General features: G+C 35.0%; 4 protein-coding genes and 2 non-coding genes across 6 annotated transcripts; 2 read left to right on the forward strand and 4 right to left on the reverse strand.

Annotated features, from left to right (window-relative positions):
• Positions 1 to 2660: 2660 nt before the first annotated feature.
• Positions 2661 to 3199, reverse strand: LOC145054913 (uncharacterized). Its single transcript, XM_079003180.1, has one exon. The coding sequence runs from the start codon at positions 3136 to 3138 to the stop codon at positions 2812 to 2814; it is 327 nt and encodes a 108-aa protein (XP_078859306.1). The 5' UTR covers positions 3139 to 3199; the 3' UTR covers positions 2661 to 2811.
• A 27764-nt stretch (positions 3200 to 30963) lies between these two features.
• On the forward strand, positions 30964 to 33397 carry LOC145054914 (RING/U-box superfamily protein). The gene is made up of 4 exons (XM_079003181.1): positions 30964 to 31093; positions 31893 to 32211; positions 32368 to 32426; positions 32514 to 33397. The coding sequence occupies exons 2-4, from the start codon at positions 31954 to 31956 to the stop codon at positions 33298 to 33300; spliced, it is 1104 nt and encodes a 367-aa protein (XP_078859307.1). The 5' UTR covers positions 30964 to 31093; positions 31893 to 31953; the 3' UTR covers positions 33301 to 33397.
• A 152-nt stretch (positions 33398 to 33549) lies between these two features.
• DET2 (3-oxo-5-alpha-steroid 4-dehydrogenase family protein) lies at positions 33550 to 34465 on the reverse strand. The gene has a single exon (XM_079003182.1). The coding sequence runs from the start codon at positions 34360 to 34362 to the stop codon at positions 33598 to 33600; it is 765 nt and encodes a 254-aa protein (XP_078859308.1). The 5' UTR covers positions 34363 to 34465; the 3' UTR covers positions 33550 to 33597.
• Positions 34466 to 36986: 2521 nt separating this feature from the next.
• Positions 36987 to 38947, forward strand: LOC145054916 (Cysteine proteinases superfamily protein). The gene is made up of 8 exons (XM_079003183.1): positions 36987 to 37138; positions 37225 to 37381; positions 37783 to 37867; positions 37985 to 38048; positions 38175 to 38280; positions 38404 to 38458; positions 38543 to 38596; positions 38705 to 38947. The coding sequence occupies exons 1-8, from the start codon at positions 37117 to 37119 to the stop codon at positions 38846 to 38848; spliced, it is 687 nt and encodes a 228-aa protein (XP_078859309.1). The 5' UTR covers positions 36987 to 37116; the 3' UTR covers positions 38849 to 38947.
• Positions 38948 to 39267: 320 nt separating this feature from the next.
• LOC145056329 (U2 spliceosomal RNA) lies at positions 39268 to 39464 on the reverse strand. Its single transcript, XR_013685810.1, has one exon. It is a non-coding gene; the product is annotated as a U2 spliceosomal RNA (small nuclear RNA).
• A 3615-nt stretch (positions 39465 to 43079) lies between these two features.
• Positions 43080 to 43276, reverse strand: LOC145056314 (U2 spliceosomal RNA). Its single transcript, XR_013685796.1, has one exon. It is a non-coding gene; the product is annotated as a U2 spliceosomal RNA (small nuclear RNA).
• Positions 43277 to 60948: the final 17672 nt, after the last annotated feature.

Genomic DNA, 60948 nt, shown 5'->3' on the forward strand with positions numbered 1-60948 from the left:
TATATATGTCATTTTAAAACTATAACATTTACGTATTTATCCAACCTTATATTTTAATTAGAATTACAGGATTTTAATATTAAAAAAATTATATAAAATTCAAAACTATATATAACTTTACCAAAATACCCTTTACAATTAAATCCAAAATAATTTTAATCCATTAAGCGTGTAACTAATTCAATTCAAGGCCTCTTTCTCTTTACTCAATCGATTCATACACCATCCTTTTCACCGTTTACCTCACCTTCTTCTCTCAGATACCCTCTATCGACGACCATCACCTGTAAACCATGTTGCCTTCATGCCAAGCTACTTTGAAAAGCCAATTCGACGACAACTCTCCATCGTTGTGGCCTAGGTACAGTCTCCCCTGTGCACGACTAAATCACTGTAACGCACAATTTCCCCATCCTATTCTCACCGATTACTACCGGTTGAAGCCTCACCACTTTGTCGAAGATGTGTCTCAACCTCTATTTCGTCAGCTTCCCCTGCTGCAGTAAACATAAAATCCCAAGGTAGAACCCGAATTCCAATCTCTCTGTGATTTGTGTTGTTAAGGTTGTGCATTTGTACCCAATTTCACACTTTGTTGGTTTGGATCATCTTTCTTGGTTTCAAAATATCAAAATTATTGTTTGTTACCACTCTTGTTGCTTCGAGTACAAGAATGAGTTTCTATAAATTTCTTTACCTACAAAATTGAAAAAAAAAAACATATAATTATGTTAACAAAATAACAATGTCGATAAATGTAGTATTTCTCAAATTTTATACTTACTTCAAAAGTAACCCCATCTTGTGTAAGAGAAGCATGAATTCTCCACTTGCACTTTTTATCTCCACAACATGCTGTAAGTCTTGTCAAATCACTTTTCTCAATGACATACTCAAATTCGTTTGTTAGTGCATAATGGTTTAATGCTCTTCTAAAAGCAGTTACACTTGGGAATTTAGAATTCACTTTCATAAATGGATTCATCGTACTATATACATAAGTTTCGCTATAGTTTAGAAGCTCATATTCGTTATCGGAACTATGAAGACAATGATAGCTTTCTTGACTTGGACAAACTGAGCCTGTCTCATTTTCATCATCAGATTCATCGATAACTTTATCTTGACAACTTAACGGTTTAGGGTTATACCTTAATTTTCAGTTGTCGCATAAATTGTTACTTCTTTCTCATCATTATACATGTTTAGCATCACCATGAAACTCTTATCATTGTCAAGTTCAATAAAACATTGCTCTTTTACATATTTGTTAACAAATACTATTGACAAAACAATATCGTTTTGTAATGGATAGTGTTTTTTTACCTCTTCAACTAGATGATTTAAGTCGTATGAAAATGTGTCTATATAGAGACATTTTGTAGATCCAAAGCAATACACGTGCCTACATGAGTTCCTAGCTAATCGAAAGAAGCCTCCATATTTCAATTTGAACTTGAATTCCAATATTACTTGTCAGATAACCACAATGAAAAAAATACAGTTAATAAAATTGAAGGGAAACATAAAGTATCATTCATTGTTGATAAAAACTTACTCAATTATAGGTGAGTGAGCACTTATGTCCCATCTCGGTGCATTAGCCTCATTATCCATCAAATAGGAGGATAATAAACTGTCTATTGCAAACCAAACATAATTGAATGCAGAACCAAAAATTAATCGAATGCAAAAAGTTAATCAAAAACCTGAATTAATCGAATGAAGAACAAGATTAACTGTTGTGATGAAATAATGTGATTTATTGCTATGTTTATAGCAGCGATATTCAAATAAATGGAAGCAGAAGTTCTCACGACTTAAAGAAGAAAACAACGTGATGAAAGTCTTGAAGATTTCACGTTTTTGAGGTTTAGTTTTGACGTGTTTGAGGTTTTGTCATATTTAATTAGGTTTAATGCTAATTAAATCTATTTAGTTCTATTTATTAATAATCCGGAAAGGGTAATTTAGTACAATCACCTTTTATTTTGATTTTTAAATATATTTTTTGGTATTAAATTGATTAATTCTTAATGTTTGCAACGAAAACCATTAACCATTGTATTTTTTTACAAAAAAAAACATTATGGTGTGTCATTTACCGTCGAGATCATATTTTAGGATGCTTTATACATATTTTTCGGTTTTTATTTTTATTATATTGTAACATTCTGTTAATTATTATTGTTATTTATGTTGGAATGTTTCTACAAAATACCAATAATAACTAACTAAATGTCAAACTATAATGAACATGAAATCATAATTTGATGGTTTTAAGGACTAGTTGGTTTTGTAGATGATACATTACCAATAGTGACCTGTTAAGGAGTTATAACAAATTATCAATGAATTATGTTTTTCAAAAAAATATTGAAAAGACAATGGTTACAAAACACTAGAAATTTTTTAATGCCTTTTTTGTTAAATGACTGTAAACACAACGCTTTTTCTATAACTTAGCCTTGTTTATTCGAAAAATGTAATTCTAACATGATGGCACAAGTAGTTCCAAAATTAAAGAAAAAAAACCTAGATCAATTCCAAAGAACACCGACCTTAAACCAAAAGCAACCCTAACTTGCACAGATTAAGTCATAACAATCAAGAATTCCAATTGTTAATTTAACTTTATCGTGTTTAATTATAGCAAACAATAACACTTCAACTTTCACTTCAAATACCACATTTTTTTGATACATATTACACAAAATACACAACAAAAGCCAAAGAGAAGGCATTCATAGACCTGCCATACAAATACAAGATTTTATTTCTTTATCAATATGACCAATCAACACTTCAGCATCAAACCTGCCTTTTACGTAACCTTTTGAGTTCTTTATCCATCTGACCAGTGAGCATGAAACCAAACATCTTAAAATCACACAGCAAAGACCATAATGGATAATCAAAAGTTGCAGGAATGTTTTTTTCAATATAGAAATGACTATACCAAGCTAGACCATATGAAGTAAAGGGAACAATGAACAAGAACAACCAATTAAACACAAGTGCATATATCAGTATCGGAAGACTCAACAGTGTGCTAATAAAATGCAATCTTCTTGTTGCTGGTTTTGAGTGTTGTTTCATGTAGAAAGGCCAGAATTCCTCCATGCTTTTGAATTCCATGATGATCAAAAAAACCCAAACCGGAGGTTGTGACAGAAAAATGGGGACGCACAATCTAATTTGTAGAAAGAAATCCCCAAATATTCTTTCTCCATGGAAACTAGTAAATTATGCCAAAAAATGAAACTCGTGCCAAAGAAATGGAAATCATGCAAAAAATGGGAATCGTTGAAATAATTTAAAATGAAATTATATAAAAATATATATTTATAAGACAAAATTATATAAATAATCAATGTGGTTTAACAATAGTCACAATTTTAGTCGGTTCTCATTTTTTTTGACGAACATTGTCCTTGTGGTTTCTAAAACTTACATTGTTAGTCCTTGAGCCACCTAAAATGCCGTTTTTACCTTTTTCTAATATATATATATATATATATATATATATATATATATATATATATATCTTATTTAAAAAGAAAAACAAAAAATAAATAACCCCCCCCCCCCCCAACACACACACCTAATAAAACCCTACCTAGTCCGTTTATCTGTATTTTCTGGTTGGAGGTTCTTAGCCACTCCCACCGTCAGCTTCAAGCAGTCAACGTCGGCTTCCACTACAACAAAAAAGGAATCAACGGCGACAAAAGTCGCGGATAAAGCTAATAGTGGCGACGCGTCGCTGACAAAATGGCGTCGCTATTGATCAAAATGTCGCCGATTATTACCAGAATCGCCGCTAATGCTAATGTCGTCAGCAATAATCGGAGTCACCACTAATGTTATTGTCGCCAGTAATAATTTTTTTTTATTTTTTTAATCAATGATTGTGAGTGCAAAAAAACCAATACATAATGACATTAATTGCAGAAAAACAATTACATAATAACATTCGATTAGATACCAAATATCGTTATAATTAATTTCATACCAAAATAAACAACCAAAGTTTTACAATTCTAACAAGTAGCAAAGTGGCACAACAGGTGTAATATACAAAACACAAATTAATTATCCAACAAACCATCATCTCCGTTCCCATCGTTTCCTCCTTGATCTTTCCCCAATTGAAAAAAACGCATAAAACTTCTCCCTACATGTCGAGTTGTTGAGCATTGCCCGAAGATTTTCCAACTACATAATAAATAACAACATATATAAACTTATAAGTTAAACTATCGAACATAAACAAAAACTACATTGTTATTCTTTCACTTAAATACAAGATATACAAAAAGTACATTGCTATTTCTTGCACTTTGGACAAAAACACAATTACCAAATCAACATGCATTTATCGATGCCAAAGTACATTGCTATTTTTAAACTAATACAAAAAACCAAAGTACATTGCTATTTCTTGGACTTGGGACAAAAACTCAATTACCAAAGCTTTTAGAAAATAATCACCACAAACCAAAATTACCAAATCAACATGCATTTTATGATGCCAACGTACATTGCTATGCAAAACTAGAGACAAAAAACCAAAGTATATTTCTATTTGTTGCACTAAAAATATAAACACAATTACATACATAATTAGCAAATCAACATGCATTTATTGATCATTATATAGATACATGAAACTTTGAAATTAAATAATCTACTCTATTTGTGCTAAAGAACCTTAAATACAAGAAATGCCAAAGTACATTGCTATTTCTTGCATTTAAAATACAAGAAATACCCAAAATACATTGTTATATCTTGAACTTGGGACAAAGGCACAATTACCAAATCAACACGCATTTATTGATGCCAAAGTACATCACTATTTTTAAACAAAGACAAAAAAAAAAAAACAAGTGCATTGCTATTTGTTGCACTTGGGACAAAAAACCAATTACCAAAGTTTTTAGAAAATAATCACCACAAACAAAAATTACCAAATCAACATGCATTTATTGAAATTAAATAATCTTGTTTTACTTGTGATGGTTGTGATGGTGGTTGCGATGGCTGTGAAATCGGCAGGATAGCAGAAGGTTTTCGGTCGATGCCTCTAATATGGCCACATCGTTCTCCTGATACTTTCTCGAAAGTAGATCTTTCTTGAGCGGGTGTTAACTCTTTTTCACCTTCTGACCCTTGTGTTTGTTCTAAGAGCTCTTCCACTAACCGATTATGTATTATCCAAAATTGATTAACAATTAAGTATAAATAAACACTTAAATTATATGATAAAATTATAATTAAATACTTGTGTATTGTTGTTCCACCTCGACACTAACAAATACACCATTCCTATCAGAATGAGCCTTGCAAAACGTTTCCACTCTCTTAAGTTTCTATTTAACATTAAAAATTAGATTATATTTTTAATAAATAATTACATATATGTACATTACCTTCTTATAGCAAGTACTGATATACGAGCTCGACCCCCCACGATTCACGGTCGTTTGCATTTCACAGACTTTTTGTTCCTTTCTGAAGCAACTTTGTGTTCGTCCGTTTGAAAATACTCAGTTGTTTTCCTCCCATTATCAACCTCTATATCATGTGGGGGATTGGATAATGCTCTCGGGATATCCTCATACCCTCCGACTTGCAAAAAAATATTCTTTTGCATCAGCTTTATGCTCTCGATAACTTTTTAACAAAGTCGTTTCAAAACTCTCTAACAATATAGCAGCGTCTGGATCCCGGGACATCCGATCCAAATCAAACTTTTTCTACAAAACAAAAAAAATAGCCAAGTAAAAAGCAATCATAAATAACTATAAAAAATATTTTTATATAAATAATTTACCCGTAGATGTTGTTTTACTATATCATTTACCGCAGGGAAAACTTTTTTCCATGTCCATCTATCAAAAGGGACCATCCGCCACATTATTTTCCCAAATTCCCGTGCAAACATGTCTTTCGGCTCTCCTACGAGATCATATTTCATATCCCTATCATACTCTATGTAAATCGGTTTGCCGTTATTCTGTAAGAGCGATTTTTGAAGCTTAATATTTTTGGCTTTTACTCAGACTCTCTTACATTGCTCAACTACAAATATAATTAAAAATTATTAGAAACGGTATTTAATTTATAATAATTGAATAAAAATAGTAAATAAAAATTCATAATAAGACTTACCGTCCTACTCATGATGACCAACACCTCTACCACCTGGGAAAGGTAGGTCCTCAGCTCCATCACCCCCATGTCCACTGCCCATAACAGCAGCCATGGGGTACAAAAACAAAAGCCATATCGACATCATTTCTTGAAAAATTATGAGATATACAGATACAATTTCTATTACAAATACACATTACATAGGAATAAACATTTCTATTTAAATTGGGAATCCAAATAAAGTTTATATTACAAATAGGCATTACATAAGAACTATTCTAATCAGAATCTTCCTCATATCCTTCAGTGTCTTCTTCGGTATCATAATCAGAATCGGTCTCATCATAATCAGTCTCGCAACCAGAAACATCATTGACTCTACCAGTTGGCGGAGGAACATCAGTTGCACTTTCTACATCAACAACGACTCTAAGAATGTTTTGAAAGTACATGCCGAAATCGATAAAAAGTGGAGCATCGGATGAAGATATATTTTGAACTACGTCGACATTGTCAACATTTTCGTGTGAGCCATTTTCAACATTTTAGACAGAGTCATTGTAAACAAGTTGTGTCACACCCCCAAACCAGAATGGCGGAATCGTTCAAGGGCGGATGACTTCATGTAGTATCATAACAGTTGAGTAAATAGTAAAGAAAGCGAACACAACCATCATAAATATAATTTAAAAAGCTACGTAGTTGATTGTAATACATGTTTCAAAAGAAAATACATTATGATGATATAATAAGTTTGAAATTTGACGCCTTAGTGTTCCTTCCCCAAATGTTGTGGTTTACCTGTATTACTAAATCCCTGAGAAATACAAGTAGTTTTGAAAAAGTGTCAACAATTAAATTGGTGAGTTCATAAGCGTTTTTGTATAAGAATTGTATGATTTTTTGTATAAAGTAACTGAGTTTGTTCCTAGAAAATCCAATATTTTCCATAAATGAATAGTAGTTTTAAAAGTTCCAAAAACCCAAAATGCATAAGTATTTTCCATACATAAAATAGTGTAAGTAGATTTATATATGTATATATAACTACTAAGGCATTTAATAGCCCCATAAATCAAATGTTTTAATACTTCATGTGAGTTTTATAGCCGTACTATTGACCCAGACTGCCTGTAACAACGTTCTTTAGGCGTTGGAATGATATGACGTTTGTCACTCCAGACCTGCCGGTCTGTGACATCCCCATTTTCACGGCCAGAAAAGACCGGTTTTGTTTATGCTTTATAAAAATCAGAGTATCTCTTTTAATAAAAATGTTGCGGAATTTGTTCTCAGTAAAACATGATAAATACGTTATCAAAGCATTTCCGAGGAAAAGTATTTTTATTCATTTTAAAACATTTGGGATGTCATTGTCAATATAGAAACATAAGCATAAACAGAACTTACATTCATTATCTCTAGTGATTTACATCTCCTTAATCTCTCATTGTAATGTGACATCATAACAACACCTGTGATATAAATAAACTGAGTGGGTCAGGTTGGGAAACCTGGTGAGTACATAGGGCTTTCAACCAATTTAGTTTCCACTTCTTCTAACAACTATGCAAAATCATCATCCACACCGCTACCCCTTGTATTCAAGGTTCCTTCATCAAGGTTGTTATCATTTTCTCTCGACTCTCACATCACATCGTCGATTAAATCAGCCATTTCGTTACTTGGAAAAATGACTGGAGGAGTTAATGATTCACCATGATAGATCCAAGTTGTATACAACTTACTGAAACCATTTATAAATATATGACATTGCACTGTTGTCGGTAACTTGAAGTAACGTTTATTACATTTTTGACACACACATCTGATTTTACCATTACTATCAAGGTGTGACCTGGACTTCTCGATAAAAGCTTTGAGTCCTACTTGGAACTCGGGATACTTTCGATGTGGATTACTAGTCTAGCTTTTATCAATAGACATGATGTTGATGAAACATAATTTTGGGTTTAGAGTTTACTCTACGGAAAAGAAAAATAAGATAGAGTATTCATAAAGTAGATGATTGAAAAAATATCCTATGAGAAAAAATATAGAATTTGAAAGATTTATTTTGTTATTTATAGCATCTTACTTTTTTATATTTTTTTATTTATGGTATTTGATTTTATTTTAATTTTTATATAACAACGTTGTACTTTTATAACATCTTACTATTGTACCTTTTTATATTTTTATTATTTATAACATTTAATTTTTGTATTTTTTTTTTCAATTATAACATTGTATTTTAAACGATTATATTGTGTTCTTGTTTTCTATTGTAGTGGTTTACTTTATGTTTTCATTATCAATAATAGCATCCTACTTTTTTTTTACAATCTACATTGTTTTTTTTCTTTTAAATTAGCATCCTACTTTATTTGATTTTTTTTACAATCTACATTGTTTTTTTTACAAAAAAATAGCATTTTCAATAATAGCATCATACTTTATTTGTTTTTTGAGAATTAATATTGTTTTTTACAAAAATTGGCGTTCTCAATAATAACATCCTACTTTATTTGTAACATTATACTTCTATAGCATCTTACTATTGTAACTTTTTATATTTTTATTATTTATAACATTTTATTTTTGTTTTTTTTCAGTTATAGCATTGTATTTTAAACAATTATATTATGTTGTTGTTTTCTATTGTAGTGGTTTGCTTTATGTTTTCATTGTCAGTAATAACATCCTACTTTATTATTATAATTATTATTTTAGAATCCACATTGTTTTTTTTACAAAAATTAGCATCATGCTTTATTTGTTTTTTTTACAATCTACATTGTTTTTCTTTTCAAAAAATAGCATTTTCATTAATAGCATCCTACTTTATTTGCTTTTATAGAATCAATACTGTTTTGTTGTACAAAAATTTGCATTCTCAATAATAATGTATTGTTTTTTTGTAACATTGTACCTTTATAGCATATTGTACCTTTTTATATTTTTATTATTTATAACATTTTATTTTTGTTTTTTTTAATTATAACATTGTAGTTTAAACAATTATATCATGTTGTTGTTTTCTATTGTAATGGTTTACTTTATGTTTTCATTGTTTTTACAATCACATTTTTTACAAAAACTAGCATTCTCAATAATAGCATCTTACTTTATTTTTTTTAGAATTCATATTTTTTTTACAAAAATTAGCATTCTCAATAATAACATCCTCCTTTATTTGTTTTTTTTTCAATAATAACATCCTACTTATATCAAAATCACATATTTTCACATATATACATAATAGCATCCTACTTATACCAAATACACATACATATACCACATATACACCAAATACACATACATACATAATAACATGCTACTTATACCAAAACGACATACTTTCACATAATACATAAGAGCATCAAATACACATACTTTCACATACATATACCACATATACACCAAATACATAAACATTCACATACACACATAATAACATCCTACTTATACCAAATACACGTACTTTCACATATATAGATAATATCATCCTAATACCAAATACACAAACTTTCACATGTATATACCACACATACATTCACATATATACACCAAACTTACATAGATTCGTGTGCATATATCAAATATACACAGATATGCCAAATTTCACATAATTTATACAAGTACATATATTTTGCAATTAAACTTGAATTTCATAGTAAATAGAACCTATGGTGGCAGAAATCAAACAAATGGTGCAGTGGTGGCGGTAGTCGTCGGTTGTGATAGCAACAGCTGCCGATAAAGCAAATCAAAAACTGAAAATGACAATTTTTTGCAATTAATCACTAATATAAGCTAAAAATCGATGTTACAAGAGAAAAGGAAAGGGAACTTCTTGATGTCAAATCTCAACATATCATGGTATCAAGTCTTCCTCATCTCCTCATTATCTGTATACTGGGGTACCAACAATGCCCTCTCTCTGAACTTGGCGGTGATCCCCGCCACAGAATCAGTCGTCTGTCTCATGTCAAGAAACTCCCTAGCTAACGGTTGCGCCTCAACAACCAATGCAAACTCTGCTCGAAACCTGGTCACAAAATATGGCCAAGTCATGGCCTCAATCGTTGGGGCTCCCAAAGCATAGTCGACATCCTCCCACCAATCTCAGGCTCAATCCCTCAAACATCCTGCAGCGAACCTGACCTTCGACCCCTCGGGGCAAAAGCTCGTCATCTGAACACACTCAATGTCAGTTATCCAATGTCTGGTTGCAGTGGGGTCCTTCACCCCAAAGAAATTTGGTGCCCCACATCCCCTGAAATCCTTGAAGGAGAGTGTGCATGCCCCTAACTGGCTAGCAGCCAGATCGGCCTTGAAGATCTGAAGGAGATCCTCCACCAACTCGATGATACCCTCCTTAATCGACCCGAACATAATCGGGGTCACATCAAGGATACCTCTAGTAACCTTAGATGCAATGAACTCGTGTAGCCTCTCATCTATCAGTTTAGTGCTCATGTCCAAACCAGATCCAGATCCTGAACCCCCTGCTCCATGACATGTCATCACCATACTGAAACATAACTACATAAACAATTAGCGAACACATGAGAAGGTTCACACTCTCGAGTTCCCTAGATTCATCATGGTCTTCCCGGACTCAGTATAAATCCTACGCTTTCAGTAGTATGGACTCAATACTACCTTCCACACCTATTTATACCCTCCTCAAGGACTACCCTAACTCCTCCAAGTCACTCCTCCCAACTTATACATTCCTCAAACTATAAGTCATCATACACACCAAATCATCTCATAAGGGCTCCCTAAGATTCCTATCATCACCCCTCTCTGCTATCAGGTGCAGAAGGAACTTCCGCAAATACTACCTAACTACTACATAAACACAATTACATACTACTAGTACTAGATAATTCTTCGAATGACAGGTCCCACACTACAACGGTTGGACTCAAACAAGAGTTGTGCAATAGAGTTAAACCTATCCTTCTAAAATTATCTAATCACAACAATATGTAATCCAACACATTCATCTACTAATTAGTTATTATCAACAGAATTTCCTAAAGCACAAAGCATGCAACATTCGAGCATCAGGCAACACAACTAAAAACATACCATATACAAGTCATCCTAACAAGTAACTAATCTGACGCTAGCATGCAAATCTAAAGGCTCATACAGATAGGCACATAAATGCATCTCTCCTAGCATTCTATCATGAAATTCCGAGCAGATTCTTAGCCCATAATCTAGCATGTAATTCTCATATCTTAGAATAAAACATATCACTTGTATGGGTATTGTAACATCCCGAGTTCAGGAGTGCAAGTTCAAGGTTCAAAGTGAAAATATGATTGGGCAACTCGGCGAGTCCATGGGTGGACTCGGCGAGTAGGGTCGCGATTATGGTCGCGTGTTAAGTGGCCAACTCGGCAAGTCGGCGGCTGGACTCGGCGAGTTGGTATTGTGTGGAGAAAACCCTAATTTCGGAAGATGAGCCATTTATAAAGAACATTATACCCTCTCCTCATCCTCTTTACCCTCTCTTGAAGTCTAGAAAACCCTAAGGCGCGTTTGTGAGTGTTTTGAGAGCATTTGAACCTTGGAGAAGAGATTTTGGAAGAGATCTTGGAGAGTTAGAGGCTTGGAGCAAGGATTTATATTTCTCTTATGTTGGAGCTTTCTTTTGAGGTATTATTTTGTTGCTTGGGCTGATATTCATCTAGATTCATCATTTTGGAGTATTTGGAAAGAATAGCTTGTGATATTTTGAGTTTGGAGGTTAGATCTGAGGTTGTTACCTCAGATCTGGAATGGAGAAGGTCTAGAGTGCATTAAAGTCCCTGTTCTTGAGTGGTTGGTGAAGCCATCTTGTCCCAAACCCTAACCCTAGAGTGTTATATGCTTAGATCTCTTTGGATTCACGTAAAGTTTGTCACTTTATGTGATGGATGGGTTGTAGAAGGGTAGATCTATGGTTTGGATCATCTGCATGGCCTGGAAAGCTTCTGTATGGATTAAGATCTAGGGGTACTCGGCGAGTCACAAGGGTGTACTCGGCGAGTTGCTTGAAGATGGGAAGGAACTCGACGAGTTGGAAGAACAACTCGGCGAGTTGGTTAAAGATAGCCTTGGACTCGGCGATTCTGTTCTTGGACTCGGCGAGTATGGTCGTGAGGTCCTAACCTTCTTCTGGTTGAGCCGTGAATCGGTGAGTCAAGGGAGGACTCGGTGAGTTGAGTGCGAGGGGACTTAGAGTTGTGGGACTTGGTGAGTCTCGGGGTGACTCGGCGAGTTGAGTCGCGGATTGGGGAAGTTCTGAGCATGGGGACTCGACGAGTCATCGGGTTGACTCGGCGAGTAGAGTCAGTCAGGAGGTTGACTTTGACTTTGACTAGTGGTGGAGATCGTGTCAGTGGTCGGAGCAGCTCGGTCTTATTTTTTTCAGTCGGCTGTTGCGAGGTGAGTTATCCTCACTATATCGACAGGGTCTACGGCACCAAGGCCGGCCCTTTATCGGATTGTGATCTGGGTATCGTTCTTATGTTATTGTTTTGCTATGTTTGCATCCTGGTAGTTAGGAGGGTATATGCTAGTGACCAGTTAGGTCGGTATCCTGGTTAGGATGATGTTATGTTATGTGATCTGCTAGATCGGTTGATTGGATGAGAATTGTTTATGATTGAATGTTTATGTGCACGTGGTTATTGGATTGGGTTTGGGTTGAGGCGGGTCCTGCTTTGTGCTGTAGGCCAACAAACCCAGGGCAGACCGGTTATCCCGAAGGCCCAGCGAGCGGTTCGGATAGGCTGCAGACGTGCCGAGGCTCAGAGAGTGGACCAGACCGACTGAAGGCCCGGTGCGGGCGGACCAGTCATACTGTAGACTCAGAGAGTGGACCAGGTGGATTGAAGGCCCGGTGCGGGCGGACCAATCACACTGTAGACTCGATGTATATGGCTAGACTCGGAGGGTGGACTGAAGGCCGGTTACGGCGGACCAGTCACACAGTAGACCCGAAGTGCATGACTGTTCTGTGTTCTGTTATGATATGGCATGTTGTGCGTGTATGGTATATGTGTGGTTGGTATTTTGGGGGTATCTCACTAAGCTTTCGGGCTTACAGTTGTGATTTAATGTTTTTTCAGGTTCTTCAGGAGACCGTGACAAGGCAAAGGCGTGATCGTACCGCTCCTCATGATTATGTTTTTGATGTGTTTCTGGGAAGACTCTGATAATAATTTTATTGAAAACTTTTTTGTAATAACTTAATGAAACTGGCTTGTTTTTGAAAAGTTTAAATTGGTTGAAATTTTTAGAGCGTTACAGGTATTTTGGGAAGACTTACTTGAGCTCGGCTGATTGCACACATCGCACCCCTTTTCTTTTATTAAAAATCCTTAGATTAAAATATTTTTTTATGAAAAACCTACCAAACCCTCGATTTGAGTCCAAACATACCCAGGAGTATGCCTGAATCCCTCAAACCAAGGCTCTGATACCAACTTGTAACAGCCTAAAAATACAGATAATTTTTTTTAAATTCATTCAAATCATTCGATAATAATATCAAAATAGTCAAAAGAGTATCATAGTAACATGTTATTAGAGTACAAATTACCAAAATCTCTAAATGCGGAAAATCATAGGGTGATGCGGTGCGATCAGGCTGGACTCTTCCCCTTCAACCAAGAAGTACCTAAAACATAAATTGAAAACTATAAGCACAAAGCTTAGTAAGTTCCCCCAAAATACCACATACTAAACAAACATACAGCCAAGCATCTCTGGGTGCTTGCCTACCCCTTCGGTCTATCTCAACCGGATACAATCAAGCATATTTGGGTGCTTGCAATCCCCTTCGGTCTATTTCAACCAGATACTGTCAAGCATATATTGGTGCTTGTAATCCCTTCAGTATATTTGAACTGGATACCGGGTCTATTTCACCCCTACTACTACCACATAATATCATAATAGGAATCACAGAATCATCAAGCAAATACAGGCATAACTGACAATTTTCACAAAGACAATCATCACACTACATCATAAACTAGTGGGTCGATATTGGTGCCTTCGACCTACAGATACAGTGAAGGAAAACTCACCTCAGATTGAAGGTATCAAATCGCACTCGGTGGATGACTCGCGAAATCCTCTCCCTAACACACAAACATAAAACCCTAACTAGAAATTAGGCCACATTCAAACCCGAAGGCCCAAACCCTAATTCTTGACTTAAGGAAAAAAGGGCTTCTTTACTCTTGCCTCATTCGACCTCCCTCCCTCCAAGGCCTAAATCAATACAAGGCCTCTAAGGCCCAATATAGCCTAAGAACACCAAACATGGTATTAGGCCCAAAAATGTCCTGCTACAACAGGTGGGCCCGAGGCCCAACCAAAACAAGTCCAAAGCCCAACCAAAACACAAGCCTAAAGTCTTGCAAGCCTACACACAACATACGTGTGACGAACATGGCTCATACGCCCAGCGTAAGCTGATGATCTGGAAGTTGAGGCATTGTCTCAGTAAGTGCAACATACTTTAGAGTACGCCCAGCGTACTGGCCAGTCAGCCCATTTCGTTCCCAAGTCTTAATTTATTCAGCTTTAACGTCTAAAACTTAGATCCAAGCTCATAATAACCTATTAAGCCATAAAGTTGCAAACTTTATGCTTTTGCATACCTTGTTGGGGATCAAACTATGAATTAAGTCATCTAACTCACTTAGGAGGTCACTAACACATGCATGGTTGAGTCTTAACCTCCAAGTTACGATTTTTATGACTCCAAACACTTCCAAGAGTCCAAAAGGACAGCTCAAATGGCCTGGAGTAGCTCATACTCCAAGAAACCAAATTATGGGACCAAAAGATTCTAAAATCTACCTTAAACCTAGATCTAAGCTTTAAATGATCAAGGTTCAGACTTTATACCTTCAATGGGATAGAAATGGTGCACAAACTCTGGATCTACAAGCTCATTCTTCTCTTTTGCTTCTTCCCAAACTTCCTTCTTCTACAAAACCACCAAAGACCAATCAAACACTCAAGGTAAGCTCAAAAAATGCACCCAATAAGGCTAAGGTTCGAGATTGGCACTAAAAAGGAAATTGAGGCTGAAAGGGTAATGGACTTGAGGGACTTAAGGTCTTTAAATAGGGTGCAAACCCTAAAATTTAGGGTTTGCCCTTGGCTTGAGTATGCCGACGTACACATGGGTACGCCCAACGTACACCGAGATCACCCCCGATGGCACGCACCAGAGTACGCCGTGCATATCTAATGTACGCCCATCGTACTCACGATCCCCTTTCCCCCTTTTGGTCTTAATTAAAAAAGATAATAGGTTGGATCCATACCCGACAACTTGTGTGCTATAGAGTGTATCGACGGTATAATATACTAATATTATCCGTTTGAATCAAGTGTAGCAACGACATAATATACTACTATTATCCATTTGAATCGAGCATAATGATGGCGTAGTGTAAATATTATTTATGAGAATTTGGCAGAGTAATGACTAAGTTTAATGATATCTGATAAATTTGGCCAAAATAACGGCTAGGTACTAAGTTTCCCTAGATTTTAGTCAGTATAACGACTAGGTATAATATTATCTATGAAAATGGGCAGAGTATCTACCAGACATAATATTATATCCTAAGAATTTTGCAAAGTAATGATAGAGTATAATATCTATTATCTTATTTAGGCAGAGTAGCAATAAAATATATTGTATAAAAATAATAATATTTATAACCCGACGATAATAATGATATATAGCGATTTGTAACAAAATTAACATGTATTCTCCCCCTAATTTTGATAAAAAGGGTCATGAAACTCACCCTCGTAGCTTGCTTACTAGACCCTACGACCGTGACTGGTGGCTTCAAGGGCTCAGGATTGACCAGGCTCGAGGGAAAAGACTAAATAATGATTAAAATGTATAGCCAAAGAATTTCGTAAGTTTTTAGGAGGGTTTTTCGAAGAAAAGGGAGAGAAAGAAACATATTTTTGGTGTGGGAAGTGAGAGGGGTTTTCAGCCCTTTTATAGGCAAAACATTATGGGATGCGCCCTTGCCAAATAGTGTGCGGCGTTCACTGTTGACGTGGCTCCAACCGCCGTGTGACACGTGGCAACTTCATGTTGGTCCGCGTGCACACTTGAAAACGTAGATTTTTGTAAAATCCGTAACTTCCTCATACGAACTCTATTTTCGACGTTCTTTATATTCACGTTTAGCTATCAATGAGTACTACGACTTTCCTTTAGGCTGCATTGGCAAATTTTGACTTTATTTTTATCCCTTATTTTTATACGATTTAATGATTTTGTGAAAATCATATCTCTCTCATACGGAGTCCTTTGGCATTCTTTTTCTCAAAATTCTTATCTCGATGAGTAATACGATTTTCCTTTTAGTGACTTTAGCTAAAAGTCAACCATTCACTTTGTAACTTTTTGACGTTGTAACATTTTGTGTGCTACTGACTGTTATATTTTATAAAAATCATAACTAATTCATATGGATTTCAATTTCTACGAAATTTAGTTTTTTGGGATCGGGATGACATGTACTTTCAGGATATGTTATAGATAACATAGCTTTTTGCGCACTAATTTTTACGGATAACGAATGTTTATTTTTCTTATCTAATTTAATACAAACTCTTGTATTTTTATCATAGATTGATATATAGTATGTATTAAATCTATTGATGTTTCTCACTTTTAGCGGTTAACGTCGGTGACAATTTTCACATGTATTACATAATATTATCTTTAAAAGTTTGGCAGGGTATGTACCGGACATAATATCATCCTAACGTTTCTAGGCATAATTATATCACTAATATCATACAATTAGTAATAATTATAAAATCAGTAGTGTAGTATTATTGTAAAAGTGGGGTCGTGAACTCATCATTGTAGCGTGTTTTTATCAATATTTTCTTCTTTGCCGAGAAGTAGTCAGGGGCTCAGGACTGCTCGGGCTCGAGGGAAAATATTAAACTAAAATAATATTTTGAAAGAAAAATATTTTTTCTTAAGAAATAAGAGTGGAAGAAGGTCAGCAGAATTGTCGATCTTGGTGTGAAAATGAAGGGAGGTTGAGCAGGCTTTTATAGGCGAGAAAAGAATAGGCGCCCTTCTGGAATGGCTTCAGCGGTTGTGCGACACGTATCCTTTTTTCCCTGGTCCACGTACCCCCACCCCATTCTAGAAGGCGTGTGTGCCGGAAATGCTGATTTTTGTAAATTGCATATCTTCCTCATACGAGCTTCATTTTCAACGTTCTTTATATATGCGTGTAACTATCGACGAGTACTACAACTTTCTTTTAGTTTGTAATGGCTAATTTTGATTTATATTTAGCCCTTATTTTTATACACTTAAATGATCTTGCAAAAAATATATATCTCTCGTACGGACTCCGTTTTGGCATTATTTGTCTCAAAATTCTTATATCGAAAAGTACTACGATTCTCCTTTCGGTGACTTAAGGCTAAAAGTTAACTGTTCTCTTCGTAGCTTTTTACGTTGCAGCTTTTTGTGCGCGGTTGATTTTTAAATTTTATAAAAATCATATCTAATTCATACGGAGTTGGATTTTTACGAAATTTATATTTTCGGGATCGGAAAGGCGTGTACTTTCAGAATATGTTATTATATCTTCAAAATAACATAACTTTTCATGCACTCATTTTTATAGATTACAGACAATTTGAATGATTTTTCTTATCTATCTTAATATGAAATCTTGTATTTTATCATAGATTGATAATTATTACGTATTAAATCTATTATAATTGTCGTTCTTTATTTAGCAATTTGTCACACCCAAAACCGAAACGGCGGAAACGTTCGAGGGTGGAGGTAATCCTGGGAGTCCTTCTGGATAGATTTCGGGAAGATCCAAAAGAATGTACGATTACACATGAAGTAAGGAAAATGATAGGTACTTCTGTTCTATCTGTATCTCTTGTCCCGATCGGCGGAAAAGGAAATTGCTTGGATTCTAAGTTTATTCGCATGGCAGCATGATCACTCGTAGCCTTGGGCAGTCTCCGTCCTGAAGTTCATCTATCAGAAGTCATATTTGGTTCATCAATCACAGCTTCGCGTATACGAGTCGTACATAATTAAGACTGAAACGACAGTTGAATAAATGATTCTTCTCTAAGCTCACATCCAAACAAGGAAAAGAAGTTAAAGCGGAATCATCAATTCTAAGCCTGTAGAACCTTGATTAAATACCACCCTTGAGTATACATTCCTTAGCGACAGATTAACCGCATGAGTCTCCGAATTGAACTTGACGTATTGTACGAGTGGTATTCCGGGGAGGTTTCTTCGGGAAGGATACGAACCATAAGATACTCTACGCATGAGTATCTCGGAGTTCTGGAATGACGGCTTTGCTAGAAAGGCGATTACGAAGAAAAAGGATTTCCGCACGAGGCTGGTATTGTGAGGATCGAATTGACTCAAGTTACATGATAATATCGGACTACTTGGAACAAAAGGCGTTAGACTAGATTATAAAGGTGTTACAAAAACATAGTGGTGTAACTTTGACAAAGTTTCAGTACTTTAGTTTTATCTACAAGACTACTGCTGCGAACAAGGTATACTACAAAAAGCAAGTATACGTAGCACGAGAGTCCCTTAACTGACGGGACCTCGCAAAAAGATAAGACTCGAGTTGCACTAGTTTTTAACAGTTCATAAGTCTACTATAACGATACGCCCTAGTATTTCAACGTGGGTCCGGAGTAGTCTCTTCTGCGGCAGTGATCCTTAGTATCTTCCCGTCTGCACCAGAGTTCTTTGTTATTGGACAATCCTCCTTGAGATTTCCTATCTCACCGCATAAATGACATATCTGGCTTGTACTAGCATCGGTGGTGGAAGTGATGTGTCGGGTCGAAGTTATGTCGGCACGGGTGCTTTCGTTGTTCCTCCCTTTCGGACAATTCCTTTTATAGTGTCTGGTTTCACCACAACCATAGCAAACCGGGTTAACCCCGAGGTTAGTGGCTTGGAAGATGGTTCATGCCAGCGCTCTATAGACACGAGTAGTGTGTCCCAGTCGGTTGCAATTGCTGCATTGCAAATCACGGAAAACTCCGTGATGATGAAAAGTACACTTGTCACACTTTGGGAGTGTTCCATCGTATGGTTTGATCGGTACCGAAGTGGCAGGGGTCGTCGCTTGTTGTTGTTGCACGGCAAGTCTTCGAGATCGCTTGAGCTCCTTCTGAGCTTGATGCTTTCGTTTATTATACTTAGTTTTGTGACTTTGGGTGCTTGTAACAGTTATCATTTGTTGATTTCCCGGATTGCTACAACAATTTGAACTGGCAACACCTTTTACAGCCTCGATTGCGTTACCAGCTTTGAAGTGTGCAAAGACAGCTGCCACAGCAGCAGTTACCGCGGCTTGGAAAGTGGCGGCGTCTATGTGAAGGATCCGGTTTTCGTCGTTCGGCTGACTATTTCTGGATGACGACATGATTCTGATATACGAAAGAAAAGGAGTTCGTGAGTGATTATGGTCGGAACTAGATGTATTCTACTCGTTTACGTAAATGTAAATTTTCCACTCTGTTAAACTATTCTCAATGGTTGGACCTACATCCCTATGATGCAGTGCTGGTAAGGAGTGGAAGTAAGTTCATATAATGGTCACAAGATGATTGGTATTTCGAACTAGACTGTCATTGGTTGGTGGATAACATGATCCAACCTTCGCCAAGAATTGGAAGTGATCCTTGATCTAAATTACCACAACTCAATAATTTGGCGAAAATAAGCTTTAGATAGAATTCTATTGATAGTAGAATGAAAGTATTTGAACAAGGATTGTCACAAGAATTAGTCGACTGCCAATATCATTGATATTTAAGATGTAATAAGTACGGGAAAATTGACCTTGAAGTAGGTCTTACATCATATCCGAAGAAGAAAAGGTTTTGACAGCATAAAGGCCTAACTAAAAAGTACTTACAGTACAGGGATATTTACATAGAAAGTGCTACTTGGAGCATAGATAGGAAGACTATTCCTTAAACCAAGGAAAGAAAGGTAGAATATCTCCTACTGGTGACGGTTATCCCTCGAGTGAACCCTTAGTTCAGCCAACTGGCACTCCATATCAAGCAGGTGCCTTTCGTACACCCTTTGGCTTACTCGGAGCTTTATGAATTCAACTCTAGTTTCAACTAGCTCTTGCTGCAGGGCCTCATGGTCTCTCCTAGATCTTTCACTAGCATCTTCCAGATTAATGGTGCGGATGGTATGCATTCTTGCATTGGCATTAACTTCCGTGATTCGATGGAAAGCTATCTTGCCCTAAATTTCGTTTCGGGTAACTTTACGGACCAGGATTGGCAAGAATCTTTCTGCTGAGCCTCCTTCGCTCAGGTCATAAAGGCTTCGGTCTCCATTGTATGGCATGGGCTGATTCTGCTCTAGGCTCCATGTTTCCAAGCATTCCACCCATGGAGGCGTCGGCCCTTGAAAAGCCGGACAAGGGTTAGCATTTGGGACAGGAGCCACTGGGGGTAGGTTCTCCACTTCTGGCTCGGAGTCAGAACCATCATCAAAGCCTTCAGCATGGTGATCATCCAAAGGGATTGGATGATCATCTTCTGGCTCTTCCTCAATCCATCCAACATTGCCTTGGTTAGGGAAGTACGAGTCGCCGTGGAGATGGAATCCAGCCATGTTATCTACGCGAGAATAGGGATAAAGAAATAATTAATAGTCGTACTAACTAGATAATTATAAGATGATCTTTATCAGTTACTTCAATACTTGTATAGTGTATACTAGTTATATGTAATCAAAACAGGATAGACCTTCGAATAAGTGACCCTAACTCCAAATCCACAAGGAACGGGGAGTAAGGCAAAGATTCACATATTCTAAGTCTATTACATCCTAGTTACATATAACCTTAGTGTATCCACTTAGAAACTAATGACCTAATAATGGAGGCCTTTAGTTCTCAGATAAGTAATTATGGTAACACAAAATACTCCTATACTATTTTAGGTTTATGTTCTAATGTTTTCATTGTAGTATTGTTGGTAAGTTTTAGACTTGTTGCCACATCACAACCATTCTCGGGCATATGCTAATCACTTCTCGGACCAACATAGTTGATCAGGCTATGTTACTCCCAGAACTGACCATACATCCCCGAGTTTACTTGTGATGTTCAACAATCGTAATACTTTTGTTCTGTCTTAGTGACACTGATTTTAGTATGAATGCAGGTATGTATACTTGGTTTAATATTTTAGTATTTAAAAGTATAAACTCTTGATCAGATTATTTTAATCTTGTTGTGTTTATAGTTCGTATATCTTTTATGGGTTGATATACTTGATTCACTATAAACGATGCTCTGATACCAATCTGTCACACCCCAAAACTGGAACGACGGAAACGTTCGGGGGTGGAGGACGTCATGTACAGTATCACAACAAAGCATAGTAGTAAGCAAGCAACAACATCATCCATTGCATTAATAATATAATTTGATACAAGTGTGTTCTTTGAAGTTTATAAGACATTCAAAAATGTAAATCAAAATAAGAGATGAGTCTTGAACGAGCTCCATCTTCTCAAAACCTGGCATCGGTACCTGTCTACTGATGACCTGAGAATACAAGTTATTTTGAAAGAGTTTATCAGCATTAAAGCTGGTGAGTTCATAAGCATTTTATTGTCGTTATTTGTATCAAAAAGTTTGTAACAACGTTTGAAGTATGAGTTTGTAAATGTTCGTAGCAAAAGTATATGAATGTTTGTAAATATTTGTAACTCCTAGAAAATCCTATATTTTCTACTAAAAGTAGCCTTCTACCAAGGCATCAACTGTGATGTATGTTTTCATTGTAAAAGTGTGTATTTTTCCCAAGCATGACTATCACTAACAAAATATAGTTTATACATTACCGATTATGTGAGAAGATCACAAAATGAATGCAATGGGGAAAATATCAAAGTATTGTAGTACTGTATTACAGTAACCACTATTGTACTTAATGACTTAAATTGATTGTTTAAGGTATAATGTGATAGCTAGTTCCCGTACTAAACGCTCTCCCTGTAAAAAGATTCCAGGAACCAAACGCGACTTGGCAAACCGGTGGTTGCATCGTGTACATCCACTTTAAAGTTATATGATCATGTATACCCAATTTAACTATCACCTTTTGTTTAGAACAATGAGTTAGTGATTCATTGGTATAATTAGATCTTGAAGTTGTTCAATGCTATAGCATCTTAGTATGTATTGTATGTATTAGTGTGGTGTGTGTTCTCTCTGATTCTCAACATAGTATGCTCTTTTGTATAGTATATAGTGTGTATGAATTGTATGTACTAGAGTATTGTATGTTTTGTTTCTCGTTATAGTATTATCTTAATTTCTCATAATAGTATAGTTGTATAGTTTCTCATAATAGTAAGTATTGACTCATGAATGAACTGACTCTTTGTATGCTTCGATGAACTAGAAGTGATGAATAGTATAACCCTAAATTATACCTAGTATTAGCTTACTAGAAGAATTGTTTGTATGAATGAATGTACTGAACTGAGATAAAAGCTTTTATGTCTTATACATATATACATGATATATAACTAAGGATCAAACGACACTCGGACAAACAACCGGGTACTCTAAGTCCACAACCAAACGAGGAACAGGAAAATAAAGTGAGTTATCAGTCCTAAGTCCTTCAAACCTTACTTATATAACTATATATGAATTAGACATGGTTTTGACAATATAAAAGAGATTTTGGTAAAGAGTTTAACAAGTAAAAGAGTTTGATAAGCAGCTTGAAGTCATTGGTTTGATAAAAACAGTTAAAAGTATAGTAAATCCATTTGTTTGATAGTTATTAATCACATGTGATTGATATAATAACTATAATGTTGCAACTTGTATTCCCCGCCCCCCCCCCCATAAAAGCATTTAAAATCATTTAAAAGGTAGATTAAGGGGTATGAACTCACCTGTAATGAGTAGATTGGATGAAAGTGTTGGATAAGGTGCTAGGTGTCAAGTGAAGACTTGAACACACACTTCGATCCTATTTATCTAAAGACACATATATGTATCTAATTAGTGTTTATAACACTAATTAAGCAAGTAAGGACACCCTAGAACATGGAAAACACTTTGATTCAAGTGTTATAAGATCATAGGGTTGCATCTAAGGGTTGTATGGCTTTGTTATTGAGTTTATGGCCCAAGGACCAACTCTCCATGAGTTTACGGCCTAGGGTTTGCGGATCTTATAGGTTTACGGCCGTAAAACCATGGTAACTTCTACCAATTTGTTGTTTAAGGTCCTTAGCTCATGTAGGAAGGGTTCTAGACCAATATTCAAGCAGTAGGAAGGAATAGTGGCACATATGCATCACTTTATGGTGTTTACGACCCAAGGAGATTGCCTTGGCCGTAAACCCATGTGTTCTTGAGTTTTCTTGGTGTTTTCAAGGTGTAAACTATGTGCTTTAGACATATAACAAGCTAGGGTAAGAGTACTTACAATAGAGAAGCTTGTAAGAGTGTTTACTAGTGTGTGTTCTTGGTGTTCTTGGTGAAATGAAGAACACTTGAAGATCTAAAGAAATGAAAGGATTTCATGGATGAAATCATGAGTGAATCAAGAAGAAGTGAGGTATAACACTTAGATGAAGTGATTTACTTACATGAATGGAATATTGGAAGCAAAAGTTTCAAGATCCTTGAGAGAGAAATCTGATTTCTTGGGCTTGGAATGGTAGAAATGAGGAAAAATGACTAAGGGTTGTATATATACCAAGGGGTTTATGACCACCTTGAGTTTACGGCCGTAAAATCAAAGGTTTTGGTCATAAACTCCTCTCTTTAGGGCTTAAGGCTTGCTTAATTGACAGGTTACCAGTTCAACTGATACTCTCATTCACTTATTCCTTTGATGTATTAAAGCTCAAAATGATCAAACAGACTCCAAACGTGCTAAAAGTTAGCAGAAGAAAGCTTGACTTTTAAGGAAGTTCTTGACTGCACAAGATAGAAATTTCAGGTTGTCACACAATTGACGATTGGTGACAATTTTTGGAATTGTCACAATCATGCCCAACATTGTACTATTGTACTACTGAGACTAGTCATCTAGCAGAGTATTGATGACAACCACATACTATTCTAGATAGTTCGGTGACAATCATGCCCCTGATCCTCTCCTGTTTCCAGTTCTCCTTCCGAACTCCCTGTGCCTGAGCCTCCCTGATCAAAACCAAAAGCGGAGAATCAACGGATATCCTCATACACATTTCCCCAACTGAAGACCCATCCGACTTGCGGCTTAATGCACCCGCTACCAAATTCGATTTACCCGGTTGGTAAAGGATCTCGCAGTCATAATCCTTGACCACGTCAAGCCACCTGCGCTGCCTCATGTTCAGGTTTTGTCTGATCCATAAGATGTATCAAAATCTTGTGATCCATGTAAACAATACAACGGACCCCATAAAGATAATGTCTCCAAACCTTGAGGGCAAACACCACCGCCCCCAACTTTAAGTCATGAGTAGGATATCTCGTCTCATGCGATTTCAGCTGCCGCGAAGCATAAAAAATCACTCGTCCTCTCTGCATAAGGAACCCCCCCCCCCAAATCGATGATAGATCCATCACAGAATACCAAGAAATCGTCGACTCCCTCCGGAAGGGTCAATATCGTGGCCTCACATAACCTCCGCCGAAGAATCTCAAATGTTGATTGCTGCTCAGGGCCTATCGGAAATCCACACTTCCCGCAGATATCATAGCTCCATTGGCTTCCAGTACCCAAGTTAGCAGTCTCGGATCCGTCGTATTTCGTTGATTGAGCCCTCATCCTCTTTCCGAGTCGTGTCTCCTCATCAATATCTCCCCTAGTAGTCAGCTCAGTAGCACCTCTCACAGTCTACGAAGCTGCAGTTCGTTCCTCAAACTTGGCAATTAGCCTGCCAGTGATTCAACCCATGATACCAGACAATTCTTCCTGTAATATTTATGAAACCTCAATGGTGATCATTTCCCGAATCTGATCAACAGTCAACCCCGGCCTATCCTAGCCATCAGCTCCAGATCCCGAACCAGATCCCCTTGCAAACTCCATACTGAAAATGAATCAAAAGCATCATAAATGTCACCACACATATTGCTACAACCACATGACGAGACTACCCCTCAGGGTTTGTGACTTCCTTGCTACGCATACGGGTCATGTGATTTCAGTAGTACGGGCCCATACTAACTTCCACACCTACCCGTATTTGTTTCAAGGATCATCACAACAACCCAAAGCCATTTCAACAACTAGGATATGCATACACCCTATCCTCACTCCCTCGAGAGTGACTAATCATTCCAAAACTAGCCAGCTACATCCATACCCAATCATAATGGTACTCCCAACACTTGCTAAAAATCACAACATGAGCACTACATACTACCTAGGCTATCCTAGGTTCCATATCTCACCCTGCCATCAACTGCCAAACGACCCTCATTGGTGCCAGTTAACTATTGTATGAATACAATCACATGCAACATAACTTAAATAATATTAGATTAAAATATTTAACCCTACAATAGTTGGACTCAGATAGGAGCTGCGCAGTAGGATCAAATCCTTCAATCTAAAATTATTTAACCTATACAGCATGTGACTTAATGTATTCAATTAGTAGTTAATTCACACCCGAAAGAGTCCTATAATAATAAGCAAGAGAACTCTATAGGAAATAAGGCATCATATATCAGGAAATTATATCATGCAATTCTTGAAAATCCCTATCCTACAACTAACATGTTGTTCTACCATAAACATAATAATAGATAACTATGTGGTAACTTGGGGTATACTTACTAGCTCCGGCTGGTCGTACACATCGCATCCTCTTTTGATAATTTTGAAAAAAACTTTGAAAATCATTTTAAAACCTTTTCCTTAGTTTGAGAGTGGATTCACATGAGTGTTCATCCAATGCACTCAAACCAAGGCTCTGATACCAACTTGTAACATCCATAAAAAATCACAACAAATTTGAACTTTTTAAAACAACCCCAAATCATTGTTTTCAAAGTATTGTTCCATATCATAGTATCCTATAGATCAAAAGTACATAAAACAGAGGATGTGTACTGTAACACCCCATCTTTCAAATAACTTCAAGTTCACTCCTTGGACTTTGAATTATGTCATGTTTGGCCCTTGGTTTGGATTGAAGTAGTAAAATTGTGATTTTGGAAACTTGAGTTGCACGTTGGGTGTACGAGTACCAGGATGAAACCCTAATATTTAGGGTTTGGGTGGTATATAAGTGTCCTTATGAGCTCACTTACCCTCTATCCTTCCAGCCTCCATAGTTTTGAGTTGTTTTCCCCAAACCCTAGCCTCTCTTTTGTGTGTGAGAGCTAAAAGTGTGCCTCTTGGGTGTTGAAGAAGAAGTTAGCGCATTAAAGGAGTCAAGGAATGTATCAAGCTTGTAGATCTGGGGTTTTTTATCTTCTGGGGAAGCTTCAAAAGGTATAAAGTTCCTACCATTTGTGCTTAGATTGGTTGGATCTCACTTGTGGTGTTTTTGGTATCCTTCTTGTCCCAAAGAGTGTCATTTTGTGCATGCTTTGTTTTGGTCGAGTTAAGTTGTCCTTTCAGACCCTAGGATGGGTCTTAAGGCATTAAAATGAGTTCTATTGAGCTAGTTTGGTCCCTAGTTCTTTGTAGGAGGTCTTAATGGATTAAGACCATGTATTAATCTCTTTTTGTCGACCAAAGTCGTAAAGTCTGAGACTTTATGGTTCTAGAGCACATTTGAGTAGTGGATCTAAAGTTTGGGCTTAAGTGCTTAAGCCATTAAGCACTTATCATGATTTTAGCCTCTACGAGGGTACGCCCCGCGTAAGTTTTGTACGCGCCGCGTTCGAAGTCAAACACCCCGATTTCTTGTCAATGTGAGGCGAAGTACACCCAACATACCGAAGGAGTACGCCCCGCGTACGTCAACTGTTTGGATTTCGGACTTAGGCTTCGAATATTGGGCCATCTGTTGGGCCTTGATACTTGGGGCCCTAATGGACTAACTGGATAAGTGTGTTTTGGACTAAGTAGAGGGTTGGACCTTTAGATAAGGCCCAATAAGGAGTTGGGCCCAATTTGGAAAATTGGGCCAAGAGTGGGCTTGAAGTGGTTTGGGCCTTTGGATCAAGTTTTGGGTTTGGTTTGCTTTAGGTTGTAATGGACCATCTGGGATTTCATGGTTTGGGCATTTAGCTTGCTGGATCTTCTTGAGTGAAGGCCACTAGGCCCAATTTGGAAAATTAGGCCATAATTGGACTTACGGAGTTTATTTTGATATTGTACCCTTTTGTCATCTAGTTGGGCCTTGGTTTTGGGCCAAGCTTGAGGAAGGGTAAAAAGGTCTTTTACCCTGATTTGAACTCATCGTATGAGACAGCGACTAGACATTGATGGATTGTCATTTTGGAATCTGTTAGCACGTGTGTGATAGCGGATATTCAGTTAGAGATTATTCATGGCACCAGCTTTTTTGGGACGTTGTCTTAATGTTGGTGGTTCGGGATCTGGCAGTCAGCAGCCAGGGATCGTCTGTGTGTTCGGCAGTGCGAGATGAGTTTTCCTCACTATACTAAGGGGTCGAAAGCACCAATGTCGACCCTTTGGTTGATATCCTGATATTGTTGATATGTCGAGTACTGAATAGATATGCATGAGTATGCTAGTTGTCAATATGTTAGTTTGGTATACATGTGGGACTGTCTGTGGTAATGTTTGATTATCTGCATAGGATATTATCTGCTATATGTTTCATATATTGTGTGGGTTGGGTTGAGGTTGTACTGCTTTGTGATGTAGCCAACAAACCATGGAGTATTCCAGATATAAGTTGAGGGCTCGGGAGGACATGTCAGAATCATACTGAGGGCACATTAGCATTCCAGATACGAGCTGAGGATCGAGTGGTATACCAGACTCGTATTGAGGACTTGAGGGTATTGGAGCATTCCAGATGCGAGCTGAGGGCCAAGGAGAGCACGCCATACGCGTACTGAGGGCTAGTCATTTATATTCTAGTCCAAGGACTGAGGGCGCAAGCCAGACATGAGTTGTGGGTCCGATAGGCAAGCCAGAATCATGTTGTGGGCTCAGGGGTAATCTAATCTGTAAATTTGTGGACCCATTACATGATGTTATTTATATTTGTTTCAGGTGCTTCAGATGTTTTGGCAAGGCGAAGGCCTGACCGTACCCATCCTTGCGTTTTGGACTTATGGTTTCTGGGATACTCTGATATGAAACTATTTTGAAAAAATTTTGTAATGACTAATGGCTTTTGGGTGTTTGAAAAAGGTTTAAATTTTACTGAAATTTTATGGATGTTACGTGTAAGGTCACACCTTCTCCTTCCCGCGATCATTGGAAGTACCTGAAACGATAAATAAAAACCGTAAGCCAAAGCTTAGTCAGTTCTCCCAAAGTACCAACACACAAGCAGATTACATATACAACAACATGTCAGTTCTAATCAACCATCGGGTTGGAATACCCCAGGCCCAGTCACCCTCAAGGTCCATGCATCCTCGGGATGGAATACCGTAGGTGGAATGCCAATATATAATGGGTCCAGTCAACCATCGGGTTGGAATACCCTAGGCTCAGTCAACCATCAGGTTGGAATGCCAATATACAACAGGTCCAGTCATCCTCGGGCCCAATCAACAATCGGGTTGGAATGCCCCGGGTCTATTGGCCCACGCACATAGCAGTAAAGCCTCAACCACCAACCAAAATATGTGGAGATATAGCAGATAAACATATATTCAATCAATAGACAATCAGGTAGATCTACAAATCACTAAGCATAGTGTCATCCTATAAACCAGGATAAAGATCTAACAGATCACTACAATAAGATAACATATTATCACATAACAGGATATCTAATCCAATGGGCCGACCTTGGTGCCTTAGACCCATAAGTACAGTGAGGAAAACTCACCTCACAGTCTGAACATTAGCTGATGAGGTCTCGACTCTGAATCTCAGCTCTAATCGTCACTTATCCAACTGTATGACCAATTCTCAATCACAATCCAAAATACCCTTAATTCAAACTTGGTCAAAGTCAAAGTCAAACTAGTCAAGTGAACTGAGTCAACCCAGCCGAGTCGACACAATGAGTGTACGGGGGTGTACTCCTAAGGTACGTTGGGCGTACGCGAGCATTGACCACCATCGGGGTGGTTGACCACATACGCACTGCGTACTCAGATTACGCAGGGCGTACGCCCAGTTTTCCCAAACGCTTATTAAGAGCTTAATGCCTTAAGCTCTTACGTCCAACTTTCAGATCTAAGGCTAAATCATCCTCATGAGTCATAAAGTTTCCAACTTTATGACTTTGCATGTCCATTAAGAGCTTAACTCATCATATTAATACATTAAGACACTCTAAAGAGTGCATGGAGCAAAACCAACCATTAAGACCCCATTTTTATGCTTCAAGACCCTTCCTAAGGTCTGAAAGGACAGCTTAATGGGTCAAGAACAAGCCATGCTCAAGAATCACCTTCTTGGGACCAAAAAGTGACTTAAAATAGTAAGAATCTAGATCTACATGATGGAGGGGTAAAGTTGCAAGCTTTATACCTTCAAGAGGTTGCAAACAAGGTAAAAATCCCAGATCCAAAGTGCTCTCAACTCCAAGATCTTCTCACCACCTTCTTCTTTCTTCAAAACCACTTCAAAATTCCCTTAAAGGCTCAAAAATTGCTCTCTTTCTCTTAGGGTTGCTTGGGGGGTCGATGTCATAGAAGGGGGCTGGGTAAGAAGAAGATATGGGGCCTTAGTGATGCTTATATATGAACCAATACCCTAAAAATTAGGGTTGCATGATTTCCACGTATGCCCTGCGTACGAGGTGTACGCCCAACATACTAAGGCGCACCCTAGTACGCTTAGCGTATACATGTACGCACAACGTACTCCTCAAAGTCCCAATTTACCAAAATGCCACTATGGGCCACTTTTGCACTCTTTCTTAAATCTAGGGACCAAAATGCAATATAATTCAATTTAAGCGACAAGATTAGTAGTACCTTAACATTAGGATGTTATAGATATGTCACCCCGATGAACCGAAACCTTTGAGACGATTTATGGAATAACATCTACAAACAACGTTCTTGCATTTGTATATATTGGGGTCAAGATATGCAAACAATTTCTTCCACCGGACTCCAAATTCAAGAAATCGGTCGGAGTTGTAGTTTTCGAAGGGGAGAAGAAAACGACTGGAGTAGTGGATTTCAACATCAAGAAGTCTTTTTATGTTGATATGTTATGGTGGTACACAAGTGGCGAACAAGGAGGAGAGAAGACAATCTGAAATAAAGCGGTGGTCTTCATTCTATTCAAATCATCTTTATTCTATGATGACCTGTAGTTTCTCGATCTTCTTGTCTGGCGTTTTGCAAGATTTCGGTGACTTGGTTTCTAGGGCAGAAAGAAAAGAGGAAAGAGAATGAGAAGAATGAGCGGTGGGTTAGGGTGTGGACGTGTGGTTGGTGATATTTTTTCTAAAAAATGATAAATTAATAATAAAAAGTAAAAAATAAATTATTAAGGGAAAATAGGCATTTTATATAACAGTCGAGTGAAATGTGTATTTGGCATTGTCTATTTTATTTATTATTATTTTTTTTTTTTTTTCGAGATGTTTAAGTATGATCGAACGAGTGGACGGATGTGGTATATAAGCACCGAAAAGATCCCCAAACCTCTCGTCCGTCGTCTCCGAGTGGCGAAATTCACCGTCTCTGTTTTCATCTCATCCGGTCTGTGGACGTTGCCGGTAAGTCTTCGTTGGCTCTTTCATTAACCCACTGACACGGACAGTTTGAACACAACTTCATATCAATCTAATTAGGGTTTGCGATTTCGTTAGTTTCACCATTCTGAATTTTGTGATCTTTGTATTAGGTTAGGTTTTGCTAATTTGCTCTCACTTAAACTGTGTGATTGCATAAGTTTTCTTTGTTAAACGAGTTTCACTTTGAACTTTTTGATGTCCAAGCATATCACTTCTTATGCTGAATCAATGCGGGTTCTGTTTCTAATTTATCTCCAATAAATTTTAGTTTGCAGCATTAGTTATGAAGTTTGGTGTACCTGATTGCCCCAAAAAATTCAAAATCTACAACTGTAAATGTGGGGAAAACGAATACCCTTGTTGATTTTCTTAGAGTCAAAGAACTTATTCTTTTGAATTAACGTAGAGAACTTTCTTTCATCTTCTAGCTAGTTACTTTAGACTTTAATATAAGAGTTTACATATCTTGGTTCTTAGAAGGATTAAAAGCTTTTTCATTCAAGAAAGTGGTTTTTAAGATGAAAATGCAAGCGCATCTCATTCTAGGACAAAATTTGCAACATCTTAACTGCAACATGTTTAATGGATTAGTGATTGAAACATGGTTGTATATTTTGTCTTATGGGAAAAAACTGAAACATCATTGCATAAACAAGCATTTAACCTTTCTTTGAATGAACAATTTCATTTTGAAAAGGATGAATAATTTTTCGCTCAGTTTAATTTCTAGTCATACTTGTAATCACCCTTGCTCAGTTTTCTTAAATCTTTCATCCTGCAGTTGAAAAAACATCTTTTTGTCATCATTTCTATTTGTTAAAGACTTTTGAAGGCACATAAAGATGCTTCAAATCAGACTAAGCAACAAAGCTGCAACTTCAGAAAGTGGTGGAGGAGCAAAGCTTCCATCAGGGGAGACAGTGACAGTTGCATGCCCTGACCACCTTGTTCTTGCTGAGCTTCCGGTGGCCAAGAGCCTCGGTTCTGCTAGCGGTGTTACTCTTGTGAAGACGGTTGGGCGTAGGTCCCGCCGCCACCTCGGTGAACGTGTCCATTTTTGTGTTCAATGCGATTTCCCCATTGCCATTTATGGACGCTTGGTATGTTGTTACATGTTATATTCCACAACCACTTTCTCCACCTTCTCCTTTCCTTTCAGTATTTTCAATGATGGAATCGTTCATTCCATTGGAATCACCTGATGGAATGGAATAGAGTATATAGACCATTCTTTAACAGGTTTGTGGTTGTTGCAGATTCCTTGTGAGCATGCATTCTGTCTGGATTGTGCTAGGAGTGACTCTATATGTTATCTGTAAGTAGAATGTCTTAATAAGAAGAAAAAAAAATAGACAACCACTAAATCAGTAATCACTAATGAGATCTTTTTGGGTGATAATAGGTGTGATGAACGTATACAGAAGATCCAAACAATTAAAATGATGGAAGGAATCTTGATATGTGCAGCTCCACATTGTCTAAAATCCTTTCTTAAAAAAACCGATTTCGAGGCTCACGTATACGCGATCCATTCCGATCTCATCAACTCAAATACTCAAAAAGAAGTCAACAACGAGTCCGAACCACTCCGAAAACCAACCACTTCCGACTCAACGGTTCAAGCCCCGACCCCAAGACCGGTCCAAGACGGGCTCCAACCACCACCCATGGTTCCGGTTCGACCACTAATGAACCCTAAACCCAACCCACAACCACCAATGGACAACAGACCCCACGGGTTCGATGGACCATCTTATGAATACCCTATGAATATGAATATGAGTATGGGGATGAGTATGAGTATGCCTCCTAATTTTGTGGTCCCGGTCAATGTAATGGGAGGTGGGCCTGCTTCGTTTGGTCAACCGATGTATGTGGGCCCTCCGGAAACGGGTCCTTGGAATGGGGCACCGTTTGATCCTTCTATGATGATGAATCAAGGTGGTGGTGGTGGAGGAGTTGGTTTTTTTCAGGGAGGTTTATTACAAGGGGGGAATGGTGTTGGTGTAGGTAATGATTTGAGGGATGGAAGGGGGATATTGCCGCCACCACCGCCGCCGTTTGTGGGTGGTGGTTACTTTGGTGGTGGTGGTGGTGGTGGTGGTGATATGGGGCAACAACATGGACAGGGTCAGGGGTATGGGTGGCAACAAGAGAAGCGTGATGCTTTTAATGGAGGTCAAGATTAGTTTAGAATTTACAAATCATATATCTTCTTGTTTGCTACTTTTGGTTTATATCTTGTTTAAACTTTAAACTGATTTTTTTAATCTTTGGCTTAACCGACTCACCGTTGTTTAGGTGTTTTTAGCTTCAAAATGAACGTTTTTACAAGGATTTCATAACAACAATTTCGAGTCTGATATCATCTGTTTAATCCTCAAGTGAGCATATACACAAGATGTAATCACACAAAAAAACATGTATCAACAAGAATATAACTAGAAAAAGAAGTTTCACATTAATGAACAAGATAATTCAACAACTCAATACACAAATGGGATTACAGCCTTCCTCCCTTTGGGATAATCTTCACCAAATTTCTCCATATACCACTTGTGATTCGCACGTGCCCTCGGCACCAAGTTGGCACACGTGTATACGAAAAACCCTAACCCGACCCATGACCCGGTCATCAATCCCCAACCCAACCACTCCACAATCTCACCGGAGTAATTTGGGCAGCTCACAAGTTCAAAGAAACCGCCTCTCGGAATCTTATACCCACCGCCGGCACTCTTCAATTTCATCAATTCCATATCTGACTTCACATTCACCGCCATACCACCCAAGAAAACCGCCAATCCAACGCAAAACCGCCACCAGAACCACCCATCGTTTATGTAATCGGCGTATTCGGACACCCATCTGGTCTGCAAGTAAGAATTAAAGAGGTTGAACGTGAAGGCCATGAGAGCGACACTGATCGGATACCCATTTGAGAGTTTGCGGCGGAGGCGGAGAGGGTAGATGATGGTGCGGTGGAAGTAGTGGAAGATGAAAGGTGAAATGAGGATGATGGATTTTGGATCAGAACGGTGTTGGCCCAGTGGGAAGAAGAGGAGTGTGAACCATAGGGTGGGGCTTTCCATGAGGAACCAGGCTAATGGTGGGGAGATGGTGGGACCCCATCCCTTCCGGTGGTGCTTGCCGTAAGGGGCGGTCGTGAACTGGCAGGAGATGAAGGTGGGTGGTGCGATGAGGAAGTAGGAGATAACGGAGTAATGGAAGAAAGCTTGATCGGAAGGCATCTCTGCAGAAGGGTTGACTGTGATCCCTAAGAAATTGGGGTTAAATGCATCACCTCCGATTCCGAAAAGCAAACTTCCTTTAAAAATGGTGGACACCGATGTGAAAACTAATATATCCTTATTAGTATTTGGTTAAGGTATTTTTTTCGTATAACAATGGTGCTATTTTTTTATTTAGTAATTTAGTAAAAAAAATTAATATCATTATAGAAGTCGTTTAACAGCAATAGATGATTTATAGGTTTGAAATCAGAATATAACCTTTTTCCGAAAGAAAAAAAAAAAAAAACAGAATATAATAGATAATGACAATTTTAATTTTGTTTCCATGAATTGATAACTTAAAATGGAAATATTATATTAAAAATATACAAACTCATACGTAATTTAATTTTCTTGTAAGGTTATATAATCCAAAATTGACGATATAATCAAAGCTAGTTTATATTTGTGTTAAAAAACTAAAACTGATATACAATCAAAACTAGATTATGTTAATTAAAGGATTATATCATTATATGTTGAAACTCTATCAGTTTATAGCAATGATAAATACGTTGTATGCCATTTTTAAAATTGAATAGTTTTTTTAATATAATATTATAATAGAAATGAAAATATGAAACATGTTATCATTCTTGTATTTAATCCTGTATAACTACTTGAGACTATACTAATCGACTTTGTTTTTTACTAATTCAGATAATCATGTAAGCAATTAAGAATAAGAAAAGTGATTATTAAGATAAAATTTAAATTAGCTACTAAGTTATTGAATTTAAATAAAATTTAAATTATCTACTTAGTTATTATATTTTAACTCCAAGAATGGAGTTCAATGTGAGGTTAGATATTTTTGAAGACATCTTTGGAATGAAAAGGGATACCGTTTAATGAGTTTAGACGGAATATCTTTTGTGTAATTTTAATAGAGAACACAATGAGGATATGTAATCTGCATCAAGGAACAAGTTTTATATTCAAATGGAAGTTTGAATACTTGAGGTCTATGATTCACAAATAAGAAAGAGGTAGATGATTTTTCATCTTATATTGAAATTTCTTTTCAACGCAGTTCAACCTCAAAGTTAGCTTCAAATCCTCTTTGTATTTGAACAATTACACATGCAAAATAGTAGCACAATGATATAGTCCGGGGTTGATAATGAGTTATTGATTAGTAACACGAAAGACATATCAAATCATTTAGAGTTTTAAAATCTTATTATTTTGAAGACCTAATTTTTTAGCTGAAAAGTCTCGATTATTTAATATTTTGCCCATATTAACTAAAAGAATTATTTTTATTTTAATAGGAAATAATAGATTATCATATAAAATTAAATAGTTTTGAGTTTTTTGTTCAAAAAATATTAGGACTTTATCAACAAAAAAATCCAAAATAATTGGTCTTTTCTACATAAAACTTAATTATTTGTGGTTCCATAAACATTATCTCTTTTATTTTTTAGTCATAATCATTAACTCCATTATCTTCATCCTCTTAATAATCCCCATTTTTCTTATGATCTTATCGTTAGGTATATTGATATGAACTTTATAATTGTAATCGTATAGAGTTGGTTTATAATCATGAAGCAAAAAATAAATAAATAAATAAAATAACAATCAATCACTTGTCCTAGATGCATGGATACCATATGTATGTTCCTCATGATGAACATGCTTACCTTTCTACTAATGAACCTATTAGAAAGGAAGAGAGGAATCATCATATCACAGACTTTGATTCACATACTTGATTGCTTCTAGCTTTTGATCCCTTTCCACGAATTTCTTTTCTACTTTTGATTGATTTCCATACAACCCTTTTCATGAGAACGATATGCACCACCATCTAAAACACACATTATAACTTTTTGCAGTGACACACAACGAACAATATCTAGAATTTCTTTACATCATCGTGTCATTTAGACAGACAAGTGTACTATCTGCTACATGTAATTCTCTTGCAACCCAATCAATCAACCTATAATAGGTTATATACTCAGATGCAATTTCAAGGTTCAGTTATTCAGATCTAGCAAATACTCTCAACCACAATTAACGTTCTTACACGCCCTTCCAATATAAATTATTATTTTGTGAATTCATTACTGATTCAAAGAAATTTGCTTTAAAAATGATAGGAGAATACAATAGTTTTAAAATGTTATATGAAATAAAAAACTAAAATGTTACGAGGATTGTTGAGATTTCATCTAAAAACTCTTTTTTAATTTATTGACTTTTTGAAAAGTAAATATCAATAAGTTAAAAAAAAGTGTTTGAATACTTAATAAAAACTTTCAAAATAACTTTTGGTTTAATTTTTGAAAATGAGTTTTGAAGAAGTTACGATTTATGCTTTTTAGAATGACTTATTGCTTATTAGAATATAAAAACAAACAAAAATCAATAAGTTGGCTAAATACTTTTTAGCTTATTGATTTTGTGACTAAAAAGCTAATCTAAATATTTTTTTTAAGTCTCATTTTCCCACATTGATAATTCAATAAGATAAAAATCATTTTTAACTTCTAAATACTTTTATAAGCATTTTTTACTATAAAACTTTAAAAACATGTGAAATAAAAGCTGAAACAATATTTTAGCCCATAACTTTTGGTTATCAAGAAAATCATGGCGGCGAACCCTCTAGCGGTATAACGACGTCGTTAAGTAGTTGGTGAATCTCCTTATCCGGCACCTGTTCCAACTTCCAAGTCCCCCCCGAAGGAACAACAAATCATGGCGGCGAAACCCTCTAACGGTAACTTCGCAATCTTCTTCATCTCAATTCTCAACAGCTAGAAACATGCTCCATTAATTGATAATCTATGTTTCTTTTCATGGCAGGAATTATCCTTGAAGAACTGAGAAATGGTGTGGCGGAGTTCGAACTCGTCTCGTCTCCAGTCACTTCAATTTCTACCAACGTTTATCGAAATCCCATACGATCTGTTTTCATAACTGACCACACCCATCGATTCTTCGCGCGAATTGGACAAAAAATGTAAGTGTATTTGTACTTTGAGCAATTAAAGCTGTCAATCGTTTTCGCTGTTTATTCTCAGACTATTCAGCTTTATGAAATTAGGGCAATTACAATTTACAACCCGATTCAGGGATCCAATCTGCCTTATATATTAGGGCTAAATGCAAGAAATAGCAATGTGCTCTCAAAATTCATTTATAGTTGCATTGCGCTTTCATTTTCCTTATTACAAGTTACAACACAGTACTTTCAAATCAAAATATTTCTTTCTAAGGCATTATACATAGAAAATCTTCTCATTATAGCAATGACCAATGGATAACCTCTGATGTGACCTCCCCCCTCTTCTAAGTTAGACTCTTAAGATATTCTAATTGCCATTTATATTGAATCCAATCTCTTGTTCCTTTTAAAATTAGGGAAGTTTCACCAGCATTGAGCAAAGTGGAGAGCTTTAGGGTGCACAAAGTTACTGGTGATGGACGTTGTATGTTTCGTGCTTTGGTATCATTTCTATACCCTAATGATTATTTTTTTATAAAATGTTGAGAAAACAAACAAGAAAAGAGCAACACAAGTGTTGTATCTGTATGTATAGTTTACTAGATCAATGTCTTGTAGGTGAAAGGAATGGCTATGAACAAGAGTGTTAATCTTAGCCTTCGTGAAGAAAGAGAAAATGCAGGTTCTTTTGTGTTTTCATGCATCATCTTTTGTTTTGTGTTTGATCATGAAGATGTTAACATATTATAAACCTGTTAAATCATACACTTTTTTGCTAAAATGTTTTTGTTATGTGCAAATGCTGCAGATGAGCTACGCATGGCAATAAAAGAGGTGTTATGTGATAATGAGAAAGAAAGACATAAGTATGAAGAAGCATTGATTGCCATTACTGTTGAAGAACCCTTAAAACGGTTAGAGATTTCAACCTTTTACTAGACATAGGGTGATTCTGATTAGTTTTTTATTTTTATTTTTAATAACTAAATTCAAGTTATGTAATTTGCTAATAATTTAATTTAATTTATGTTTTATAGTTACTGTCAACGCATTGGACGACCAGATTTTTGGGGAGGGGAGTCGGAATTACTGGTTAGTATCATAACAAAAAAGATGGAAAAATATAATTAATAATTACAATTTATCTTATTAATTAATGTGGTTTTTATTTTATAGGTGCTTTCCAAGTTATGTCGCCAACCTATTGTGGTCTATATACCTGAACATGAGGTATTAGTAGGGTATAGAAATGATACCAAAGCAATAAATAAACCTTTTATTTATATATAATTTTCTTAAAAAATAATAAATGAACTTTTTATTTTGTTTTATTTGCAGCATTCAAGAGGGGGCTATGGATCTGGTTTTATACCGATAGCTGAGTATGGAGCCGACTTTGGGAAGGGCTCGAGAAAAGAAAAAGGCAAGAAAGCTGTGAAGCTTTTGTACAGTGGAAGAAATCATTATGATCTCCTTGTATAAATAACTTTGTATTATATTATTTGAAAGTTTTATTATTTACAAGGTGTATAACAACTTACTGTCGTTATGCTTTGTGGTTAAGAAAGGGGATTTTTTACATTTGATTTAGCATAAAGTACTATCACAAGTTTCATTATTTGACTCTGTTGTTTTCATGTGATGAATAACAAGTATTGGTTAGTTACTTCTCTCTTCAACTAAAGTCTCTGTGTAGAGTGCTAATGATTAATCACTAGCAAAAAGTAGCCATGTAGTATTAAGTTTCGCAAAGATTGTCTTGGGTTTTTAGTCCCATAACGCTTGAAAAATAAGTCCCATGAAAATGTTTTAGTATGAAATCATATGTAAATTAGTAACTGAAGGAGTTACTAGACATCTACGTATATATAGACAAGTGTAAATTATTAAACTAGGTGTTGGAGGGGTGAGCCAGGCATCGGCATTAGTGTAAGACCAAGGCGACTCGTGAAGAACCCCAGCAGCAAGCTACTGTAACGGGCCTTCCCCCATAAAAAATAAGATTAATATCGAGTGGGCCGATGGCCCACATATCAGATATTAAACTGATAAGAACAGATACTACACTTGATCTTAGCCAAAAGGCCGAGAAAGGTATGCTTATTCCCCTCCTTGGCTTCTCCTTTTATACATAGCTTTCTCCTCGCTGCTTCCTTCACCCTTCCGATGTGGGATGCAAAGTGCAAACGCTTTCACTGCCTTCAAACTTCATTCATAAATCATAACAAACAACATCATTCTTTTACTTCTTTACTTTTTATATTCAAATAAAAGTTTGAGTGCATAAATATGTGTTTATCGATAATAGCATTACTTTTCTTATTTTTCTTTTGCAGTTTAAATTCACTCGACGTCAACAAAGAAAACAACTTCATGTTGACAATTACAAATCACAGCTTCCACTAATGTACCTATCAGTTTCAATCAAATAAGTAAAGTAACAAACGAAAAATAATTAATGTACAAACTAATAAAAATATGTCCAACATCTTCAAACCCATTCATAATATGTGTTTTTATAATCATATCTAACACATGTGACACCCATTAAAAAAAGTACGTTGAATCATGATTTGGTTTGTTGGGTAAGATAAGATAGAATTGAAAATGCATACAGCCACTTGAAGCAAAGAAAGAAAATATATATCAATCATGAGACAATCAGAAACTGAGAGGATTGATCAAGAAAAGAAACTACGTGACACTCAATCAAGCCCTAAAGAGAACAACATCAATCTTCTGTCAGTAAATGGATCTCCATTCACACAATACATATTACCAAAATGCTAAGCCTCATATATATGCTCACATAGGAGAACAAATTCGGAGAACCAACGTATCTAATTTTCACACTATCATATCCATTATGGGTGGGTCTTGAACACACAATTGACATGGAGAAGGAGATGTTGGAGAAAACATGTTTAGACAAAAAAAAAGACAAGACAGAAGGAGAGATTACATAATAACATAAGTCTTCTTTTAATAATTCAACATGTTTGTCACACTCTCATTCAATTTAACAAATGTCATTTTGTGGTTCTTTTGAATTATTATTTTTTCAAACATGTCATTTTATTAATTTTTTTATTTTATTAAATTTCATATAATATTTTAATATAATAATTGCAATAAATGTAGTAATAAATAGATATTAATTTCACTAATAAACTTACATTCTAATTTTCAAAATTTCCAAAAGTAAAGCTCATTAATTAGTTTATTTTCTTTATTTAAATTATTTATTTAAATTTAAAAGATAAAAAACATTTTCATTATAATAAATCATTATTTTTTTATTTTCTTATAAATTCAAAGTTTCAAATATTTTGACATCCATATATATATTTTTTTAAATTAACACATGTAATAAATAGGTCTCAACTAGTATACAACAAAAACGAATCGTTATACCCTTTCAAAGCAACGGCTCATTCTTAACTTCAATAACCGACAACTTATGACTCCTACTCATTCATATCTAATATATTTTAGAGCATCGAGTTAGTATATGCTTGGATTGAACCCAAGACCTCCTTGTTAGCCAAGTGGGCTAGCCCCAACATATTCTTTCATACCTAATATTAATTTACTAAATACTAACAATCAACTCTAGCTTAATTAAGAGAGAGAGAGAGGGGGGGGTTACTATTTTGTATATGATTAAACACTGGTTTGTGACCAACAGAACCAGGATAAAAAGAAGAGATAGGAAGTCATAAACCTTAAACGGATCAAAGACGGTTCAAGAAGAAGAGATAGAAAGAGGATTGCCTAGGAACCAACACATACCGTGTGATTCCTACATCTCCATTGTTCTAAAACACCAAACGATTATCAATAACAATTTATTTATTAATGTGAGAACCAGCTCTGACTTTAACAAAATAAAACCTCACTCTAACCCTATACAAATCACTAAACAGAACTCACTCTCACATATGCAGCATACAAGAGGCGGCTATGGATCTTGTGTTTATACCGATAGCTGAGTATAGAGCCGACTTTGGCAAGGGCTCAAGAAAAGAAAAAGGCAAGAAAGTTGTGAGGCTTTTGTACAGTGGAAGAAAACGTTGTGATCTTCTTGTATAAATAACAACACCTTACCCCATCCCCTTGTATTATATTATTTAAAAATTTTATTATTTACAAGTTGTATAACAGCTTACTTGCGTTATGCTTTGTGATTAAGGGGATTTTTTACATTTGACTTTTCATAGAGTGTTGTTACAAGTTCATGGTTAGACTGTTGTTTTCATGTGATGAATGTAACATGTAATGAGTAATTAGTTCTCTCTTCAACTAAATCTCTTTGTAGAGTGCTATGTTGGGTTAATCTTGACGGCTGGAAAATTGAAAGTAATAAAGATTTATGATTTATTTATTATGTTTTAGTAGATAGATTATTAGTTGGAATTAGTCTTTTAGTTTGACCAAGTTTCATGGTTTGTACGTTGAGGATGTGCATGTGGGTAGAGGTGGTCATTAGGTAGTACCTAGTTTTTAGGAGTCTTTTGGTGGAGCAATATTTTAATGTTAGTTTCCAGGTGCACGAGATTGAGTACGTACCCCCTCCTTTTCACTTCTTATTTTATTCTTCTTTTGTCTTAGTAAACAAAGAGGCTGTAAGTTAGGCTTTATACTCTACACTTGGTATCAGAGCACCAAGCTCGTACCTGGTTCGTAGCAAGAAAGAAACGACTGATTGCAACCATATGTAATCAGATTAAGCAAGCCTGATCAAGTTTGGTGATCAGAGGAGAGAAGCAGCATAACTTTTTTATGTATGTTAGATAGCAAGAAACAAGATGCAAGCAACAAGAATCATAAGCAAAACTAAATCATTAACACTCTATATTTCCTAAGGACTAGGTAATAGCAAAACAAACAATTGACCACAATAAATATAATTAATATGCTGAAAATAACTAAAACCATGATCCATTTACCCACTTTTGACTAAAGTTAGAATTAAACCCAACAAGGACACCAAAGGCACATTCCATCTACTTCCTAGTTCCTTATTGAGTTGCCTTAAACTTTCATCATTTACACATGTCACGATAAATCTAGCAGCAAGAAAATACACGTGCTTGTATGATGATCCATTCACTTCAAATGAACACTTAGGTGTAGTTCCTTAGTTGATGTTGTTGAATATCGGGGATTGATCTAGAATGTTGATAACAATACTGGATCAGGCGACATCAACGAATGCATATCAAATACATAGATGTTGTGAAACAACTACTAACTACTTGTAGAATTAACATTGGGTGTCCATGGTTGCATCATCATCTCTTCATCACACGAATCATCTTTCCCACTGCAATCCCCACCAGAAATTCATAAAAAGTTGGATTAAGAAGAAATCATCTCATCATTACGTTGAACCAGCAAACTCTTTTGATGCTGTAAATCGTGTCGTTTTAGATCACCATAAGTTGAATATGTTGGTGGAATTGTTAATTAAGAAAAATAGTGACTAAACGATGCCAAAAAGACTTTATAAATCTATATCCTGTAGTCTCTTTTCATCATTGAGCTGTGTAACGCTTGCATGTAACCCAAGTGGGTTGGATTTTGTGATTTGGTGTTGTTAAGCTCTTGGATCTGTCCCATAACGCTTGCTTATACGACCCATGAATTTTTTCACTAGCAAAACATGAAAATTAATAACTGAAAGAAATGAAAATTATTAAACTAAGTATTGGAGGGGTGAGCCAGGCCTTGGCAGTAGTGTAAGACCAAGGCGACTCGTGAAGAACCCCAGCAGCAAGCTACTGTAATGGGCCTTCCCCCATAAAAAATAAGATTAATATCGAGTGGGCCGATGGCCCACATATCAGATATTAAACTGATAAGAACAGATACTACACTTGATCTTAGCCAAAAGGCCGAGAAAGGTATGCTTATTCCGCTCCTTGGCTTCTCCTTTTATACACAGCTTTCTCTTTGCTGCTTCCTTCACCCTTCCGATGTGGGATGCAAAGTGCAAACGCTTTCACTGCCTTTATAGTTTATTCATAACAAACAACTTCATCATTCTATTACTTGTTTACTTTCGATATTCAAATAAAAGTTTGAGTGCATATATGTGTTTATCGATCATAGCATTACTTTTCTTATTTTTCTTCACTAGAACAAATTCAGAGAACCAACATATCCAATTTTCACACTATCATATCCATAATGGGTGGGTCTTTTAACACACAACAGATATAGAGAATGAGAGAGAGAGAGACCATGTCTGGAGGTTTACTATTTCGTATATGATTAAACATTGCTTTGTGACCAAAAGAACCAAAGATAATAGAAGAGAGACAAGTTGAAACAAAAGAACCTTCAAACAAACCCTAAACCGATCAAAAACGGTTTCTAGAAGAAGAAAAAGAAAGAGGCTTGCCTAGGAACCAACACATAACGTGTGAGTCCTACTTTTTCATTGTTCTAAAACACCATATGATTCTCAGGAGAAGTTTATTTATTAATGTAAGAACCCGTTCATATTTTTACAAAATAAAACCTCACTCTAACACTATACAAATCACTTAAAAAAAAAAAAAAAAAAAAAAAAAAAAAACTGACTTTCACTCTCACATATTCAAGCTATTTTTACTTGCTACACATCACGTATAAAAGCTAAAGAAATAGAAATTGATTAATGAACGAAATTAGAAAACAACTAATCTGAAATGAATATTCAGTTAGGGTTGGTGTTTTGAAGGAGACGATCGGTTTCTCTCATAAATATTTAGACCAAATGAAGAAGTAAAAATCAGCAAACCATCGAATAACTCTTCATTATATAGCAACTGCAGTTTACCTCCAAGCCCTTCCACTTTAGCTTTATATCACATTTAGTCCTTGTCCGCTATTCCATCTTCCAAACCCAATCCTTTAGCTTTTCATGACAAACCAACCATTATTTTGTCCGTACAAAGCACTAACACCGCAATTCTAAGTAACTTTTCACTTTTCCTCCCAAATACAAGATTGGGATTATTATTTATTTTAACATCCTCTTCAATCTTGTATTTGGAATATGTCTAAAACATAAAGACAATGTAACTCCTTCCTTAACAAAACACAATTATGAAAATCTATATATTAGAACTAGCATGGTTGTAAAAAACCAAACATTGACTTTTATAACAACCTCCTTCAACTAAAATTCTAATTGAATATGAACTATAAATGAGACGGTCGAAGTAAATTGTCATGTAAGAAAAATAAACACAATACACAATAAAATCATTTTTAACAAAACATTTTATAAGGGAGCAGAGAATCACCAAATGTACAAACTATATCATGAGTACAGTACCAACATATGACTTTCCTAACTAAATGTTAATGAAACTTGAACTATTATTATCAACAATGCCAACGGGCAACGTTAGTATTGAGATAAAAGTTCCACTGAGACAGCAAAAAAGCCATTGATTGAATAAGGATGATAGTATTCAACAACCAGCCAACCTTCTCATCAAGGGCGAATATGGCTAGTAGTCAGGGGTATCTCATGATACCCATCAAATTTATCCAATAGTCTGTGTTACTCTTTCACCATATGTTGGTGATGTTAAGGGATTTGATTTTGGTAATCTTCATCATCTTCACAAATTGATCCCTACGGTGCGTTTGATAGCGTAATGTCTATCAATTTTAAACAACTTGTAGGAAATCAGCCACCACAACATCGAAATTACAAACAAAATACGTTTGCAAATCAGCAGTGTATCGTTCATTTATAAGGTAATAGGCTTTAATCGATTATTGATACTAATTTCTATTCAGTTTCGCTGTACTCATCAAAATCGAAATTGCAAGGTTAGCATCCTGTAATTTTACATATCAAAATTTCCGAACATGTTCTTCTTGGTGTGTGTTCTTACTCTATTGTGGTTCTTATAATTTGAATTATCGGATTTTTCACTTATCTTAATTTCTAGTTTCGCATCTTCCCCATAAATCCAATAGACTCTCACTCGTGCACGAAACAAAACCAACTAACTATATAAACAATCTAAAAACACTCCATTACCCCCGACTATATCAACTAAGTATATAAACACTTACATCTAGACATTTTTTCTACAAAGTTCACGTTAACTTGTAATTTTTTATGACTAGTCGTTTGTCCCTTTGTTATGATATGAGTTGCACTTGAGACATGCATCTAATTATTATCATATTAGTTGAGTAGTAGGTTTCCATCTAATTATTATCATATTAGTTGAGTAGTAGGTTTCTTGATGTAACTGGCATGAGATCATCAAACTAAATTAACCACCTTGTCAATGTTGTATAGGTATGGTCATTTATATATTAATTCAATAATAGGTTTCTCGATCTAGAACTCGAATGATATCGTCAGACTAAGTTGGCCAAGTTGTTAATGTTGTCTTTTTTATTCATTTAAGTGTTTGGTGATATCACATTTCCAACTGGTAGAAAACAAATCTCATCTTGACTATATGCGTTTATCATATGGTTAAAACTATGTCTGGTAATAGCCTTTTTATTGTCTTAACTAGAGCAACGTTCGACTACATCAAAATACAATGATCCACTCATTCTAAAGCCAACATTTATCTCACGTAGAGAAATAGACACGATCATTTTGGAGATTCACCAAGTGCATCAATCCATGTAGAAGGTTAGGTCAATCCAATATTCACTAACAATGAATGCACATGAATTTGTGCTCTCATCAAGATACATTTTCATCAACAATGAATATATGCCAACATTCACACTAATCTCGGTTCACATTATTCCTATAACATGACTGACTATGGGCATTTAGAATAACTTAGTTGTTTATAGATTAAAACGTGTTAATATAGAACAATAGTAATTTGAAAGAAAATTATCATACCAGGTATATCATATCATAACTTTAAAGAACAATGCTTATGTTTCAAATATCAAAATACTAAAATTTACTTAAAAGCAACTACTAGTGTGTCATGTAGAATAATTGTGCTTTTTTGTATTTTTTTTTCATATAGTGATGAAAGTAGGTTGTGTTTTTTTGTATTTTTCTTTATAATGAATTTGGTATTGCAGCATACAAGAGCTTGTTATGGATTTCGTTTTATACCAATAGTTGAGTATGGAGCCGACTTTGGCAAGGGCTAAAGAAAAGAAAAAAGAAAGAAGGTTGTGAGGCTTTTGTACAGTGGAAGAAATCATCAGCGTACAAACAACACTCTATCCCCTTTGTATTATATTATTATTTTGAAAACTTTATTATTTAGAAGTTGTATAACAACTTACTGGCGTTATGCTTTGTGATTCAAAAGGGTAGTTTTTTTACATTTGATTTATCGTTTAGTACTATTTCAAGTTCATGGTTAGACTATGTTGTCTTCATGTGATAGATGTAACTGTTGGATTAGTGTCTAAGTCCATAACTATTTTGGTATGTACTTGACCCGATGGTGCATGGTCCTTTTGGGTTGCCTTCATCAAAGCAACTTGATAGGATGAATTATGGAGAGAAAGGATTAAATATGATTTATTAATATATTATGGGAATAATATATTAAAGGAGAAATCATATTGTTTAATTAATATTAGTCAATAATTAATTAGTAATTAGTTTTGTGACTAAAAGATATTAATTAAACTTAAGGGACTGGAATTGTAATTATAAGATAATTGCAATTTGGGCCATGGATTGCCTTATATCATAAGGTGGACGAATTCTATGGGGGAAGCCCATATGAAATCGTCCAAGGCCTTATGGAAAGGGCTCCATGGGTTGCTTAGGGCTTAAGCAACTAAATTGGGGGTTCCATGTTAGATAACCCTATTTGCCTCACTATATATAGATCCCTTAAGGACCAAAAACGTGGCTAAGCTTCTTGCTAGGGTTTCACACGTTTTTGGGCAGCCTCTAACCTCTCTCCTCTTCATCCTCTTGCTTATGGTGTTTGTGAACCATTAGAGGAGTGACACTTGTGACTATAAGCCTTCCAAAGTTAATACAAGGAGATTGGGATTGTTATTGCTACATAACAATCAAGGTAACATTATAAACCTATTCTAATATCTAATATGATTACTTGTATGCTAGAATTAGGGTTTATAGTCTTGGATTCAAAGCATGTACAATAGAGAAACCTAGATCCAAGCATTAGGGTTTGTATGAGCACATAGGATGTCTTATGACCAAAACCCATCAGTGGTATCAGAGCCTAGCTTGGTTTCAATTGTATTGATGCATTGTATAACTGGAAAATTCATTTTTTGGGTTTATGGAGGCTGGACTCGCCGAGTCCATGCAGACTCGACGAGGCCAAGCCTGACTCGACGAGTCAACTTGTCAGATGGGGATAATTTCGCGATTTCTTGCTGTTTTTGCTTATGGATAGTTACCTTATCATGTTAGATCAACATTAATCTGATTATATGATATATTTGACTATATTTTTGATCTAATTGAAGATATTTATCAATTAATAAGATAATTGTTTCCTTATGTGATAATTGTTTGAATTATTTTGATTAAATTGATAAATTGTTTTGCAAGAAATCATTAAATAAATCAAATATGGATAATTATGTGATTAATTGTTAATTTAGATTATTTGTTATTTGATCCTTGTTGTTATGAAAAGTTTCATATTTTCCCCTTAGGTTTTATAGTTTAAATTTGAACCCAAAAGTTTTGTTGTTTTGAAATTTAAATAGTTAAAACCCTAATGTTTTGAAAAAGGTTTCAAAACTTGCCCTCAAGTTTTGGAATTTAAATTTTGATTAAATGGTTTAATTTTGATGTATATTTAAATTCTAAACCCTAATGATTTGAAATGTTTCAAAACTTGCCCTCAAGTTTTGGAATTTAAAAGTTGATTAAAAGTTTAATTAGGAATGTTAAATTCTGAAACTCTAGTATTGTTTTGAAAAAGTTCAAATCACACCCTTATGGTTTTATTAATTAATTAAGGTGTATAATTAAAAGAGGTTTAATAAATCCATAAAAGTTTTGGTTTACAATTTAATTGAATTAAAGGTATAATTGTTAAATTTGACCACCTAATATTTTAAAAGTATAAAATACACCTTATACTATATATAACATTAAAAGTCTAACATTATATATATGTATGAGTAAAAGTCAGTCTTACCGTTAGTAGGCCTCATTCACGAAGTTGGTTTATAAGGGGTGTTTAAGGAAATTGCCTATAAAATGGCGATTGAATGGGTATCCACTCTTACCCACCGCACTCTTGACTAGTGGAGGGTCGTTAGCCGAACGGGTAGGATAGGACGAAACCTTCCATTATAAGTATAATGAATTATTAAAGTAACTAAATGTTTTCATAAAATTCCCAATCTTAGTTACTTAGGCAAAAGTGAATTGATGCAGTCCCATGAAATTACACTTTGTGCCCTTGCAAAGACGTTAGTGGAGCGTGTGTGGTTTACCGGCACACTAAATGGTTCTAAGCAAAGGTAGCAAAGGGTGACTCATGTTTGTCATAGTTCGGTGGAGCGTGTGTGGTTTGCCGGCACATCGAATAGGTGACTGTAACATGTGAGGGCACCATGTAAGTTTGCATGGTTATTCACACCCGCTTTGTGATACTCGGCATCCCAGTCACAAACAAGAGGGGCATATCGAGATTTAAACATGCCATTGAAAGTTCAATGAATCTCAAAGGATCTAGGAGTTTTCATAGATTTAAAACTTAAATTTCTTTTTCGTTTTTCATGGTGGAAATTAGTGAATCGTTATTCACTTACCTTCAAATGTTCTGCAATTTGGGTTACGGCATCCCTCTCCCGGGTTGTAGAATATTGTGTTAGGTCCTAGCCTTAGTATCTCATTTGGGTGATTTACTAAGGACTCAATCAATCAACTAACTTGAATTCGTTTTCTCCCGTATTGTAGATGTCAAAGTTCGACAACTATGGTTTTCCCAAATCACGTGGAACAAGCATTCCACATGAAGATGATATTCCACGATTCGATCGAGGAACAAGAGATCATACTTCACTTCCTCCTCCTCCTCAAATTATTCTCCCTAACCCACAAGTTCAAAGGCTTGAAAAGTTCAAGATCACTCAAGCCCTTTTGGCAAGTAAACATAAAGAAGGAAAGTCGGTGTGTGCACACATCCTAGGGATGAAGTCACACATTGATAGGTTAAGAATGTTGGGATCCGTTGTCTGTAAGGAAAGGGCTGTTGATTGGGCTCTTCAGTCACTTCCTAACTCATATAGTGAGTTCGTAAGAGAGTACTATATGATGAACCGCGACGTGACCCTTATAGATCTCAACTATATGCTTATTGTTGCTGAATCAACAATGGTTTGGCGCAATGGAAAAAGCAAAGTTGATTGGTGATTCTGCCTTCAAGACCTCTATGGATATAGACAATGGCAATGAAAGACATGTTATGATCGAAAAGTTTGATCATAAGAGAAAGGCAATGTCTAAAGTAGTTCCATGTCATGTTCCAAAAGAGTGAATTTGCTTTTATTGCCAAGAGAAAGGGCATTTGGAGACGAAGCTGCCCCATTTACCTAAGAGATCTAAGAGATGGGAGAGTCAAAACGTATGGCTCTAACATAGGTAAAATCCATTGACTAACTCTTTTAAGCTTTTATTCTATATTCTTAATACATAATGTAATAAGATTACAATTGATGTTTTGTAGGATCGAAGAAAAGAAAGGAAGCTTAAGGGAAGAAGTGAGCAGAATCTAACCGTGAAGGAATGGATTTCGATCGCATTTCTTGAAGATTAGATTTTTGAGCTACTACTTAGAGTTAGAATTAGATTGCTAAGAAAGATGTATTAGCATAGTTTTTCAATGAATTGCATTGTAAGGACAAAATTTTTCCGCAATAAAATAAATTTTGATTTTATATTATTTATTTATCCCTGCAATGGCGTATATAAAAAATTGATGTTTGAATGTTTCTATTATTAGCAATAATGGATTTGGTTCTTATTTATGTTACTTATGGAAAGTCGAGAATTTACCAAATAGGGAGAGTTTCTCATCGCCCAAGTTTCAATTGGACAAAAACTTGGAATCATGCAACATGGTTGCACGATGAATGAGAAATTTCATATTTGGAAATTAGACTAATTCATTGACAAAATGTCAAGTAAAGGACTAGGAGATCGAGCACACAAAGTTGTGTGTTGATCAAGTTCACCATAAGAGTAACAAAGATATTCGTCATGATTTACTAAAGGTTTAGTAAATACGATTATACTTATAAGATTAAGTGTAATTCGGAATTGATTAAAAAGGTTTAGACCAATAGCAGAACGAATAAGAAGAATCAAGTAGGCAGAAAGATAAAAGTTTCTCCATTCTAAGAAGATGGGAGAGTACCTTTTATGCTTTATGATAGGTCTTAATGATTAAGAACCATATCTCAATTGATCCTCTAAGTGAGTCTTAGTACAATTGTATGTATAAGAAGAGGAATCAAGAATTGAAGAAATGGTTAAATCAAGAAGTCAATCATACTTCGTTCCGAAAACAAGTCTTAAAGTTAAGATTGTGACAATGAGTGAAAAGTATTAAGAAGGTTTATAACATTCATCAAATGTGGAAAGTTGTGATGTCTTGGATAAGACAAAGATCAACTAGGACCAATTTATGAAGAGTTTTGATAAAAGCTACACTAACTCTTGAATATTTGTTTGTCAAGAAATGTTTTGACAAGAGAATCTTATATGTCAAGGAGCAAGTGGGAGTCTTAAAGGTCTTGAAAGGTTTCAAGAACAAATCAAATAAACCTTATCGATCATCACTAGCACACGAGTTGAGGTTTACAACCTATCGTGTTGACATTATTTTGTTTCTGTGTCGTTCCAATCGAGTTAATTATGCATGTGAGTCCTATAAGTTCTCATTTGAATGCATAAAAGGCAAGGACCTTAATCAATGAAAGGTACATTGATAGGAAAAGGTGAGCTGCTTAACTACTTGGAAGACGTGGTGGGCAGTTGTGCTACCATAAGGCAAGAAATCGAGATTAAGAAAGTTCGATCCATATGAGGTTGAATTTGTCGTGAACTTTGGTTTCGACAAATTCACATGGATAGGAACAAATACACCGTTAAATCTAAGTGTCATAAGATTTCCTCCTTCATGAAAATGATTGTGAGGAAATGCTTTCACTAAGAAAGATTTTAAGAAGATAATGATCGTAAAATTGCATTCTCGAATTCGATTATGGTTACGGTATCCCTTTCCATAATTTGAATTGTGAGGTTTGGCAATTGTTTACACACACATATGAACTGTCTAAGGCAAAGGTGTATAAGTTCAAGAAGCTGTGACAAAAGATTATCAAAACACTAAGTATTAGAAACATGAACTTAAGAAATTCAATAAGCATTGTTTTTCTGAAAGTTAAGATGTTTATGAATACATGTCGAAGCTAGTGGGAGCATAAGTGTTATGCTTATAATAATCATCATGATAGTGGGAGCATAAAAGTTATGATTGTATGATTATTAAGGCACGTATTGCAAGTTGGCAATATTAATTATAGAAAACAAGAGTTATACCATGCAAAGTCGTAAGGGTTGTAAGGTTGTTTTGCTATAATTAAGGGAGAGAATATTATGCTTCATTTCGAATCTAAAGGATTAGGTTAAGAAATGTTAATAAATTTAGTTAAGGGTACATAGTGTGTTCTTAAGATTTCGATTATGATTACGACATTCCTCTTCACAATTCGAATTTTGATAACATAGCAAATAAAACATTATGCGTCGTGTCCCATACGCTTCGGGTATATGATCGATTGCAAATGCTTTAATGTTTGACCATTCTAAAATTTTCCAAATGTCTAGCGCATTTAGAGGGAAAAGGGACTAGAATCGGTTTTGACTAAAATAATTAAACAACTATCAAAGGACAATCCAAAGTTCGACGAAGATTGGTCGCTTGTGAGTAGTTGGAAGCATGGTATTGGATGGACCATATCGACATTATTATGAATAGAAAAGATTCTATTAAGAATAAGTTGTCATATGGAAATTATGGAAATGTTTCCATATTGGATGGACCATATCGACATCATTACGAATAGATAAGATTCTATTAAGAATGAGTTGTCATATGGAAAATATGGAAGCGTATCCATATTGGGAATTGAATATTGAAATCTATGTCTAGATTAGAAACTTTTATGCAAAAGGATGTTCAAAGGAATGTACTTTGAGTGAGAGACATCATATCTAAGGAATTGTCTTGTAACAATCTCCGATAGAAGATTTTGTAATATCATTGGCAATAGTCTTTGTGATTTTGGTGTTGTGACATTGCAAAAGGATCATTGCATAAAATGTTATAATCTAACATATTCTATAAGTGGCAAGAATTTGATATTCTTAAACTTATGGAAAAGGATTAGGAGTTGTGAAATGAGAATGATTGGAAATGTGTTCAATTTGATCTATTTCACAAAAGTAAGAACCATAGGTAAACATTGTGTGCATGCTAAGAGCATGGGACAAGTGTAATAATTCAAGTAAGAAGTTGATTACCCGAAACGACAAATAATGAGTAATCGATATGGTGATAAATAAAAGGAGTTTTATTTATACTCAAAGGTTTGAGGCCATATGGGATTAGTATTATTCTTGTGTTTCAATTTGCATGTTTTAACTTCCAGAATAATTGAGTTTATTAAGAATAATCGAATTATTCGAACGGGCCACAGTCGTTCATATGTTGGAAGTAGATATGAATGAAGACTATCGTGAATTGGTGTGTGGATTGTCTAAAAGAGTACTAGACATAAGCAAATGTTTGCTGCAACATTCATGAGTGCTTATGAATATGATTTTAGCATTGGATTAAACCCACGCTCACTTGGATCACTCCATGAATTGTATCACGAGTGATTGGTGAGACGATAACATCTTATATTCTTGAAACCGAAATGTGTGAGTTGTATCTTGCAAATCGGTTGCACATTGATAATATGTAAATGCACTAGTAACTTGGTGTTATAAAACATATTGTTGTGTGTGATTCGGTGAGTAAGTGAAAGCAAGCATTGTATCAAAGTTTATCCATTCCTTTTATTTAAAGTAGGATAAAATCGATATCTTTGGGCTCCTCGATGATTTAGTGATGACAAACATAATGCTCGGCCGGGCTAGGGCTAATTTGATTTGTTCAATTAGTCAGTCGTCATAAATCGGAATCGACATATAGTACAAAGAGAATGATTTGAAATCATATCTCATACGATATCTAGAATGGAGGAATATATGATCCCTTATCTAAGGACACGCGTATCTGATAGGATCAGAGTTGACAGCGGCTTTGGAAAGCTACGATTGCAGATCAGGATCTGAAGTCATACGCAGAATAGTTATTAGACTTATCCAAGTGGGAGACTGTTGGATTAGTGTCTAAGTCCATAACTATTTTGGTATGTACTTGACCCGATGGTGCATGGTCCTTTTGGGTTGCCTTCACCAAAGCAACTTGATAGGATGAATTATGGAGAGAAAGGATTAAATATGATTTATTAATATATTATGGGAGTAATATATTAAAGGAGAAATCATATTGTTTAATTAATATTAGTCAATAATTAATTAGTAATTAGTTTTGTGACTAAAAGATATTAATTAAACTTAAGGGACTGGAATTGTAATTATAAGATAATTGCAATTTGGGCCATGGATTGCCTTATATCATAAGGTGGACGAATTCTATGGGGGAAGCCCATATGAAATCGTCCAAGGCCTTATGGAAAGGGCTCCATGGGTTGTTTAGGGCTTAAGCAACTAAATTGGGGTTTCCATGTTAGATAACCCTAATTGCCTCACTATATATAGATCCCTTAAGGACCAAAAACGTGGCTAAGCTTCTTGCTAGGGTTTCACACGTTTTTGGGCAGCCTCTAACCTCTCTCCTCTTCAGCCTCTTGATTATGGTGTTTGTGAACCATTAGAGGAGTGACACTTGTGACTCTAAGCCTTCCAAAGTCAATACAAGGAGATTGGGATTGTTATTGCTACATAACAATCAAGGTAACATTATAAACCTATTCTAATATCTAATATGATTACTTGTATGCTAGAATTAGGGTTTATAGTCTTGGATTCAAAGCATGTACAATAGAGAAACCTAGATCCAAGCATTAGGGTTTGTATGAGCACATAGGATGTCTTATGACCAAAACCCATCAGTAACAGGGGCGGAACACAAGGACTATGGCTAGGGGGTCCAAAATTAAAACTTCAAAACAAAACCATATAGACAAAAAAAATTGGTTTAAAATTATGTTATGATCAAATTTCGAAACTATAAAACTAATAGCAAATGTTGTTACATTTCATTTCGAAGTAGAACTCGTTGATCTTTTGCATTTTTAAAGTCTGGTACAATGGTTTCTAGGCTAATCTTTTCAGCAAGTTCACTTTCAAAGTGCAAAACGAGTGCGTCATTCAAAAACTCATCTTCCATTTTATTTTATAACCTTGTTTTAATAAGTTTCATGGCTAAAAATGAGCTTTCTGTTTTACCGGTGGAAACCGGAAGAGTAAGCATGAGCATAGCCACTCGATAAATAAGATGAAAATTGGCTACTCTTCCAGTCTTTATCAACCATTGATATAATTTAGAAATAGATGTCAATTATTTATAATGTGCGTGTTTAACAACATCAATTTCATAATGTTGAAGTTGCATCTTCAAAAGTAATTTCACTTGTTCACTGAAATCTTTAGGATAAAACTTCTCTACTAGTTGACATACATCACCACTTCGGAAAGTTACAGTAAGATATTAGGGTTAAATTTGTTCAATGTTGAAGCAACTCCATTGATTTGTCATTAAACCGGTGATTTAATTCCACTAATAGACAATTAATGGCTTCATAAAAATATCCACTCGGTGATGATGTTCAAGTGTAAACCAACTATGCTCATTAGTCATTACGAGCTCGAGCCCCTCTACTAAAGTAGGCAGAAGATAAATTTGGGATATCAATCTCGCAATCCTGACAAAATGACTTAGAGAAAGAGAGAAAGAGAGAAAGAGAGAGTAAACCATTCCATCTTTCATCTTTTGCAATAGTTATTTGGTGGGTGCAACTAGATTCAATGCATTAGAATTATCTTGAGATTTTCTTTGTAAAGCTTGACAAAGTAAATCAGTGACCTCCATTATTTATTACTTGGGATGCAAAACAAAAATGAAGTCAACTGTAGTAATAGTCTCATATACTAAATTTGCATCCGCTTTGATCAAACCAATGTCCACCTCAATAATTTTAAGTAAAACCTCGCAAACAGGACTAAACATCTTGATTAAGCTCGAAACTAGTTTTGGGTGAAAACTCCATTTGGTATCTCCAACTCGTTGTAATGTACCAATTTGGGTGAGACATGTACCTGTCTCCAACTCATCAATAGAAATCAAATATGCAATTTGATCGACTTGCGCATCTCTTAGTTGGTCACTACACTTTGAGGAAGCACTAACAACATTAATAACAAAATATAATTTAGTAAAAAACTTATGCACTGCGACAACTCGTTGTGAAAGGACCATTAATGCTAATTGTAATCGATGATCAAAACAATGAATATAATAGGCATATGGACTATTATTTGAAATAAATGTTTGCAAACCCTTGAACCGATCTCACATATTATTTGCACCATCATACCATTGGCTACAAATTGATCTAAAATCAAGATTATTATGTGACAATACATAATAGATTCCATTCTTAAGTCTTTGTGATGTAGTGTCTGGTACATGAACATGCCCAAACCGAGTAAAACGGTGGAAACGTCTAGGTGTTCGTTTGTAGCTCCTTAGCAGATCTCAAAACAATTGACATTTTGTCACACCCCAAACCGAGTAAAACGGTGGAAACGTCCAGGGGTGGATGACTTTCATGTATAATATCATAACAATTGAATGATAGAGATGAAAGTATTACAATCATCATATTGATAATTTGATATTTACATTGAGTTCGAATCATTGTTTGTTTGACTCCAAAAACATACGACAAAAATATAATATGTGACACTGTTATGCTCCATCTTCACAAAACCTGTGTGGGTACTTGTCTACTGATTCCCTGAGAATACAAGTGGTTTGAAAATGTGTCAACATTTAAGTTGGTGAGTTCATAAGCATTTTGTATGCGAAAGATATGCCATTGTTCCTTGAAAATGATAGTGTGTTCTTCCAGAAAATCCAATATTTTCTTTTTAAAGTGAATTGTAGTCTTAGGAACCTTAAGACTGAAAAGGTATAAGTATTGTTATACTTTGAAGTAGTATAATGTAGTTTTATATCTTTATAAAAACATTTGAATGCATGTTTCCATAAATGTAAACTGTATTGTACTGGAAAATAGTGTAATGTAGTTTTATCTAAATAAAACCATTTGAAGGTATGTATGTATTCGTAAACCAAACGTATTGTTAACACCCCTTGTGAGTTATTATAACCATGCTAATGACCTAGTTGGCATGTACGACGTTCTTCAAACATTGGAATGGTACGACATTTGTCACCCCAGACCTGTTGGTCTAATTGTAGCTAACAGTTTAGGTGCGGGATTGTCAGTCCCGTATAGATCTATACAAAAGTGTCACGCTCTCTTACGTGAGATTCTAGTTATAATACAAGAACTTTAGTATGTACTTTGGTAAGTACGGTGAAGGTATGTCTCACAAAGCCATATTGACGGTTTACGTGTAGTATAATGAAAAAGCCATTTTGTAATGTGGAATTATTATCCTTCCATAGTAGTTACATGGTGTAAAATAATTATGCCTTTAAATAATTATTTTTGTATTGTATCCCGAAATGGTAAAATAGAGTGTATGTCCCATAAACTATACCTATTATAGTTTATAATGAAAAAACCATTTTGTAATGTGGAAGTGTTATCAGTAGTTATATGTTCCTGAATTTGGAGATAAAGATATTTAATGTATTTTAGCATTTTCACATAAAATATAAGAAAGCATATATAACGATTCATAAATCAACACAAGTTTTCTTGTGTTTTACTTGTATTCCCCCTTAAAACATAAAAAAAAATCTTGAAAAATGTAAGGGTATGAACTCACCTCGAGTGTGTTCTTGGCTGGATAATGAAATGACAGGAATGTTCTTCGAGTTAGAATACGTGAAGGTGTTCGTGTCCTATAAGTACTTCACACACGATATTGTGTGTAGATTAGTTAAACAACATGAAAGTGTTATAAAAACACTAGATTAAACAAGGGTACTTACAATAATTCTCAAGTATCAAGTGAAGAACTAGTTTTCCTGGGAAAGTTTGGAAGTGTTTATGGGAAACTGTATGAAGTTTTAAAGATGTTCGTATGATCTTGAGAGAGAATGGGAGAGTTTGAAGATGTAATGAAACTTATGCATGAAGATTTCGGGCTTATATATATATATATATATATATATATATATGTGTGTGTGTGTGTGTGGGGGGGGGGGGGTGAGGGTGATGTGATATTTGCATTGGTATGTGGATTATCATACTAGGAAAAGCATCATCTTATCCAATTGGTGTTTTCGGCTTAATCACCACCGAATTCACCCTTAGCCCACCAAAATCACATGTGATTTTGGTCCTATGCATGATTTGGATCAAGCATGATTTCGGTCTTAGGTGTTTTCGGTCCTAGCATGTGATGATTTCGGCCATGGTATGATTTCGACCTTGAAGAGAGTTCGGTCTAGGTATGAGATTTCGATCCAAAACAACCGAAATCCCATGGCTTTTGATTCCCAAAACCAAAAACCCTAAAGTAGGGCATTAATTATACTTTATGTCCTAAATATTTGACTTTTGTTTGATTTGCTTTGACTTTTGTTGACCCGAAATAGCCGGTTGTTACGCATTTGTTCTTTCTTGGACTCATCACTTGCTTCATCAACAAGTAAACAATTTTTCACACCACCAATCTCCTAACAAATCATCCGTCTCACCCTTGTTGAGATAAGGTTTAAAATCTCTTATGAATTGACGGTGATGTATATATCGCATGTTTAGTAGTAGGAAATGACAGATTGTAAATAGTTGAATGTGATAAATTGTAGTGTCTTTCTAATAATGATTATAAGTTGGTTAATACAGTTAAATAAATACCAAACCTAAAGTGTAATCATAAATAAACTAAATTTCAATTTTAAACTAATATATTTACTTCTACTTATAAAGTTATGTCTTTAACTTTTAATATATTATACTTAATTTATTAGATTTAAAATGTTGTTGTATGTAAACTATTATCAGTTTAAAGCTACAACTTTTTAATAATTTGGACAAAATACTTGAATTATTGATTTAAATATAACATTACAGTATCAACTGAAATATAAATTTCAGTTCCACTTAAAAAACCAAAGAATATTTTGTAGATAGTTAAAAGTGATAAATTGTAGTGATAAATGCAAAAGCTAAATTTTAATCTCAATTTAACTAAAATATTTCCTAAAGATATTTTATAATCGTTAAAAGTTTTCAAATAAGTAGCTTAAAATAACTTACAATAACAATAGTTAAAAATAACTCTATATAAATGATTATATCGTTACCTTTAAAATAAAATAAAAAAAACAATGTTTGATCTTTTAAAAAATTATAATAATATAAATTAAAACATTAAGCAAATAAATTTTAAAAAATTAATTAACAATGACAACAACTATACATAACATTAAACCATATATTATAATTGAAATTTAATCATGTGTAACTCACGGGTAGAAGTCATTCAAACGATTAATTAAACTACAATATTAAAATCTCATATTATATTTCTATTTATAAAATTATGACTTTAACTTTTTAACATATTATAGTTAACTTATTAGTTTAAATATGTTGTTGTACGTGAGCAATTATCATTTCAAAGTCACAACATTTGTATAATTTATGAGTTGATGCAAAATAATTAAATTATTAATTTCAATATAATATTAAACAATTAACTGAAATCAAAATTTCAGTAAAACTTGAAAAAAAATCGAGAGACTATTTTATAAATAGTTAAAGATTATAAATTATAGTGTTAAACCTAAATTGTAATCTTAAATTAACAAAAAAAAACATGAAACTGTTTTTATAATCATTAACAATATTCAAATAAATAACTTATAATAAGAATAGTTAAAAGTAATATTATATAAAAAACTATAATATTTTCTTTAAAAACAAAAACAATGTTTTTTGTTTTAAATAACTACAATCATAGAAACTAACAACATTCATCAAATAAATTTTAAAAACGTTAAATTTCTGAAAACAAATTAAAATAATTAAGAGTTTCGAAATACGTCATTTTAAATGACTTACAACAACAATAGTTAAAAGTAAAATTATATACAAAAATTATATTGTAGTCTTTAAAAACAAAAACAATGTTTGATGTTTTAAATAATTACAATGATAGAAATTAAAATCTTAAGCAAATAAACTTTTTTAAATTAATTAATCATAACAACAACTTCAAATATCATTAAATCATATATTATATTTAATTTTATTTATAAGTAACCTGCAGGGAAACGTCATTAAGACACTTAGGATTATATAATTTTAAAAGATATCTACATTATCATATAATTGAAACAAACAATGTTTATACCAACTTATTATAAGATTTATTATATAAAAGCTAATAACAATGTCATTAATATATTTAAGAAACATATATTTGTAAAAATTTGAAATATATAGTTGTACTATGCGCAACGCGTGGGTATTCGTCTAGTATATATACTAAGAGTGTACGATTCCTAAATAAATAACATATCATAACGGATATCAATCGCATTATATTATACCAATAGTATACGATTTAAGTGTTTACATACTACTAAAACATATAAATAAATTAAATATAGATGTTTTCATTAATAAAGTAAAATTGTCACCTACTTTTGTACTATATATCTATTATACACTTAACCACCATATATCTATTACACTTTTGTACCATATTTCTATTCTATACTTAACTATGTCTGTCCATTTCTATAGACATAAAAAAAGAAAAAGATAATAAACATAGAGAAAGAGACATAAACTAAGAGTCCAATATATTTCACTACAAAAAATGTCATTTTAGTGGCACATAAAAAGTGTCACTGAAAACCCAAAAAATGCTACTAAAAGCTTATCGGATAATCAGAAGCACACATAATAAGTGTCACTAGAAACGCTCCTACTAAAACCCTTTAGTAACACTTTTTGCTTTTGACGCTGCAGTTTTTTAAGCTTTTAGTGACATTTTTTTATTTGTAATAGTTGAAGAAAAGTTTTTTTGTGGCACATATTTTGTGCCATTAAAAGCTTATGTGGTTCAAGAATTTATGTTTCTTTAAGTTACACATTTTAATTTAGTGACACTTTTTTATTTGGCACAATACAAAAATTATATAAAAAAAATTGTGGCACATTTTACGCCAACATGAAATTTTATAACTTAAGCTACTTATATCTACAGTGTTTTATCCAGAATAAAATAAAATAAATAATTAACTGGTAGCACGTAGAAATAATAAAAACACCATTGTTTT

The sequence above is a fragment of the Lactuca serriola genome, chromosome 5 (assembly GCF_051521515.1).
Source record: "Lactuca serriola cultivar US96UC23 chromosome 5, Lser_US96UC23_V15, whole genome shotgun sequence".
Taxonomy (NCBI): domain Eukaryota; kingdom Viridiplantae; phylum Streptophyta; class Magnoliopsida; order Asterales; family Asteraceae; genus Lactuca; species Lactuca serriola.

Excerpts from the sequence above, each read along its gene's own strand:
- LOC145054914 (XM_079003181.1), top strand. The coding sequence starts at position 31,954 with ATGCTTCAAATCAGACTAAGCAACAAAGCTGCAACTTCAGAAAGTGGT. Across the intron at positions 32,212-32,367 it reads TTGCCATTTATGGACGCTTG|ATTCCTTGTGAGCATGCATT; the intron begins GTATGTTGTTAC and ends TGGTTGTTGCAG. Across the intron at positions 32,427-32,513 it reads AGTGACTCTATATGTTATCT|GTGTGATGAACGTATACAGA; the intron begins GTAAGTAGAATG and ends GGGTGATAATAG.
- DET2 (XM_079003182.1), bottom strand. The coding sequence starts at position 34,362 with ATGCCTTCCGATCAAGCTTTCTTCCATTACTCCGTTATCTCCTACTTC.
- LOC145054916 (XM_079003183.1), top strand. The coding sequence starts at position 37,117 with ATGGCGGCGAAACCCTCTAACG. Across the intron at positions 37,868-37,984 it reads GTTGTATGTTTCGTGCTTTG|GTGAAAGGAATGGCTATGAA; the intron begins GTATCATTTCTA and ends AATGTCTTGTAG. Across the intron at positions 38,049-38,174 it reads TGAAGAAAGAGAAAATGCAG|ATGAGCTACGCATGGCAATA; the intron begins GTTCTTTTGTGT and ends CAAATGCTGCAG.
- LOC145054913 (XM_079003180.1), bottom strand. The coding sequence starts at position 3,138 with ATGGAATTCAAAAGCATGGAGGAATTCTGGCCTTTCTACATGAAACAA.